At 43.1% G+C, this 54,877-nt stretch overlaps 2 protein-coding genes across 3 annotated transcripts; both read left to right on the top strand.

The window, feature by feature from the left end:
- The first annotated feature begins 4,128 nt into the window (after positions 1-4,128).
- med1 (mediator complex subunit 1) lies at positions 4,129-14,105 on the top strand. The gene is made up of 16 exons (XM_035145885.2): positions 4,129-4,291; positions 5,345-5,451; positions 6,131-6,209; positions 6,447-6,501; positions 6,797-6,929; positions 7,042-7,070; positions 7,215-7,286; positions 7,515-7,589; positions 7,780-7,943; positions 8,053-8,164; positions 8,289-8,413; positions 8,511-8,638; positions 8,851-9,052; positions 9,200-9,295; positions 9,386-9,491; positions 9,579-14,105. The coding sequence occupies exons 1-16, from the start codon at positions 4,171-4,173 to the stop codon at positions 13,441-13,443; spliced, it is 5,469 nt and encodes a 1,822-aa protein (XP_035001776.1). The 5' UTR covers positions 4,129-4,170; the 3' UTR covers positions 13,444-14,105.
- Positions 14,106-25,331: 11,226 nt separating this feature from the next.
- On the top strand, positions 25,332-49,427 carry LOC118100146 (SH3 and cysteine-rich domain-containing protein 2). 2 transcript variants are annotated; one of them, XM_035144906.2, is made up of 11 exons: positions 25,332-25,816; positions 37,432-37,807; positions 37,955-38,049; positions 43,537-43,621; positions 43,805-43,917; positions 44,040-44,103; positions 44,765-44,820; positions 44,977-45,065; positions 45,728-45,779; positions 47,021-47,158; positions 47,347-49,427. In XM_035144906.2, exons 1-11 carry the CDS (start codon positions 25,727-25,729, stop codon positions 47,515-47,517), a joined length of 1,329 nt encoding a protein of 442 aa, XP_035000797.1. In that variant the 5' UTR covers positions 25,332-25,726; the 3' UTR covers positions 47,518-49,427. The 2 variants fall into 2 exon arrangements, with proteins under 2 accessions (XP_035000797.1, XP_035000798.1); XM_035144907.2 differs by having other exon boundaries at positions 47,419-49,427.
- Positions 49,428-54,877: the final 5,450 nt, after the last annotated feature.

The raw sequence follows: 54,877 nt of genomic DNA on the forward strand, positions 1-54,877 counted from the left end.
TACAAACATACACACATTTTAACATGGGAAATCTAAAGTGACCTGTGGAGAAGGAAGTCAAAATGCACATTCTTATCTTATAAAGTCGGATATGTAATGTGTTTTGTCATGAAAGAGGAAATAAAACTGTTGTGATTATTGAGGTATAAAAGGAATAATGAGTTATATAATGGTCTGATAAAACTGTTTAGGTTGTCAAGTGCCAGGCGACATTATTAGATATTTAAATTTTTGTTTCCCTATGAATTAAAGAATAAACATCCACTTTATATGATGCAGACCAAAGAATTATGAGACATATATAAGAATTGCAATAAACCATATATGATGAACCTATTGTGTGTGTGTGTGTTTAGTACACATGCATGCGATTCGGACCACCATGTGGAGTGTGTGTGTGAGAGAGGTGGCGTTGCTAGGAGCACCAGGTTGTGTGCAGACACTGGTAACAGAGTAGAGACGGCAGCAGCAGCAGCAGCAGCAGCAGCCTGGCAGTGGAGAAGAAAGGAGTGGAGCAATGCCAAGAAAGATTCCCCCCGAGAGGCTGTAGGAAGGAGAGAACGAGACAGACAGAGATGGAGAGAAACACGGAGGGGGCAACCTGATATGATCGTGTGGTTTCTGCTGAATGATACAAGAACAATTTACCAAGGCAAACATGTAATGGGTGATATTACTCTGGCTTGGGTGTAAGGCTAAGAGGGTCATTAAAAAGCAAAAAAAAGAGCTCAAAATCCACTTATTTCAGCTTTGAGGGGAGAGGACATTATGGCATGGATGCAAGGAAATGGTGATGATGGAACAGCAGGAGGGGGAAGATGGCTACAAGGTTGACTGGAGGGATGAGAAAGAGAAGGAGGGAGACTGAGACAATCTGTTGGGGCTCGTGTTTGCCGTCCCTCCTCGTGTCACCCATCTATCAGACAAACTGTTAGCCTGTGTCCAAGCAGCCCACGTCACTTCCTCACCTCTGCGTGTCACCCCGCTGCGCCTCTCCCTTGTTTTCTATTTGTTGTCTCCTTTTCCAATTTCTCTCCTCACTCTCCCCCCCACCAACCCCGTGCTCTTCCTTCCCTTGTTTTGTCTTTAAACGGGGAGTCGTGTGAACAGGCTATGCAAATGAGATGGTTATTACCCCACTGCTCATCAAGCCGCGCAGAAGAGACATTAATAGGCTGATGAATATGCATGTGAATTTGTTAATTAAGTTAATTATTCTGCTGAAAATGCATTCGTCTTCCAAGGACATCTTCCCCAGGATTTCAACCTGCTCCACTCATTAGTCATGCGATATTTCATACACGCAGAGTGAGGAGGAGAGAGGGAGGCAGACAGTGGGAGGGAGAGTGAAGGGGAGAGGAGACAATGCTGTTTTTGGAAAGTGGGTGCCATGAACAGTTGGGGTTGTAAAAGTATGGGGTAAAAATAACGTAGCTTAATGTCATCAGCGCTCACAATGGGATGCGCAGTAACTACCCATAACAGCAAACCGCATCCTGGTTTCCAGATATGGCACATTATCCCCAGAAAGTCCTGGCTGGAGTTGATACTTTTTTTGAGTTTTCAGCATCTTTCTGTGGCTGCTTCTACCTCGCTGGTTACTTCTCCCTAATTGCTTATTAAAACCCTCTTAAATGAACTTTTTGTGCCAACTTTCCAACACATTAATTAATTGTTGTAGCCAATTAAGTGCCGTCGTGCAAATGAGCCTCATCACAAATGGTCCTATAGGGCCGACCCCTCCTTTCTCTCTCTCTCTCTCTCCCTCTGTCTCCTGCTCTTCCCTCTTTCCACCACCCTCCCAGCGAGTCTTCCCAGCTGCCCTTGCACTTCGAGGCACTCTGTGCCAAAGAAGCAGAAACTGTGTCCTGATAACGCTTCACTGTTTTCTGAATGTTTGCAGCCTTCAGGCTCGCTGATCTCAAACTTGTTTAATCGGTGAAAAGCAAAAGGCCCCTTTGATTCCTTTTGTTTGGCACATTTGTGCAAGAGTGGGCTTAATAAAACAGCTTGTAAACCGACCACCAAACCGTATATAGCAAGTCTGTTGTTTTTTGTTGTCTGCTTAATTTGTCTCGTAGCCACGAATGGTGCAGGAGGCATGTGTGCATCAAATGGGCTAACTTTACTCACAGCAGGTAAAATGTGAGTTCACCTAGAGAGATGGTGGGGGGAAAAAAGGAGGGCAGTCAACTTCAAAGAACTCAATAAGGTTGCCAAGCTGTTCACATGTCTCCATCCCCCGAGTTAAAACTGGAAACATGCAGAGGAAATCAGACACATGTGTTGATAGAGATGTTACAGTTACCCCCTTCAACATGGTAATATTGTGAAAATATGAGAAAAGGTTGGAATAAGTTTGACTGTTTTTCTTATGTATGCATGGGAGCTGTATGGATGTGCATTAATACAGTATGCAGAATATCAAAGATAGTGTTATTTGTTGGTGTTGGTGTGCAGGTGAATGTATGCATGTATTTAGATCCTTGCATATGTTTCAAATGGGTTTATACTATTTTATTTACCATGGAACGATATGAGGAATGCAGCAATAACTGCAATGCAATTGAAAATGAATGAATTTGATGCACTTAGTATGAGCCTTTTATATAAGTTTGTGTCAGAGCAAATTACTGTTGTACATTATACACTAAATGCAAACATGCAAAAGACTTTTCCAATACTATAGAAAAGGTGTATGGTGTCGTAATAAGGTTTTGTGGGCAAGATACCCTTTCTGGTCAGTGTGATGATCCCTAGCTGCGGACTTTGTCATCACATAGCTGAAATAATTTTCACATTTCTACATCACAATGTTACCAACATGCTGCGGCACCTCTTTCGGCACAGGGCCTGAACTTTCTTTTCCTCGTGTCTGGCCGTGCCCGCACCACCGCCATTCGGACGTGGCACCGATACACCCACCAGCAGGATTAGGGAAGGTTTAGCAACTGTGCCAGCCTCACTCCCTGTGCCACCCCTTCCCTCGGCACAGAGGGGGGTCCCGCTTGGCATGGCAAGGTGAACTAGCCTCTGATTGATGGGCATGGTTTCAGCGTGCTACTGTGCTCCCCAAGGCCCGTGCCTCCCTTTCCTTTCTCCCACTGCTGTCTTGGCAGCGGTGCCCACCTCCTCTTCCATGCCAGGCAGCCAGCTAAAGCTCCTGGTGGGCACATCAATTACATAGCGGCACCTCCCCTCTTTTCTCATGTCTATCTGTGGGTCTGCCTACTGTCTCAGCCGATGCCAATCCGGTCCCTCTCCATCTCTACTGCTGTCTATAGCTATCTCATGTGTGTGTGTGTGTGTGTGTGTGTAAGTGTGGCTCTTGTGCATGCTCACAAATAGACAGTATTTTTTGCATATGCATAAATGCACATGTTTTCATGCACACTCCTGCTCCCTCTCCTCTGCAGGTCATAATGGTTGGTGGGAAAATCCTCCCTTGAGAGCACTCATTGCTCCAGGCTCAGCTGTACAATAGGCTCAGGTGTGTGTACATGTGCATGTGAGTGTGTGCATGTGTGTGTGTGTGTGTGTGTGTGGCTTTATCTGCTGCTTAATTACCTATTGCTTCATGTGACTGCTGCATATGTGTGGGGATAAAGCAGTGTATGGCAGCAAAGGCGAATCACCACATTAAGGAGCCGCGTTGTTCTGGTTTTTTGGGAGACGATTAACACGATTAATTCAACCTCTCTTTGGATTTTGGCGTTGAGCAGCTCTTGGCAAATCATGAATCACTTACTTGGTGATAGCACGCCATCTGGAGTCTGAAACACACCATTGACTTTTATCTTAGGTGGTCTAATCAAAAGATGTGGGGTTCTGGGTTTGAAGCAATAAAAACAGACAAACGTGTTTTTTTCCAGTTTCTCCTTTGATTATGTAGATAAATGAACAGGAATAATTGAGAGAATGAGCTAAAATTAAAAAATTAAAAATAAATAAATAATCAAAGCCTCAAAGCCATTTTATCCTAAATACCTACCAAACAAAAAGCAAACATTAATTTGTATTGAAAATATGTTATTATGAAGCTAAATACAGAGTCACGTGTGCAGCATTGACTACAGAGGGATCTGGAAAAGAAACTACAACCAGGAAGTACTCCCGTTGAGACGCTACGGAAGCCCGGATGGTTCGGCAGGGAAAAGGAAAACGGGGACAATGGCGGCGGTGCCTGGTGTCTCTCTGCAGAGCGGCAGCCCTGCGAGAGAACTGCCCATCTCTGCCCAACCAGGGGGGAACCAGACCCATGGAGATCGGAGCAAAACCGAGGAGGTCACAGGTGAGAAGACGACCCGCGTTTTGTTCTTGCTCGCCTGTCTGAGTTGTGTTATTCTAACGGAACGACCGGGATAGCTAACAGTGGCTAACAAGCTAACCCAACTTGCTATTTACCACTTAGGAATTCTCCACATGTGTGTTTTTTACGACACGTTAGTTAACACGTGTGTGGATAACTGAGAAACTCATAAGCCATCGCTCGTGTTGACACTGAGGAAAGTAATTGTTTTTGGTAAGTTAGCAGCTAGCACTCAGTAGCGAGCTAATAGCTAACGTTAGCCACTTGCTAACATCAACTTTGTAGAAACCATAGACTGTTTATACAAAAAGAAGAAGAAGTAGAAACCCTCATGTGAGATGATACACAAATGTCCCCCGAAGTAATAACACGACTTGCATCTGCCTTGTTATGACTTGTTGTGTTGAACAAGAAAGTGAAACTGACCCACTTACCTGATGTTGCTGTTAGCAGCTAGCTCCCTCTGACAGGTTATGATAGCAAAACATTAGCTTCTTGTTGACCTGACGCGGAGGTGGTGATTCTGGGGGATGTCATGCAACTTGATCGACATCTTCGTTTTTATTTAAACAGTTAAAACTTATTTTCACATAATCTCGTGTTACTCATAGGTGAGGTAGAGAGTGATCAGCTGGTAGTAAAGCCTTGAGATTGATTCTATACATGCAAAGACATTTATAAATCAATGTAAATGAAGGCTATAATCTCCAATTAAAACATTTTTATTTATACATTTAAGTGTAAAGAGCTGGAACGATATGTCTCTATTGTTCATGTAATAAGTACCAAACTATATGATTGTTTCCCGGACTGTTACTAGTAATAACACAACTTGCATAAAAAACGTAACCACTTTTAATTCAAGTTATAATCATGTCATGCTCTATTCATTCAAGACACGTATTCAAGTTAAAGTATCTTATAATGTTCGTTAATGTGAACCTATTATTGGGTACTTGAAAAAAATGCTGTGCAGAAAATGTGTACAAAATGACATTTCTTAACATGTTTTTTTTTTTGTGCATATTTTTTCAGAACAAGAGAAGCAGGGTCGCATGGCTGTTCTGCTCGAGAAGCTTCATGCCAAACACAATGCCTCGCGGCCGTGGCAGGAGACCTGCAAAGTGGTGCGTCAGGCCATGGTAAGAAAAACGCCATCATCTGAGAGAAAATTACTTTAAACAGACCGCTTGCTTCTTGCATTTTTTTTTTTATCACAAAAAAGTAAGTAATAGCCAGTACTTGTTAAACAACAGGTCACTCCCACATATTCTCATTCAAACATTTGTGTGGCTTAATGTTAGAGTTTAGTCTGATTGAACCCTACACAGGGTAAAAAGCGATGAATCTACTCATTAAGGAATTGAACTGCAGTTGCCTCGTTAATAACAAATAATTGGGACAAACATTCTCGAGGGAGGACACTTTCTCTCCATTGAAAATAATGAATCAGTGCTGTAACTTTTTCAGTGAGCCATGGCATTCGAGTCAGCAATTTATGAAGTCCTTGACATGAACACCCATGTAATAACCATAATGATGAAGCAGTGCCAGTCAGGGAACCAGGCAAACCATCCTCAGATCAGTACCCACGAGAGAAACTCACCATCTCCCAATTTAATATACATTAATAGCAATTAATCATTGCATTGCAAAAATAACCTTTACTCAAATAACCTCTCCTGGGCCAGTGGAACTATAGTAGTGACATTTAAAGGTCTTGCATGTAAGACAAAGAAAAACAAAGCTGAACATCAAGTCCTGTTGATGAAGCACTTTTCCTCTTTCTCAACCACTGTTTTTCCTCACAATTTGTCTCAGGAGAAACGCGGTGCGATGAACGCCACAGGTCACCAGCTCCTGCTCACCTGTCTGGAGACGCTGCAGAGAGCACTGAAAGGTGAGACCGCTGAGTTATCGTACAGAAACACAAGATAGAGCAGGGCAGCTGTTAAACATTAATTTCACTTGTAATGAAACTGTTTTAGAGAAAACTAATACATCAAGGTTATTTTCATCATTGCTGCATGAAGGCACGTTGTGTTTAGGGACAGTAGGAACATTCAGCAGCAGCTCTATGACATGGTTATATTATGTGATTTTACAATTTCTTGTTCTTCTCTGTTGTATTTTTCAGTCTCATCGCTGCCTTCCATGACAGATCGCCTGGAATCCATTGCTCGACAAAACATGTGAGTTTTATATACTGGAGGATGAAAGGCGTTCAGTTGAGGATTTTCTTTTCTAAATTCAGCTGAGAATTATGTTCCTGAATGGCTAAGTGGGTCACCCACAAAACATTGTAGGTTGTTGTTGTTATTTCTTGTAATTATCCTTTGTGGATTCTGTCAGCAAGGATTTATTACTTGCCTTTCCAAGCCAATAAACCCCTTTTTGAATTTATAGTGAAACAGATGAACACACACGGAGAATGAGCGTTTTCTCTCTTTGTCTCTTTTTCTGCCACTCTCTGTCTCATCGGTGCAGGCTGGGCTCTCACCTCAGCCCATCAGGGACCGAGTGCTACATCACGTCGGACATGTTTTATGTGGAAGTGCAACTGGACACCAACGGTCAGCTAGTGGACGTCAAGGTGGCTCATCAGGGAGAAAACCCCACGGTCAGTTTACTGAAACCTTTCATTCCTTTAATCAATTTCCTTTTGTGCACTTTAAGTGAAGACACTGTCCTCTAAAGTGTATTTCAATCTTTTCTTGATTTTCTGGCTGCAGAGTTGTCCTGAGCTGATTCAACATCTGAGGTGAGTTGAAAACACACACTTCACCGTTCACTCTCATAAGATTGGCAACACAAACTTTATTGTGTGCTTTTTTAGTTGTGTTTTGTGAAATAAGTGACGTGAGTAATATCTATAAAAACCACCTCTTCTCCTGTTTCTCATCAGGGAGAAAAACTTTGAAGAGTTTTCTAAACATCTGAAGGGACTGGTCGAGTTATACAAGCTCCCTGGGGACAAGTAAGTAAACTTCCAGGTTACGGGCGTGTGCTGTTTTGTTGTTGTTGTTTTTCACAAACTTGATGTTGCTCTGATCAATTCAAGAAATAAAGAAACATTGAATCCCAGAAGGCACGATTAAAGATTTCATAAGACACAAATACCACAAGTCTTTATGACTGTTATTGTTTTACATACAGTTACAATTATGTATAAAAATCTTTCTTTCTTTCTTTCATTGTGTTTCAGTAAGTTGAAAACCAAGATGTATATTGCACTGCAGTCTTTGGAGCTTGATCTCACCAAGATGATGCACATGTTTAGGTAAGTTCACAAAACCTGTTTTTGTTAACTAGTATATTAACCTTAGTATCTTTGAGCCACTATAATTTATAAAATGCTGAAGGTGTGATGTCATTTTACAAATCCCCAAAATTTGAATATTGTGTAATATTAACCCAACGTTACATGACAGTAGTCGATTAACATAAATTGATTGATGTGTGTTTTATAGGTTAGCAACCAATGCAAATGCAGTGGAGACGATTCTTCACGGCAGCGTGGGCTTGCTGACAGCCAGGAGTGGTGGCCATCTTGTTTCTCTTCAGTGTTACGTGTCCCCTTATGACATATTTGAAGAGGGAACCGGCACACAGCTCAACTTAACAGACAACAATGGTAAGTGCCTGGAGGACGTGGACAATAAGTGTCTCCAGTACAAGCCACTAGCCATTTGATGTGCTTAAGGATTCTAGTCATCCTTGTGTGACCTCTTATTTTTTTGCAGTTCCGCGCTCTCTTGGTGTCGGTGTGTCTGTGACAATCGAGGGCACCTCCGCCATCTACAAGCTCCCAATTGCTCCACTCATCACTGGATCCCACCCAGTAGACAACAAGGGGTAAGAGAGTGTAGCTTGCTTTTCAGGGAATTTGTAGATTACTGTGGGGTTCTTTTAATGTCCCAGTGTGAAGCCAGTTGAGAACTGTCTGACAGCTGAGGATTTTATTTCTGGTGTATTTCAGGACACCTTCCTTTTCCACTGTGACCAACTCCAACTGCGTGGACCTGCCAGCTTGTTTCTTCCTGAAGATGAACTGCCCCATGCCTTTCTCACTCTCATTTATTCAGAGACTGGGGAATGCTACTTGTGAGTTTACTTCATAAAACTGTGTTCATTTACATTAAATGTGTCCTTGAAAGAACTGTAATGATTTAGAGTTCGACCTCCATCTATTTTTTCCCAGCAATCCCAGTGTTTGAGACGCCTCCCAGCCTCTCACCTCTGTACCAGTTAATTGTCCAGAGCCAGCTCCATCTCTTAGAGGAGGGCAGCTCCGCACCACCACCTTCCCACAACACGCACTTCTATTCTGTGAGCAGACACACACAAACACTTTATAATTATGTGACCAATTGGAATATAAACCTGCTCTGTCTTGAACTTATCGTGATTTAAAAATAAACTATGATATTTTCATTATTAATGAATGTAATCCATTAATTCTTAGGCTGTCTTTACTGCCCTTTTTCTGTTTTCTGTCCATGAGTGACGCTATCTCTGGCTTTTTTTTTGTTCTTTCACAGGTGTTGCCAGATCAGCAGCACTGTTATTACCTGAACGGTGACGCCCCGGTGCAAGATGGTCATTCTCTCCAAGGAGTGCTGGTGACTAAGATCCCCTTCCGTCACCCAGCACAAGTGCCACTCCTGTTGGATATAATCCGGCATCAGGCAGCCTATAACAACTTGATTGGCAGCTGTGTGAAAAGGACTTCCATCAAAGAAGGTGAATATCTGCCTTCTGATTCATGTTACTGTGAATGTGATATATTAGGACCGGTTGGCGGAGGTGTACAAGCGTGTATTTGGTTAATTAACAACATGTACTCTGAAATTAGTGCTGATCTAGTGCTCTTGCTGTTGTTCCCCCCAGATAGTGCCGGCCTGCTGCAGTTTGAAGTATGTCCTCTGACTGACTCGAGTTTCAGTGTCTCTTTCCAGCATCCAGTCAACGAATCATTAGTCTGTGGTGAGCTCTCACTCTAACAAAATATCAGTAATCCAGTGTATGTAGATAGTACTTCAAGACCGAGTGAAAATGTTCTCTCTTGACCCCCAGTGGTGATGGAGGTGATTGACTCCAGACAGGTATCCTGCAAGTTATATAAAGGACTGTCAGATGCCCTGATCTGCACAGATGAATTCATCACCAAAGTGGTCCAGAGGTGAGATTGTGTTTTCTCCTCAATTCATAAATGTGGACATTAGGTTTTTCACTAGTAATGTATGTAATGGTTTCCTCCCTCCCCTAGATGCATGTGCATCCCTGTAACCATGCGGGCCATTCGGAGGAAAGCAGAGACCATCCAGGCAGACACTCCAGCCCTCTCGCTAATAGCACAAACAGTGGAGATCATGGTGAAGAATAATCTACCACCCTCCAGTAGTCCAACCTACACTATGGCAGCAGGCGATGGAACCAATCCAATGGGTCTGCCTGGACTCGCAGGTGGCAACACACCCACAGGAGGACCCCCCGGGGGCCCCAATTTTGCAGGTCCAATTATTTCTCTGTTTGGGATGTCCCGAACAGAGAGGCAAGCCCAAGGAGGAGAGTGCCTCACCCAAGGAGGGGTGGCGGGCCAGCAACAGTTGCAGCAGCAACAACAACAGCAGCAAGGCCAGGTTCATACAGATGACTATAACAAAGTCACCCAGAATCCCATACTGACAAGTTTATTACAGACAACTGGAAGTGTGGGTTCTAGTCCCAGCTCCCAGAATGCACCACCACCCCACCAAACGCCACCGCCAACATCCTCCCCTGCCAGCAATACCAAGAATCATCCTATGTTGATGAACTTGCTGAAAGACAACCCCACCCAAGACTTTGCAACACTGTACGCTTCTAGTCCATTAGAGAGGCAGAATTCCTCCTCTGGCTCCCCACGCACAGAGGGCATGGGTGGAACCTGTCCTGGAGGTAGTGGCACAAAAGGGAAGAAAAAGCGCCCACGGACGATGGAAAAGGGTGGCACGTTGCCTGGAACTGCTGCAGGTGGTGGTTTAGGTATGAAAGGATCTTCCATGCAATCGCACCATCCAGCCACGCATGAGGATGATTTCCACCGTGAGCTCCTTTCTATGGATGTGGACGCTTCTCAAAATTCCATTTTTGATGTAAACCTGACTGGTGATGGTCTAGACACGCCCCACAGCATCACCCCGGCACCTAGCCAATGTGGAACACCGCCCCCTGGCCCCGGGATGCCTTATTCACAGTCTCATGTCCAGTCTCAGCAACAGCAACCGCCAGGTACTGTACCGCCTCGAATGGTCCGCCTCTCTAGCTCTGATAGCATCGGACCTGATATCACAGAAATCTTGTCGGATTTACCTGAGCAGACAGGGAAAAACAGTGGTGGCAGCCATGGGCAGCATCCCATGGGCAGTGGTGGGGAAGATGGAGGCCCCCTGGGTACCCCCATCCGTGACTCCTCCAGTTCGGGTCAGGGCAGCGCAGTGTTTGACTCGGCAGACATTTTTAATACTAACAGCAACGAGAATCCTTTCACAGATGCTGCTGATCTGATTGCTGAGGCAGCTGCAACTGTGGCCACTCCCACCAGCGATTCCTCTTCCACCAACTTTTTCCCTGATGCTGCCGACTTCAACCCTGACCTCTTGACCTCGGGCCATGGCTTCCCCCAGAATTACTTTGATGACAGCTCTCCAAGCGCTGATGGAGACATGGACCTGGTTAAAGGTTTTGGCGGAAGCAGCCAGCAAAATACCCCATCAGGAACACCACAGAATCCCACTCCACATGGGCAGAGCACCCCAGATCCCTCACTGAAGGACCCTTTTGACATAGGAATGGTTTTTGGAGGTAACAATGGTGGTGGTAAACCACTTATGGGGCAAGCTCCTGATTTGGGAGACACACATGGCACAGGGTCTCAGAGTCCCCTCATAATCGGCCTCGTAGCAGCTTGTGGTGACTTTAAAAATAGTCAACCCAAAGTTAAACAGCAGCCGGGACTTATGCGGCCAAAGGAGGAGAATGGAGGTAGTGGAGGGAGCAGCTCTGGGATGGGAATGGGGAGCAGTTCAACAGAGGGAAAACAGGTCAAGCGTAGCAGGACCCCGTCCAGTGAGGGAAAGTCCAAAGATAAACCTCCCAAGCGCAAAAAGCTTGACCCTGATGGAAAGTCGCCCTCTCACAGCTCAGGTGGGCGACCATACACACCTCCTAGTGGCGGCTCAGGCTCTGGGGGAAGCATAAGTGGAGGAGGCTCCAAGTCCCCTGGTAGTTCAGGACGGTCTCAAACTCCTCCCGGTGGTGCCGCACCTTCAACTCTCAAAATCACAATTCAGATCCCAAAAGGGACCATCACTGGGGGGAAGACTTCATCCCATAGTGGATACACCTCCAGCAGCTCAACCACAAGCAGCACAGGGGGAGCAAGTGGAACCAGCAGCGGCAAAAGCCATCATTCTCACTCCTCTTCCTCTGGGAAGATTAAATCCAAGGAAGGCTCCATGACACAAGGCAACAGCTCCAAGCCAGGGAGTGGTGGAGTAGGAGGTGGAGGTGGGCCACCCCAGTCTAAAGGGTCCTCCCAAGGGTTGGGTGCTGGCAAACCAGGATCCTCCCCAATCACTAAACATGGGCTCTCTGGACCTGGAGGTAGTGGAGGTGGAATTGGAAGTGGTAGTAAAGTTAAAACGCAGGGGGGCAAGCCTTCTGGATCTCTTATGAATCCTAACATAAAGCCCAACATCTCCCCTTCTCACTCCCGCTCCAGTAGCTCTGGTGACAAATTGTCCTCCCCTATGAAAATGCAACAGTCTCAGGTTCCAGGAACACCTCCCTCTTCCAAGGCTAAATCTCCTATGGGCTCAGGAGGTGGCAGTTCTGGTGGGTCCAAGTCGTCTTCAGGTGGAGGCATGAGCTCCCAGAAGCCCATGGGTGGGGGCTCCTCTGGTGGCTTATCGTCCTCATCATCCTCCAGCTCCTCTTCATCTGGCTCCATGACATTCTCGGGAGGCCCCCAGGCTCAGTATGGTAGTGGGGGAGGTGGAAGTGGAGGGGGAGGTGGTGCAGGAGGGGGAAGTGGAGGCAGTGGTGGAGGGGGAGGAGGTGGAGGTGGAAGCGGTGGCGGGGCTGGTCAGAACAACGCAAATAACCCCAACGCCAAAGGAAAGTCTCCTAGCCGAAACAAGAAACCCTCTCTCACGGCAGTCATAGACAAACTGAAGAGCGTAGGTGGAGGAGGAGTGGGGGAGGATGGATGTGAGGGTGGGCCACCGGCAGGGGGAACTGGTTCGGGATCTGCTCCTGGTGGTGGTCCTGGGAATGTTCCCAGCAGCGGACCTTCAAACATGGGTCCTTCCAAGCATGCTTCCTCCTCCCAAAGCGGGGAGTATAAACGTGAAAAGTCCGATAAAGAGGCAAAAGCAAAAGTGTCTGTTTCTGGGGGGAATAGTGGGGATAAAAAGATGATGGATCCAAAAACAGGAGGGGTGGGCACGACCAGTCTGGCCAAAATTATCATTAGCAAACCTGATGGTGGCTCACCGAGCATCAAAGCCAAAGGGACTCTTCAGAAATCAGGAGAGGGATCTGGTGACTCGATGCGTCCCCAAATTTCCAGTCTGAAAGCGTCCCCCCTCTTCAGTGGCTCCACTCCCAAACATGACCGCTCCTCCCCGAGCCACAGCCGCTCGCCAGGATACACCCCGCTCAACCACGACAGCGAGAGCGAGTCGGGCAGCAGCTCGGTGGCCGAGAAGTCCCACCACAACAGCCCCAGCTCGGACGACGACCAGACCATGCGCCCGCTTCCGCCCCAGGACTACATGAGCTCCATCTCGCTTAGCTCGGGGGAGAAGCACAAGAAACACAAGAAGGAGAAGAAGAAGATGAAGGAGAGGGAACGGGAGAGGGACAGAGACCGTGAGCGGGACAGGGACAAGGAGAAAAAGAAGTCTTCGATGTCCATGGGGACAATCGCGCATCCGATAAAACCGGACAGTTGGTCTCGGTCGCCCATCTCGGCTTCAGATTCATCTTTGTCTATGTTGGGTTCCGAGCGTCAATCCCGGCCCAGTCCGATGTATATGAGAAATGAAGATGATGACCTCATGGACTCAGCCCTGACTGGAAACCTTTAGTTTTACTTATAGATGCTCTTTTTATTTTTAATCTCTTCCTCTCACATTTCAACTCATGCCTTTTAAATACAAATTAAACTGCTATTTATTTAACTCAAGCTACACGTTGGAACTGGATATCAGAATACTGTGGCTTTCTCACTGAGCCGTTATAGCTCTATTTTAATCTCCTATTTTACTATTGGACTATCAGTGTATGATGTTGCCATTCAAAGCCACCATATAATACCAACCTCCTTAAGCTTCATTAAGAAAATATCTTTTAAAGGTATATTTTTGGAGAAATTTACATTTTGTTTTCTATAACATCGGTTTTGCAGAAGTAAATATTACTTTTTTCATGTTATTTTATCCATCACTGTTCATACATTGTTGTAATTCATACCAGAATACTGTATGTTGTCAAAATAAGTTTGTCTGTTGGAAAAAAAAACAAAGTATTGTAAAGGAAGAAAGTTGCAGTGTTCAGTTGCCTTGATTTTTCAGATATGGTGGAGAATTTTTAGATTTTGATACATTTTAAATCACTGATGTATAAATAAGTGTAGGTAAAGAAGGTGAAAGAAAAATGGAAATGATGCAAATGAGACATGCTGGTAATTTTTTAACTGTAGAAGTTTTTGGAAGCTTGAAATAAACATTTCCCCTCTGGAAAAAGTTAACCATTAAATTTCTGCGCTTCATTTCTCGGACAGGACGAGTGATCGGTCCGAGGGGAAAGTGTCTCCTTTAAACATGAACATGATAAGTTTAATTTCTTTGGATTTTTCACTTCCTATCTGTTGTATGAAGAGATGTCCAGAGAAGTGTGTAGTGAACTTCCACTAGATGGCAGCAGTGTATCAAGCTGATCAATCCCTGTTTCGACGTGGGGCTTTGTAATGAGTTACTCTCAGAGATATTAATCTGAGGTTAAAAGTTTATTCACTTTATTAATTTTATTCACAGGTATTACAGATGTAGATTTTTGAATTCATGATGCAAACAGGCGAAGGTGTAACAAACAAATCATAGGAGGGTGCAAGAAAATGAATGAATTGATCATTTTAATGGTTCAATGTACCATCGAGACTGTCACCCTCAAACAGGGTGGACTTTGTTTTTCAGTAAGTAAATCCCAGGTACAAAAAACGAGATATATGTGACTCATTAGGTTGAATAGTAGCTTAGCAGAATTTGTCAGAGGTCTGATAGGCTGCACTTTGATATCTAAGACTGAAAAGCTACACAAGACATTTAACAGACCTCAGAAGCTAAATAATGTCCCACTAACTTACTGTGAAAACATGAGGCAGAGCATCTAAAAAGATCAGAAACTAACTAATACGGATGTGATGGACAGATAACGTGTGCAGGAGGAGTGACCAAATTAAATAACACTGATTTCTTAAAGATTTTTTAAAATAACTTATCTATTGTTTGGATTAGGTCAAATTGGCCATTCATGTCTCTGATTATGAGCAACCAGGAGGAAGTCGGTACCACATATTGCTGCATAGACAGAAAAAGGAAAGTCACTCTAACCTTTGTCCACCTTTATGTCACAAACGTGAACACATGAAGACAAATGTGCCTCCAAACCTCCCGCAGTCAGCTGATCCTTTGACCCATCGCCTCATTCTTTTCACAGGAGCATCAGCAAAACTGCTCGTGATTCAAGTATTGTTTATGAAAAATCAAAATACAGTAAATCCCTCATTAAAGAGTCCATTGCTTCTGGAGAAATGTGCCACTCAGCTCAAATGGTATATCATTGACTGATGCGTGGTCCCCATTACGGTCACTGTGCCGAGCTGCCCAGGCAGGGGCCCCGAGGGGAGGTCGTCTAACCCTCTGTAATGTATATGTGCGAAATCGCCCAGAAAAGTGTCACGATCAGCAAAATGCAACACAACCACGCTGCAGGAGGTTTTTTGAATGTCATCCAACTGAAGCTTAGTCTGCACATTAATTCTCCAAGCTTTATGAAAAGTTTTTACCAAATTCTTTTTTCTTTTCGTTTGATTTAACCCTTTTGTTTTCGTGACCTTTACGCCATAATTGTTTAGGCTCCTCTTTCCACACTCGGCCCACTACTTCATTACAATCAGCCTGTTAATCTCTGCTCGGCCTTTTCAACTGATTTGTCAAGTGGCAGGGAAATAAAAGAACGCCTGAGCTCTCCTCCTCGTTTTCCCCCTCTCCAGCTCCTCGACTCTCTATTCCCTGTCAACCTTTTCAAACTGCTGATCTGTGCTCTTCTCCGCCACGGCTAATTCCTCTATTCTCCACCCTGCCTCTCACACTCTCCATCCGGCTTTTCACTCGAATAGCCACGATCATGTCACTTTTTTTATTTTGTCATCCTTTCATCCTGCGCGTACTCTTTCATCGCCTCTCAAACCCGACCCAGAGACAGGGCGGCTCTGTGATGTTACCGAGCCGTCTCACATCTGCTGACACAAATGCTGCTTTTAAAAAAAGTTTTTCATGTTTCCCTCTATTTTTAAGTCCAGTCACTTATTTGGATGTTGATCTACACAAAAATAATTTCAAGCCCTGATCTTTTTAAACTTCATCCCAGGAGTAGTCTCCACCCAGAACTACTTGACTTTCTTTATATATTTACATCTTTCTTTTGATTTAGATTGGCCTTAACATATATTAAATGATAGCAGCGCAGTTCTATGGATGGTTATGTTTGTCTGAAATATTTCAACAACTATGTGATAGTTTCTATTTTGACATCTATAATGAATCCCAACGACTTTAATGACCTCTTGGCTTTTCATCTTGTGCCATCATGAAGTTTACACTTTAATCTTAAGATGTATGTACGGTGTGTAAAAATGGATGACCACCGTTCGCTAACATGGAGGAGACAGGGTTTATGAGCTGTAGCGCAGCCAGCCACCAGGGGGCTTTGGAGACACTTTGGCTTTGCTTTCGGGGAGCCGGCATGTCGGCCATTTTTAAATGCTGTCCATGGCTATCCAATTTCGGTTCTCATGTGTTTCACTTGTTACTTTTCTCCGGGATAAACTTTTCTACGGCAGCAGAAGTTGATTGAAGTTATTCTTTTTGCTCTCAACTTGAATTACTGGAAGATTTGATTTCAGTTTCAATTCCATCTTCTTGTTCTAACTGCACATTCCCCCTTTTCTCCTTTCACTTGCCATCTTCCTTTCTTCTTCTACTATCTCAGCTCTATCCTTGGCAGCTTCTCTCTGTAATTTTTACCACAGGTTTGTTTTCAGCTCTTTTTATTTCCTCTGAGCTAAAGCTATAAGTTGGCTGCCAGTGAGGTGCAGCCATGCTGGTCTGCGTTATTGGGAGGTCCACGTTTATCGCATTTTACGCATTTAATACAGAAAGATGCAGATGGCGAGTTGAGTTCAGCGAGAGGCCGTCTCCCCTTCAGCACATAAGGAGGGGCAGCAGTTCATGACTGTTGATGAGCTGTATAACAGGAAACTAACCTCGCAGCTTATCCTGTACATAAGCAAGCAGAAGAGGAGGTGGGGGGGCAGTCGTTTGCCAGTAAGTTAAGTTTAGAGCTGCACACACACAGCTTCTTGAGGCAAAGGAGGGAGAGGGGGTGAAAATAAAGGCAAAGGAAGTAGGCAGGAGTGCACATGTATTTTCAGCCTTTAGCTGCATCCTTAAGAAAGGATCTTATTACTGCGTGAGAGCCAGAGACAAACCCAAGCTTATGTTCTCTGGAGAAGAGCAGCAGCTTTATCTTCACTCAAAGGCTGCTGTGTGAGCAAGTGGAGTTTTCAATTAAATTACAGTTCTTTTGGTTTTGCTCGACAGTTATGGAAATGCAGTGGAGTCACAGTGCTAGTAATTTGTGTTTTTGTGTGTGCGCGGACATGTAGATCAGCTACTGAAGACAAATTGTGACAAGAAACTGACTACATCTGAACGGGCTGAAATGTTTTATTACCTCACTTTCTGATTTACCAATTCCAGCAACTGAACCATGACAAATCTGTTGATTCACTTGTCACAGGTTTATACAATTGTCAGAATAATAAAAAGCAGAACCGTGTTTCTTCTTTCATGACCTTACTTGCTTTGTGGGATGTTTATGATCATGTTGTTTTATGTTTCATAAGAATGCTGCTCTCAGGTAAAATCCCCCGACTGTATGCAACTTAAGAGTTATGAGGTGAACTGAAGAACAGTAAATCCATATGAAGCCAATCACTTGCAAAACTGTGGTTTTCCAAAATGGAAAATTGAGCCCACACATGTAATATGAATGGCCTCTGACATGCATGGCTGGTGATGTGATATTATAAATGTTAAATGATCTGCTTTTTGCTTTTTTGTGCCTCGTGTAGCGAGTTTCAGCACCATGGAGAGTTCCATTTCATTTCTGTAAGCTACCACAGTTGCTTTTATATAGTGTATTAAATTTAAAGATACATATAAAGTAGGATGATATATGGTTGGTTGGTTGGTTTACTGGTTGGTTGGTTGAATTTTTGATTGGTTGGTTGGTTGGTTGGTGTATACAGTATATGTCACCGGTGACTGATAAATCTGTCTGGTTTTATAGCACAGTGGCTTTTTGAGTTGATAAGGTGATCAGGTACATGATGATGAATGGCGAGAGAGAGAGCAGCTCTGGTTTCCACTTGACTCTTGTGATAAAAGCATGAGCCATGAAGGACCCGTCCTTATCATCTTATGTTTTATGGTTTAGTATTTCATCACCAATTTCTAAGAAGAACATTTATTTTTCAGCACTATTCCATGTCTTGTCCACTCACAAGAGACTATACTGTATATATATATATATATATGTATTATCTCAGCGTTTCCTTCCACTGCATCGCTCTATCTTAACCAAAGGTAATTGCGTGCTGTGTTTGTGCCAGAGTGGGTCATTTGGCCCGCGTCCTCTGCTGGTTTCTCCTGCCAGTAGCTGTTTTTCTACATAGCGATACGTCTGTGAGGCTGGCTGTAGCTCTTATTTAAAGAAATGGGAATCTATTGTCCCTATAAACCCTGTGGGGTGTGTGTCAGCGAATGACAGAGCCAACTCCTTTTGGTTTGTTGAGCACAAAGCCCAATGTCATTCTGGCCACCTGCCCATTCCTCTCCATCTCCATCTACTCTCTCTCTCTCTCTCTCTCTCTCTCTCTCTCTCTCTCTCTCTCTCTCTCTCTCTCTCTCTCTCTCTCTCTCACACACACACAAACAATCGCTGCTGCTGATAATCCATCTCTTTTCCATTGTCTCTCTCTGAAAATTCGTCACTGTATTTCTTCTGCAGACATGTATATGGGTGTGGGCTTCTGTGAGTGTGCTGCTCCATCCTGGTTTTATGAAGGCTTTAGTTTTCTTTACGGGATGACATCTATTTTATTACATCTTAGTTATTTTACAGGACAGCTCCCCCCAATTGTTCCTACACCAATTTCTACTGTGGGAAATAGAGAGTTCAATCTTTTTATATTGTAAATGTAGTTTTGTGTTCAAAATGAGAAAGTCCTTGTAACTGTGGCTGTAGTCACTGTTCTCTTAGTGGTAGCCTTGTTTATTATGAACTGATGCCATTTTCCTATGACGTGCCCATACATGTACACACACAGTCACGTCTTGTTAATGCATTAATTCCATAACCGTGACTCCAAAATGAGGGTATGACCACAACAAGCTAAATGGACCAAACAAAAAAAAGTAAAAGATGGAGAGACACGTATTTGTCGGGATGTAATAGTTTTAATTTGAGCCTGGCCGTTTATTCAGGTGCACATTCTGTGAACAGACGTCACTTGACACAGTCGATATGCTTCTGGGGCTAAATATAGCTCTCACGTTTGGATAGCAAATTATTGCGACTCTGGCTCTGCAACTGAATCTGGCTCTCTGTCCCGTTTGTGTCAAAATCTGCAAGAACTTTACCTACATTAGGTAAAAAACTGTATTTTCCTTTGAAATGTAGAGCAGAGACCAAATGGAACTACAAATTCTGCAAAACTGTACTTTCCACTCATTTTCTGAGGTAATGGACATTAAAGGTGCACTTTTAAGTCATTTCTTGTTTTCTGCTAGCTCTATAGCTTTGACTCGATTCAATATGTTTAGAAAATTCCTTGTCTAAGCACAACGTGTACTTCAAATAATTTGGAAAGTAAAAGTTCTTAACAAATTTGTCAATTTATTGTTAGTATTGTTAGTAAATGACTAGTTGGATCTGGATGACCTGTAACGCTCCACGTTAGCATGTGAGGCAGCACGAATCATTTCCATATAATCGAGTTAAAGTCAGACAATTTCATTCCCGGCTGTTATCGCGTTAAAGTCGTTTTATTTCCCTCTAACCAGGTTAAAGCCTGGTCTTGTTTGCTCCATCTCGTCTCTGTGTTTACTTCCTCATCATAACACAAATGCACACAAGACTGAATCTTTATTTATGTGGCAGTCAGATACCTGAACAGTGTCTGTTGTTCTAAATATAACACTTCAATTCCTTTGGGCTCGCAGGGTGTTATGAGTTTCAACTGCAGCAACATGCCACATTCTCTGTGGTCTCATACCAATACTGGTGTACAGGTATTACTGTTTGTGGTACTGTCTCACACCTCTTTCTATGGAGGCCGTAAAAAGAAAAGATATATTTGTATGCTGGGATCTCAGTACTTCAGGACAAACTGTTTTCTTTTAAGCTTTCTCTTTCTTCAGTCTCATTTCTCTCCCATCTTTATTTTTCTGACACCCTGAAAACCTCGGTCGCCCTGTTCTTTTCAGGAGAGCTCACACCTTTAAATTTATTTCAAAATTCACAGAAAGCTGGTGTAAAGGCTCGAACATCAGCTGCTGAACAGGGACTCACATTTTCACGTTGTCATATGATTCTGACAAAGCGTAAATACATTTTTTTTCTCTTTGTGGTCATGAAAATAGAGAAACATACATGAACAGATACAAATAATAAAGATCCACCTCACAGATGCACAACAAATCCATGCAGGGGGGGGAGTGGGCCGTGTATTCCACCCGGAGCGAGCTCACGCTGAAAAACTCTTCAAAGTGATAAATAAAAAAACAAGGCTGTTTCGCACATGAGCAAACGTTTGCTTGTTACATCATGAAAGAGATTTGTCTCCTATCAGGACTGAGTAGGTTAACGTTTGACCCAGATAGAGCCGGGATCTGCGGCTGTTCATTCCATCAAAGAGTTTAAATTAAGCTTTTCTCGTTTCGATGACAAAGGATCTTGAAAATAACACACTTTCTTTTCACCTAGTGCGCTCACATGCAGCCTCGAGTAAGGATGAGTGACTGGAGGCTTTTTTGTCCTCCTGAGACAACAGAAAATTGTAGCGTGCTGTGTAACGTTCAGAATGTTAGTCGTTCTTAAACAAGGTACACTTGACAACTCACTGAACCACAATATCCAAGACAGAGGAACATTATACCAGCACTTTAAGTAAAGTCAATTTCACTATAGAGCACATGGTCGTCGTCTTAATTGCTTTATTACTGTGTTCGACCAAACGCAAGCAAATTGAAAAAACATCTTCATCAATTTGACAACACCTGATCGGCAAATTCACAGGGTAATGGCTTCTGTACGGACGACCAATGAGATTTAAAGATTTTTCTACAGCAACACATTGATCCACACATGTCATTAACAAAGCAACACACAAAAGAAGGGTATGGATGTGGGTCCCTGGGGTGAACTCGCACATTTGATTGGATTCCATCATCATCAGAGGAGGAGGAAGATGGTGTTACACACTCAGCGTCTTCCACTGTTTATTCTAAACATGCAGTTTATTATCTGCACAGCATTTGTCTGTGTGGTTGTGGTGTGTGTATTTGCAGCTGACGTGTTTTTAGATTGATGATGAGGGTTTCTTCATCTGCTTGTTTTCAAAACAAGAATGCAAAAATCACCACACGACTGCGAAAGGCACACAAAGGAAACACAATTAGAACAGAGGTGAGCAACTACGGATGTTGATAAGGAAGCGAGCAGAGTCACTTACTGAAGTCACGTCAGCCATTGCGGTTGTGTCATGGCTTGGTTGGTTGTAACATCCATCGAAAAGTATCTGGCACAGGGCTGCCATACTCCTTCCTGGTTAAACCCTTGTGCCCACATTACCCACAATGCAACTGTCTGGTCAGGGATTCAGGTGCGTTGTGCTACAAGCAGCTAATGTAGCCTCGAGCTGCTTTTATCAATAAGAGATGAGGAACAGCACAGTTGAGGCACTTTGGGCTATTTACCAGATTTGTTGCAGCTCACTGGAGCCTCAAAGGACTTCATGTAACTTTTTGTCTAAATGATGTTAAATTAAAATTGGTGCAGTGCTCCTTCACCAACTCCACCCAAATCCCTGCTAATAGTAAAGCTACCGACACTCCCAGAAAACTACAGAAGCTGAATCGTGGCCAAAAAGTACCCACATGGAAACCCTCTGAAATCCAGATAAACCACAACCAAAGGAAAACCAAACCAAACCTTCTGAAAAGTAAAAGTGGTCCAGTGAGGCACCTGATGTCAGCTGCCTCACTGGACCACCTGCTCTGGGGTGGCTCCTTTTCCACATTGAAAAAAGATGAGAAACAAAGTTGGCAAAGACGACAGGCACGAGTAAACACGACACACTGCGTAGAGTGATGGATTTAAAAATGAGAGCAGAGAAGTAGAGGGGAACCACAGAGAGAATAGATTTATGATCATTTGAGCGAATGGGGAGATTAAATGAAGTCATATCAGGTCATGTGCTTTCCAGAGATGGGACGCTCATACCCAATTCTTGTTCCTTGCGTCTCCTTCCACTTACACACACATATAGTACACACACACACACACACACACACACACATGCACACACACATGCACACACACACATCCTCCTATAGACGTGTGCAAGGTATATCTTAGGTGACAGATGGGGAAATGCTGTGAGACACCAGGAGCTGCAGGGAAAGAAAATAAGACTCAAGGTAAAAAACTGGGACAGAAAAATACTTTCAAACAAATTTTTAAAAAGAAATCAGCATATACAAACTTTCTTACATGTAAGTTTTACTTTAATTTTTTTGTTAATGCACCCTTTATAGTCTGAGGTCAAATATTCCTCTCTTGAAAAATCGTTATTTCTCCCGTTCTTTTCTTTTCGTTTCTGCGAGTTCTTCAAAAACAGCTTGATGTCAAAAGTGCACTGTGTCTGCGTTTCTGAATATGTGTGTTTCTCTTTAGAGACAGAGACAGAGAATGAGTGGATCCACAGTGGTGTGTCGTAAGTGGAGCGAAAAAAGTTCCCCCCGAGCTGTTAATAAAAGATGATGCTGCAAAATGGAAACCAGCTCGAGCTGCAGCATAAGATGAGAGAGGAATAGCACTGTTTTATTCTGCTTTGTGTCGTCCATGGAATGTGTTGTGAAACCTGCACACATAATACAAAAGGCCATTGATCCCTATGTTGCAATAAAAACAAAATTAGAAGCTAAAAGTTCATGTTTTACTTGATGGGGGAAAAGTTATTTAAAAGGAGGAAGCAAGAAATGAGATACCGAAACAAAAGGCGTATACAACACTTTAAAGCACAAGGAAATAACAGTATGTATAATCAATCAATGCAACACAACAATACTTGCAGTAAAATCACATGATGTTCTCAGTTAGAATTTAAAGCTGGTAGTAATCCGGTCTCCGCCACCCACACAGTTACACTGAGAAGTCCTCATAATTATTTCTTTTAACATTTCTGATAAAAATAATAAGGTCTTTCATTTTCATAATTACCTGCTGCACCACAACACGATATTATGTCAGCGATGGAGAGTGACAGGGGCTTTCAGTGCACTGTCGAGCTGCTCAACACCAGCAATGATTGTTTCAGACAAGTGGAGTATGGTGTACAGACCTAAACTCTGCCCCCGAGAGACTATTTCAAAATGTTCTTGCATCTAAAAAATGATGGATTAAAAATAATTTTTAAAGATTGTGTATAAATAGATAGAATCACACTGTTAACTGCTCATATGTGCTTTGGGTGAGAAGCAGCGATCATTAGTAGTCAGTGCCATTCCTTTGTTCTGAGTTGCTCCTATACTTAGCTCAGTGCGGTGGAATACACTTCACACTGTGCACAGGCTGTTAATGCAATAAAAGCAAGCCTGAGCCTTCTTGATGATAGGAATCCCATCATTAAAAATAAACATAATCTGGTGAGTATGAAACCATGAAATCGTACAAGCAGGGAAGGCTGATCATTAGTGACACATAGGGGAGAGAGGAGCTGTCCCTGGTGCTGAATCAGTTACTATACCAGGCTACTGGTGCTCTCAGCGGACTGTTATAATGATACTGTGCTACACCCAACCAGTGTTAGCATGTAATGTTTTATAGTGTACTTTTAATCTACATTTATTATTCTATATGATTTGTTGTGCAGACCAATGATACAATGTTACTCTGTATTATATTATTCTCAATAATCTTTTAAACTTTGTATATATATGTCCTATTTACATTGTTTATATTTGTACCAACTTCTATATTTCCTCATGTATGTGTTGCATGTTTATTGTTTTACGATGCTTCTTATTTTTACTATCCCCCTTTGCAAGATGCAAGATGGCGAATTACCCCGTTATGACACAAATAAAGGATTATCTGATCTCATGTTATCGGATCATTGTTCCTGTGCATGCATCAATGTGGATGTACAGAAATAGAACACAGGCAAATATGAAATTGACTTATTGCTGCACAGTTGAATCTGTAACAATGGGCCATATTTTATGTGATGATCATGTTTTTTCGGCACAAAACCACCAAAGTAACAAGTAATTATATCTGTTCAATAAGTGTAGGGGAGTAAAAAGTCAGTGTTTTCCTCTTAAATCGAGAGTGACAGAAATATATAATTGACACAAGTGATAGTAAATGTGCTTAAAGTACATTTGACATGTGTGTACTTCCATACAGAGTACACTGACTTCATCATCATCATCATCATCATCATCATCATCATCATCATCATCATCATCATCATACAGTCACAACTATGTCTATGGAGGAGTGGGTGAAGTGTTTGAGTCCACAAATCACTTTTGGAGTTTCAGGGGTAAACAGCGTTGCAGCCAAATCCAATACAATTAAAGTAAATGGGGACCGATTCTTTAAACATAAAAAAACCACAACATGCCTCCATGCTGCTCCTGTGGTGTCATGCAAGTGTCCGTAAGCCCCGACATTCAAATTCAACTTGAAACAAGGTAATTTAGTGATGAGTAGATAATGAGGGAATTTTTGGGTGAACTATCCCTTTAATGCCAAAGAGAAAGCATTTAGAGATTCAAGAGATTTACAAGTACTATGTCATTTTATGCAGAGCCAGACAGTAGATGCTTTATCGCTAACACACAAAATAAGACCATGAAGTGAAAAAACGAATGGAATTAGCATTAAAATCTTAAACTAAGAAAAAACACAGAGAAATAAGGCAAAAGTACAAAACATATATAACAACATGTATGTACAAGGAATTCAAAACAGAGTGACAATAAAGAGTTGTAAAATAAAGTACAGATAAAACAGAATAACTATTGCAGGTGTTATTGAAGATGCTAAGTCAATAAATAAATAAATAAATAAGGACACTTTATTTTCATTATAATTCATCACACATCTGTAAAAGGCTCATTAAATATAATACTTACTATAATATTTACAGCATATTTATTATTTTCAGGCATAAACATCGATGTTGTATTAACCTCGTCTGCTTTACGTTGATCTGGTCTCAGCCAATCACGACGCTCCCTGTCAGGCGTCTCCGTAACACGTGCGGACCAATCAGCGCGAGCCGAGCACTTTGCGAAATCAAAGTTGTTGTAGAAGCGCGTGCCCGTGTGTGTGTGTGTGCGTGTGTGAGAGAGAGAGAGAGAGAGAGAGAGAGCGAGGAGAAGACACGCGAGCGGAGAGAAGCACGCGCATCGACCGGCTCCTGCAGCCGGATGCTCTCCTCCACATTTGACGTATTCCACCTTATTCCTTATAATTAAGTGCGTAGAATGATACGCAGCGTTTTTGACGGAATAGCTCGTTACACTTCGCCACAGACACAGATGGACGCCGCCGCCGCCACAGACACATGACTGGACGAAAGCAGCTCTTCCTCCCCTGAGACTGACGCGATGTCCAAACCTCCGAGTTTCTAGTTTCCCTCTTCACTCTGTCGCCCTTTTCTTTCCCCTCTGGACTCGTCGGATTTAAGTTTCGCAGCCGAAAGGAGCTTTTTTTCTTCTGTGTCCGTTTGAAATGACAGAAATAAGCGAGAAGGAGAACGAGCCACAGAACCGAGACCTGCACCGACCACAGGCGACCGTGCCCAGCCACCAGGAATCCAAGGTAACCGCACCGTTCCCCGGCAGGACGAGCACAAATCAATTGGTAATCGATTATCTGCTGCTCAGACTGAATGCTGGAGTTCTGTGATGACAGTTTTGAGGAATTGATGTTATTGAATCATCATCATCATCATCATCTACTCTGTGTGTAAATTCAAGTTTTTCTATTTTGACTTGCCTGCATGTCTTTAGTTTCCCCCCCCTCCGTCTTAACGAGGCTTATAACTTTAAGCTGCTTTTAATTCTTGTACCTGCTCCTGACCTCAGAGTTAAAGGGCAGAGATTACATGGAGGTGCGTGCATGTGCTGTCTGAGGCCTGTGCAGGGGGGGGTCTGAGGTCTGAGGCATTAAGAAAAAGTGAAAGGTGTGTGCATGAGGGGAAATGAACTGGCATTATCATCCCTCACTGACTTTTCTTCTTCAGGTCAGAAGTCTCATTCTCACACACACCCACAAGTTGAAGATGATGTTTAAAGAAAGTGGGAACGGGGCTGCAGCTCAACAGGGAGATAAGATCAAATGAGATAAGATAAAATAAGATGAATCTTTATTGATCCTACGTAGAGGAAATTCACAATTGGCACAACAGCACAAGGAAGTAGCAGCACAAGGGGGAAATGTAGTTGGAATAAAAATAGAAATACTATGTGCAATGTAACATAGGGATCAAGTTTGTGTAATTATCCATTCTTTGTTATATACAACTTGCCGCAGTTCTTTCCTGAGTTTTCCATAATCCTTGGCACTGCACACGCTGTATGCCCATCGTGTAGATGTCACTGCAGAGGAGTTATGAACCTGCATCTCCTCTCCCAGCAAACCACCGGGACCATCACACCTGACACATGATGGCAAACATGGTGGAGCCACGACAGCATTAACCTGCGATGGGATCCCAGTGGAGGGGAGACAAATAGCTGCTGGTTTCTCTTGACTCTTCATTCCTGCACGTTCAGTTCAATATCTTCATTTTCCTCTTGGTACAATAACTCATGTTAGACTCGAGTAATTCAACTCGCCACATTGATTTTTGGAATAATCAACATATAATCATGAGATCAGATCACAGCACTATCGGTAAACTGTATCTACTCTACTGTGGCTGGAGGTCATGTTTTCTGCTCCGGTCACTTGGACCAGTGATAAATTGTTAGGATGTGGTGTCGGTCAGGAAAGAACCCATTACAGTTTGGTATGGATCCGGAACAGGGATTAATCCAGGAGGACTTTCTTTAACATTGTGTGAGAGGGCATTTTTCAACTTTTTCACCATTTTCCGCATGGAATAATTCATGGATCCTGATTTTAAAGAATCTGGCTCATTATGAAGATTGATATCTGTGAGTGTGGTAAATTTGGTGCAGCTTGATTGATTTCAAGGGGGCTGTTGGGCCTCATTGGAGGAATGCGCTAAGTGTCATTCTAGTTGAATCCGAAATCTCTGGCAAAGTTCAAGATGTTAAATCACTGACTTTACTTGTTTCTAACCTACGTTTGCAGCTGCCATCTTGGCCCAGTCCACGTCAGGTTCTTCTACCGCAATGGGACCTAACTGGTTTAAGCTGAAAACATTTTGGAAAGTTACCACAGAACTAAAACCATACATCTGTTAAAAGTATATTTTCCGCCTTTATCAAGACGAGACTTCAAGATAAGACAGTAAAGCACAAACCTCATTAAGGCCTTTGTCATCGTTGTGCATATTCCCAGCCAGATTTTTCATTAACATAGCTTAAACCAGTAAACACTATACTGGACGCTCTCAGGGTCCCTGTAGTTATGGCCCCGGGGTATAGTTATGGGTTTTGCTCGCAGTCTAGAGGTGTATAATAACAGTGTTTTTTTGTTGTTGCTGATTAATCTTTCTTGACAAAAAACGGCGACTGCTCTCTCTACACTCTCGCTTGCAGCCTTGACCTAAATCTCCCGCATTAAACTTTCAAATGAGATTCAAGAGCAGCCTTAATTGCAGCAGCAATTACAGCGAGAAATCACATTACGGCAGTCCGCCGCCGCTCACGGCCACGGGGACCTGGGACAAGCCTGGCAGAGCCGGGGCGCCTTGTTGTTTCTATTTGACTACAGACAACAACACAATGGATGGTGGGCGTTAAGGGGCTGCATGAATTTATGAGCCAATCAGCTAGCAGATGTTTGCTGTGTCTTGCTAGGGGCCGGGTCATAATTCACACAAATGGCCGGCCAGACAAAACAGAACTGGTGGGGGGAAGAAAAAAAAAAACCAATCCTCCGAGCTGCGTCAGCCATGTAGCTCTGTTTCTGCCAAGCCCCTGCTGGCAGCTGTAACCAATCCAAATCCCGCAGAAGAAGAAGAAAGGGAAAAGAGGAAGGAAAGGATACATGTGTGTTACAACTGGGGTCGTTTTATAGTCGTCTGCTTGAGGGTGTCTCTACAGCTTCACTTGTTTCTTACTGTCACTCCTAATCCAGTCCTTTGCACATCACTCTGCTCATTTCATAACAACTTCCACCCTCTGCTTTCCCCCTTCTCCTGCCTCCATGTCTTTTTCTTTCTCACTTCCACTTGCCGCCGCTCTCCGTAATCCTTCTTATCTCTTCATCAGCTCTCCTCCGTCGCTCCCTCTCCTCTCGCCTCTCCGTCTCTTCACCGTCCCTCGGCTCTCGGAGCATTTATTACGGTGCTAAGTGGGCCCACCAGCTTTCTAGAGTGCCGCTAATAGAGGCTGTGACGGAGAATGAATAGTTATTCCACCTCCTCACACCTACAGGCGAGGTGATGGCTACGAAAATATTATTATGCCTCGCTAATCACTCGGAGCACATGCCGATCAAGTGTCGTATGTTCAGTGAGGTACGATGAATGTGACGATGACGAGGGGAAGTTCAGAGTCTGTATAAGGAAATCAGTGGTTTAAGGAACAGTTGTGCACTTGTGCCTGCGCTGAAAGTTGTTTCTTTATGCTTAACGTTAATTAGCAGCTAGCAGCCAGTTAGCTTAGCATCGCATAATTACTGGAAATACGGGGAAACAACGAGACCAGCTGATCCATTTCTCAAAGGTCATATTCCTATTTCTTGTGCCGGGAGCGCTTGACTGGTCATGACCATCAACTTTATAAAAATGGACGACATTACAGCTCTGCAAAAGTGAAGCCGAAACATTGTGATTATTCCCCAGGTGGCTGGAGGCTTCTCCATGTTAGCAAATGGGACATGAACTTCTTTTCACGTTGGTGTTTATTCACATGCTAGTTTTTTCTAGTAAGTTTTGTTTTGATCAGTTATTTGATGCTATAAAAATGGGCTGAATCATCATGATTGACAGCCGAGACTGACTCACGATAGGTCGAGTTCATGTGTAGGCGGGACCTTGATACTGTGGCTCCACTCTATAGCTCCCAAATTCTATAATCAGCGTGCAAGTGGCAGCGCTCGATATTTTGGCTTCATTTCTGGAGGCAGTGGAAACCCGTAAAAAGGTCCAACAACACGTTCCTGTCGTTATTATCACTCTTTAGTTTTTCGGTCGATTAAACAAACTAATTCCTATGTTGATTTTCTTTAGCTTTAGATGTGATTTGAGCATACGTCCTGAAATGTCAAACAATTATTAAACACTCTTATACTTTGCTTAGTAATGGATGAGACGAGAGCTGTGAACTCAGAATACGACGCTACATCAAGTTTAAATGATTATATTGCAGTGTGGTGCTGTGGCCCGGTCGGCAGGGTCCTCACAGGGCTCATCGCGTTCTCAGCCAACACAAAGACAGTTTTATGAGCTGAAACGACGGCAGCCGTTTCTCTCCAACTTTGTCCTTCACGCTCTCTGCAGAGAGCCCTCTAACTTTTCTATCAGCATGTTTTCTCCTCTTTTTATCTAATTAATTTCTCACCTTACATCTACTCTCTCTTTTCCATTGACTGCCCCAGTGTAATGAAAACCAAAACCTTTTCCTTTATGCACCCGCACTCCTCTCCCATCCCTCCTTTCTTCCCTTTATCATCATCTTTCTCCATATCTCTTTTTCCATGGTTGAAAGGGTGATAGGATGAGCGACCAGCAGTAGTGCAAGACTCAGGGTTACCAGTTCATTCAGTTTAACCAAACCACGATATGTTTTCATTATTACTTAAGACTCTCAATTTCTCTTAAATTTGTATCTCCAGTTTTACTTACTTTTAATGATTATGCAAAGCTAAAAATTATCAAATTTGTTATTTTCACAGTTTATGAAATTAGTCATAATAGTGCATTGCCCTTTGTAAACACATGTGTTTGGAATGGGCTGTTTTCTCTACCTGTGGTGATGCTGGTTGCAGCTTTCTCTCTGAAACAGAAAAAGTGACCTTCAGTAACCGAGCTGTGGCAAGTAAAGACCGGCTGCAGGACTTGGTCCGCACATCCCTCAGTCCGCACCACCGCTGCTGCTCAAAGAGCCGTTTATCCAAAGTTCAGTGAAGCTCAACTCCGTACGTTGAACCCCGGGCAGGAGAATCGTCTGTTGTTGTCAGAGCGCTGATTACTTGTTCATTCAAATTGTCTCCAAATCGCACAAAATTCGACAGTGCACTTCCTTAGTCCCTTAACATCCCAAGTGTGAAGCTCGAGATAAAGACCGATTTATGGAATTATTAGATAGATGCACAAATGTTTTGTTGTAAATCTAGAAAAAACGATGCTAATTAGTTTTGGATGCTTTTTTGACAGCGCTGACATTTAATTTCCTCTTGGCTAACTTCTGTCTCTCCTGTGTCAGTACGCAACTAAACTCACAAATACAACGGCAGAGCTCTTTCTGACGGGCACCAGCATGTGTCTGTGCCGCTCATGTGATCATCCTGCGTGTGCGTGACATTTCTGAACAAAGTGTGTTGTGCGTCCTCGTGCTTGTTTTCTTCCCTATCACTGTTGGCAGGAGGATGTACATCAGTCATCATCTGATATGTTTGTGTTCCACCTGTCAGGATGATGGACTTGTATCGCTGACCTTTGAAAACAAGCTGCAGTCTGCACAGAAAACAGAGGAAGTGTTGGAGGGAGGCAGGAACACAGTGAGGGAGGCAGACGCAGTTAGAAAGACACGGAGCGTCTCACATGAGCTATAAACTCCAGTTATTTTCCTGTACTTTTCCGGAGGGGCTATATGTGAGAATGCAAATGTCAGAGTCAGTTGCTCTGGACATTGTGGAATTTTCCCTACCAGCACCCTAGTAAAATGTCTGGGAAAAGTCAGAGTAAGTCCCTTTTGTGAGATTACGTCAGGAGAATCGCAGGAAAAGGCAAAGCGAGAAGTCAACTTGGAAAGACGAGATTTGAGTGTTTTTGTTGATCGGGGTTGACATCGGTTTGGATGTGCTGTTAACAAAAAAACGTGAATTCCGCAGTGGAATGTATACGCCTTGCCTCTGCTATGCTTTACTGACACGCCACCCCTTGCCTGAATGTTCCAGACATTGTTCTGTTGTGGAGAATGCTTCTCCTGCTGCGTTCCTCACATATGATGATATATCACGTCTGAAAACAGCTTATGAAAGAGCCCAAGCGAAACCGGCGTTACAGAGTCGCCATGTGCTCCTGTACGCAGTGTTGAAGCAGCTCTGTCTTGATCGAAGTCGCTGAATTACTGCCCTTGATTGAGTTGTAAAACACTGCTGATCCAGCAGAGTTCCTCGTGCACTTCCAGGGTTTGTGTGGCTTCTGCTGGGAATAAATATGAACGTAGTGTCGTGCTAACCCTCAGGAGGCTGCTGCTGAAGTGACAGTGACGTTATTTTCTCTCTGTAAAGAAAGAGCTGGAGGAAATACAGTTTTTATAAAGGCTAGCTGAGATTTTCTGTTATGAAGACTCACCTTGAAAGAAAAACATACACATTTGACTGCAATAACAACATGTTCATTCATACAGAGCATTCGTACAATTGAAAATACTTTTTCTCCAAGTGCAGGACTGGTTGATCAACTCAATTATTATCCTGGATAATGATTCCTGAACAACAACAATGCAGAAATCTACAGATTGAACCTCTCATTGTTTCTCTATATTGTGTTTTACTCCCTTTTTTTCATACTCATTGTTTCTCTGCATTGTACTTTAATTGATTCCCAAGGCCTCACAAAGGCATTCAGCTTGTTGTGGGACTGTGTGACAAAAGCCTACAGTAAAACATGTTGAGTCATGATGTACAATAATAAGTCAGGACTCAATCAGTCAGTCAGTTTTAGTCGTAAAGCACATTTCATACGGCTCAGTGATGCTTCACGATCGACTGATGAGCCAATAATAAAAGAGACCAAATAGAAATGCTGACAAAGATTATAAAATTGATTTTAAAAGCTATTTGGAAGAAATAAAAGTAAAATATCAAACAAATATGAACGGCTACATGAAATTGATTAAATTTATAACACATGCAATAATATGATGCAGAAAAGCCAGGCTAAAGAGAGAGGTTTCAAACTGGCCGATTTCCACACTTGTGGCTGCTCTCAGGTCCTCAGACAGAGTGATCCAGCTGTTTGGATAATAAAAGCTATAAGCTGCCTCACCTTTTGTGCCGTGCACTTTGGAGCAGCTACGTACCAGAAGACCTGAGGCGCTTTACTGGTTCATACACTGAGCATATGAGATGTGTGCTGGTGGAAGACCTAAAGATCTTTTAAAGACAAGTAAAAGCAAATCTTCTCGCTTCTTCACTCACTGTATGATAGTTTGATTTTTATCCGGAAGAAAGCTTTGGATTTTTTAAGTATTTTATCTAAGAAGTCATTATTCTGTGTCTCTGTTTGTTGACTGTAGCCTTACTGGGTGTTAATCATCCGTCACTCAACGCCGACCACATTGTCGTCAAGCTTCCACCATTTTCTTTGAACATCAAGCAACCGTTGCAGTCGCCTCTTGCTTGCTGCAAAAGCTCCTTGTGCAGTTAAACCTTTTAAAAGGCTGGATTTGGAAATGCAAGCTCCTTTTGCTGCACAGGCTGTCAGACGGCGTGTGAGAGTCTTTGCTACTAAGAGGCTCATGTGTCTTCAGAAACAGAAACAGCCCTCAAACAATATTTTAATATTTGAAAGACAATCATAGGAGAACATGTTATTCACACCTCGTTTTTCACCCAATATATTAATATGCAGTGTAGAGAAGACAGAGGGACACATGAGGTTCTCCTTCTCATCTGCACAATCCTTAGAATACAAGCCTGACTTTAGCTTGTCCTCTAATCTCTATGTTTGTAGTTTTCTTCATCTATAACTTGAAGAAATTTTAGTTTTTGTTGTCCCTTTACCTCAGTGTTTGGACTTTTTAACTTTACAGAAAGTTTACATCCACAAAAAACGATATTACACACTAGAGGAAAAGTTAGAGAATGTCTCCTTTGTGGTTTTTCACATGAAATGACTTCACTAACAATAGCAACATCTTCACTTCTCACAAGTGCTGCTCAGAGTCAGAGGAGTGTTGGTGTCTCAGAATCATCCAGATGGATACAGGAAATAATCTATTTTCTAAATGGACAAACTGAAGATGTCCTTTTCACTCTGTTCTGGGAAGTTGTCGGTTAGTTCCGATCTCTGTCACCTGCACTGGAGCTTGTGCATTGAGGACTTTTACCATTTTGAGCAGTGGCTAATGAGGTCACCTTTTTAATTTAACACAATTATTCATTTTCCAGTGTGTTGAGTAGAAGCTTGAATAGCACCAGCAGCCAGAGATGCCCTGAGAAAAACTCTGCAGTGGGCGTGTCGTGTTTAGGAGTTGGCAGACACGGGGGTCGCTCAACTGTGTCCAGAGAAAGCTTCTGCAGAGAGGGAGGAGATCGTCCTGGATCTGGGGCCAGATGTTGTTATAACGGGAAGAAACCAGATACCTGTTTGTGTCATCAATCAATACGCTGCTGTAGAGTGTGCAACGTACAGCACGCTGCTGTGTGTTGAACGTGCATAGCAACACAGAAGGCAGCTGTTCAAGGATGTTTTCTGGTACAAGACGGAGGAGAAAATAAGCATTTCAGGTCCAAAAGAGGCTTATAAATCTGATGTAATAAGCACTTAGCTATATGTTTATGAGTTTTATGTATCTGCACCCAGCTCACCTTGGATTGGTTTCCTGACCGAGACGAGCCGAGCCAACCGCATGGCAGCTGAAAGTGCCAAGAGACGGGTGGTAACAGATCACTATTGTTTCTATTTACTGACAGAAGTGAAACTAAATTAATCGTCTCTAAAAGAAAAACAAAAAGATAAACCTTGTGTTTTCTTGTAGAAAGTACATTTGTCTTTCCTGTGGAGATGAAGAACCACAAGCAGAGAGATTAGACATTGTTTCTCGTTGCTGTCCTGCGACACCTCGTAGAAAAACACAGGGCGAGGCAGCTGCGTCGTAGTGGCAGCTGGGGGACGTTTTCCCTTTCACAGGCATCTCGTGTGAACACCATGAACACCCACCCCCACTTCTCAATCATTAATTTATCCATGCACTCCGCACAATAGCCTATTTATAGAAGCCTCCACCAAACATCTCTCCATGCTCGTTTTCAAACGGCTGGAAAAGAAGTCCGAGGCGTCGGCTCTGTTTCTGTCAGAGGGCTGCTCTGGAAAGGCCCTGGTACATTATTAGGCTTTCGAAGGCCAGGGGGTGGTTGAAAGTGTCAGCGTGCTATTTTTCTATGCATCTCCACTTTAGTTATGTTCTTTTCCACAGTTTTATTCATTCCGTTTTATCTATTTTCCCCTCACTTTCTTTGACTGCTCCCATACTTTCATTTTTACATCTTCAAACCGCAGCCCGCTCTAGTAGACGACGCTACCCGCACTGTGATGAGCTAATTGCTGTCAGTAGTTCAGAGTGTGATGGGTCGGCAGTTCTGTGATCCATAAATAGACTCTTCAAAACCTAACAGAGAGAGAGCGCTACTGAGAAATATAAAAGATTTGCATTCATTAGAGTCTCCTCTGCTCTGTTTTCAGGGGAGGATGTTACGGGATATATGACAACGCGTATCAGACGGCAACCCAGCAGCTTTAATAGAACACCTATTATAACACAGGGACACACATACAAATAGTAAGAGCAACCACATGAACCAGGGGGAAATCTGGATAGTGGTGTGTGATGCCATGTAGCTCCCAAATTACAGACTGTTGGAGAGCTCTAATTTTATTTTTGCTCTATTAATAATTGATCCGTGCAATTTTTAAATTAATCAAAAATGAATGACTGGATTCATTTAGCACTTCTGTTGTGGCTGTTTTTCCACCGAGAGTCTTTCACAGTGTGAGAGCGGGACTTATTGATTTCATGTTAAGATTTTGTAATGCTCGCACTCAAATTCCTGCGCTCGCACTCAAATAACCCCTCCCTGTGCTTCGGTCTGCTCGGCTTGTGCTCAAACTCTGTTCTTGCACTCGGATATTTTGTTGCTCGGACGCCTTTGCTGCGCTTCAGCTTCAGCTCTGCTCGCGGATTCCTCTCTTTTCTTTCTTCTGAGCAGACGTTTCACGCACTCGAGCAAATCTAAGCTGCGTTGGGTAGTAATGCCCAATTATAGCTAAAGCGACTTACAAAACACATTTGGCTTTAAACTGTCATAGTTTTGTTTTCACATTGACTTTAATTAATTAAGCTAAATCACTGTTTATGCTTTTGTTACTTTAAGCGTTGTTAAGGCTCAGGGTGCTATATTAACTTATGGATTATCAGTCATGTGTTGCCTAGTTTGTGCCTGAAGAGATTGTTCCTTTTCCCTTGGACCCGGAACACAACGCAGGCCTCTACCGCAGAGAAGATTAACAAAGTCAGACAAGTTAAACAATCTAATAGAGAGGAACATCCATTACTGGATGGACCACCGGTCGAGCCAAGAAAAGGCCATTAAGGAAAGCATGGACTCAGCTCCCTGTAGAAAACATTTATGAGAGGCACTCACTAATGGGTCGACAGAGACGACTCTTTTCATCACTCAGACTAATTGGCATGTGTGAATCTGCGGCTTAAAGAAGAAAAAGAGGAACCTGCTCGATGCTATTGATCGAGTTTTCTGCAAAGGAGAGCAGATAGCCGGTGGCTGTCGAAGCTCAGAGGTGCAATAGACATGATGAGGACGCTACCGCCTTGCTCGTAGAAATAGTTATATAAAGTTACACAGATTCACATTATGTTTTTCTTGCAGAGGAAAACCTTATGTTTTTACTACTTCGCTAAAAGCAGCAATATTAGAGCCACAAAATAAACATGTGAGGAACAGAAGCACTGTTAAATCAGAATTAAATGGAAGGAAGTTCACCTTTTGAAGTGAGGCAGGACAATATCCTCAACCCAGTCACAAACATAGACGGCTAATGAGCTCTGTGTAAGTTGAGGCGGGGCTCAGTCGGATTCTGAGGGACCTATTACATCCTTGCCCTCATTCTCCAGGCCATTCTCTCGAGTGTGTCTGTCTGTGTGTGTGAGTCCACAGCAGTTACTATTTCCATATAGAGGGTCCCATCGCGCCTAAGACCCTGTAATTGTTTGTCATTATCAGTCCCCTCTTTATTGTGTTGCCCCTGGATGGCGAGCGTGCGGGAAATGGAGGCCGGAGTCAAAGATAAACACCGCGTCCGCCATGCATCACTGACTGCGTCAAGCTCCAAGGTGCAGGTCGCTCAATAAAACTAATCAAATGGGAATTTTAAGGGGTATTGACTCGTGCGGATCTAAGGAACAGAGAGGGGAGAACAGCTGAAGATGGAAGATCAAAAGTCAGCTTCCAGGCCAAGGACAGTCGGAGGGTAGACGAGCAGACTGCTTTTAAACCCACTGGTTTCAAGCTCGACACCTTGTTGTCATTTCAAACACGACTTACATTGTACCTACATTAGTCATTAGTGTCATAATTTAAAGAAAAGGGTGAGACTTTCATCTTTCTCTGGTTGTAATGAATCAACTTTTGTCGACCTTGTCTGTAAATAGGAAACTGTTTGCTAACAAGTTTGCATTATCAACATCGTAGTTTCTTCGGCACCTAATTTGCGTCGAACTTTCTTATTGTGTAGCACTTCAAAACCTCTACGTGGCCCACGAACGCCATGAAGGCCGAACCGAAATTAGGCACTTTAGTCTACAGAGGACCCCGGGATATGCGTCACCAACTTGTCCCATCCTTACCGCTGTCGCCTAGCAACCGAGCTGCAGTTGGACACGATGAGAAAGTTTTGATGCCCCCTTTGGTTATTAGTCTACGGTTAGCCTTTCATATGAGTTAAAGCCTGATACTTTCATTTGAAAGTGAAAGCATCGGATGTGTCATCTCTTGCCGTGGCTATCGCTTTGAAAAAATACTTTCTCACTGAAGCGCAATGAATCCTGGGATAGATTGGCCCAAGAAGGATCTACTCTTGGAGCATTTGTAGAACGAATTTGGCAGCCGCGTTTGAAGGAGCCTTCGAAATGTGGCAGCATAGTCGTGTCACTGTGACACAGTCGCTGTATCAGGTCACAGTTTGTGTTTCTGTGTTCTCATCAGATTTGATTGTCAAATTTTGGGTTTATTTTGATGATTCATAATAGGAAGCCAACTGAGAAAAACTGTTTCTATGTCAAAATATCATTGTGGAACTTCACCTGAATATCATCTTTGTGTTTTCTTCTCAGTTGCAGCGGCTGAAGCGCTCCCTGTCCTTCAAGTCTGTCATGCGCAGTAAGAGCATGGACAACTTTTTCCAGCGCAACAATGGCGAAATGCGCCTGCCCTCGGCCCTCATCACCGCACCACCACCTCCGCAATCTCCTCCACCCTTCTCCGAGTGCCCCCCGGCCTATGAGCACTCCCCCTCCCTGTCCCCGTCGGTCAGTCCCAACCCGTCTTTATCGTCTCACTCGCCTTCGATCAGTCCCTCGCTGTCCGTCACCTCCACAACCCAGCCAAAGACTCAGGGCCCGCCGGTGCAGCCAGTCAAGACGCACTGTTTCCAGGAGCATGTCTTCCGTAGGCTTACCAGCTGCCAGCGATGCAAACACATGATCCAAGGTGGGTCAGTTAATCCATATATGGACAACTCGATAACTTTATTTCCTTCCATCGCCACTACTCTTGCATATTGCATTGGTTTTTAATGTGACAGCTGTCAGTCTTCAGTCTTCTGTGTGTTAAAGTGAACGTTGTGTGTCTCTGCAGGAAACTCCAAGCAGGGCCTGCGCTGTAAAGCCTGTAAACTGGCGGCCCACCTCTGGTGCTCGTCTGAGCTCTCCCAGCAGCCCTGTAACGGAAAGGTAGGAACACTTCAGAAGGACTTACAGTAACGTCAAGTTGTATTACCGTGCACTAATCACCTTTTATGAAGCTTACATTTTTACTTTATATCCACATAAGAAAATGGTTTTGCCAAGTTTTACTAGAGGTGTCTGACACCGGTTTCTGGAGCTGTTCAGTCTGCTCCTGTTGTGAAACTCTCCTAAAGTCTCCTTAAGGTAGTGACGTTTTTCTTATTGACTAATATTAGTTGTAGCTTTAACTCTGACTTAGATAAACAGTACAGTCTTTATCTACAATCTTTTTTCTGACATATCTCTTTCTCCTTTTCATTTACTTGGACTCATGGATGAACTGATTAGTTATTGTTGTGACTTCACAAAACATGTTTCTGGCCACTAATTATCACAAAACATATTAAATACCTTCAGCGTCTTCGCCACATGTTTATCGGTTGTCTGTCCCATTCCTGTGAATGTGATATCTCAGAAATGCCCAGAAGGGATTTCATTACAAATGGGCTCAAGGATGAATGGATCGGAGTTTGTGGTCAAAGGTCAAAGGTCACTTTGACCTCCCAAAGCCCATTTCTGGCCACAAACCAAGAAATGTTTTCATTATTAATGACAAAATACACTTAATACCTTTCATCAAATAGTTAATATTTCACTAGATATGCTAAATGAGTCTGAACAGACATGGATGTAAAATCTAACATAATAATGTAATTTATTTCCTTTACACTTATCAAAGCAAGATTATAAACTGCTTTAAAAACACATGGAAATAAAGCAAGACAGAATAAGACAAAACAAGAATAAGAAAGATAACATATTAAGAAAATATTGAAAACAAGCAACATCCGTTAAACTGTGAACTGCAACTTGTACTGGTTGGCAGGGAATGCGAGGTGGTAATTCTAGTTATCATCATGTTTTATCATAACTCTAATTAGGATACAATGCTTATTAATATTAAATTCAGTGTACTTCAGTTCAATTTGCTGCACTTCTCTCTGTACTACTTAACATGGGCCAAAATGTTTCCTACAAAGTTTATTAACTTTTTAATATTGTGTGTATTTGTTTAGAAAATGTAGAGGAAAAGCACAAGTCCTCAGCAGGGCAGAGATTAGGCCAGAATACTTGGTGTCAGCAGAATAAAATAGCATCTGGGCGCTATAATTGTCTCTCTGTCAGTTGGCATAGCGTTTCAGTCCTGGTAATATGCTTAGCCTCAGAGCCCCCATCTTGTTAAACGAGGATAAATCCCTGTTCAGACCAGCAGAGGCAGAAACACGGGTTATAAATGGGATGCGGATTGACCGGAGCTTTGCAAAGTTGACTAAGACGCTGACAGTGTTTTAAAGGCTAATAGTGGCATTAAATGCTTCCAAATATAAAAGAGGAACACAAAGCTGTGGAGGATTGTGTTTAAAGTTTCACTGGCCAGGTCCCAGCATTTTTTCACTCAGCCCTTTTGTCCTTGCTCTCGCTCGTGCTGTTCTCCTCAAACATCGGCCTCCTCTCTTCCCCTCTCTCGTCTGGGTTGTACGTTTCCTTTCCCCCCTCTGCTCTATTGGAAAATCAATATCTCCCCGTACCAGCTGGTCTGGCTAATTCAGTGTGAAATTCAGTGTGTTTGAGGCGCTCGCAATCCCTCGAGGATGTGACACGGCAGGCTCCCGCCGAGCCTTCGGCGGTGTCCTTTTCCATCACTGCACACTCATCAAAGCGAGGATTAGGCATTTTTACAGAAACTGGATGGAGTTGGAGGCTGCTTATTTTAGATCTACGTCACATAAGGTCCCAGGGTTACTCGCCCAAAGTGCGTCATCCAAAACAAACAGAGCTCGCTGGTGAGATTTGACTTCGATTGCACTGAAATTGCTCCGGTGCAATTTTGAAATCGCGGCATGCTGATGTCATGCATTTGACTGTAGAGCTGGTTTATGGCATCACATGTCTTATTGTTGAGGAGATAGAGTCTACATCTAATCCATGTATGTAAGTTAATCACAGTGGGGGAAAGTGCTCTGCTTCAGTACATCTTCCAGATACCTGTACTTTACTTATGCATTTCTATTTCCTGCCATTTTATACATCTTTGTAAAGAAGCAATGTTTTTACTCCACTACATTTATTTTAGAGCTACTACTGGTTAGTTTGTGGATTTTGCCACACACACACTGCAAAATGCTTCCTTGGGTCATGCCGCACACCTCAAAAATGCGGACAAACATATAACTTCCTTGGCAGAGGTAATTATAACCCATTGTATATTGAAACAAAAGAATAAGAAGGAAACTGCATAAGGAGTACTTTTACTGTGCTATTTAAGGATCTGTTTACTTCTTCCACCTCTGATCCTTAATGACTAACAATAAAAAAACACTGATATGAGCAGGCAGAGCTTCATTCGAAATGAATGGCCGGCTCTCCGTCGACTTGCTGATCACACTCTCATGTGACAGATTGCTTTAATATGTCTTCTGAATGAAGCGGCTTTAAATGAGTCTGGAATCATGAACCTTCTGCTCATAATTAAACTTAAAGATCTATTACAGTTTGATTAAAGAAACAGGCTGAGCTCCGCATAAAATAATTGCCTCTGCAGGAAAGCGCCACACGCACGCACACACACGTGCACACACCTATCTTCTCCTAACTGTACTTTGTGCGAGTCAGCTCCATTCCATTATCCCCCTCTCTCTCCTCTCCCCTCCTTTCCACCCACCTCTCCTCTCTTCCCCATTTTATCTCTGCTCACCCCAACCGGTCGAGGCAGATGCCCCCCACACTGGGTCTGATTCTAGAAGTTTGCCACAGTGGAAATGGAAGGTGCATGTGATGCTGAGGAAATCACTTCATCTACCTCCACATCAGTTCTTCTCTGTTTTGAGCTCTGACAGAGGAGATGAGGCCAGTTGTCATTATTATTATAATCTGACAGAGTGAAGCATTCGCCAGGTTCATTAACAGTGAGCTCTTTTACTCTCTTATTTTATTTCTGCCCTGTGTTTCCAGTGAAACGCCTTGTGACTAATATATTAAAATGACTATAATGAACAAAAGAAGTATAAAAGCATCATATTCTCCAAGACACTTGACCAGAGCTGCAACAGTTGGTTCATTAATCGATAAGTCGATTTGAATAATTCTCATTGTTTACAGACCTCTTGTTTATATAGTCGCTATTTTGAATTTTGAAAGGTTTTCTGCAATATTACTAGTCAATATTATAATTATATTGGCAATTAAAAATATCACACAACTCCTATATCGTCACAATACTCAGCTATATTTCACCATTGAATAACATGCAGTTTTTTCAGTGTGGATGAGAAGACAAATTCCCGTCTGTCACCCCCGAGAGCAGCATCACTCTCTCAGCAGCTCAATGTCATGTTTGACTTTTAGACGTCTCCTGCACTTTTCTGACTGAATGTTCATAAATTCAGATGTTAGAAGTGTTTCCTTAAATCATTGATGGACAACGGCTGAACTGCCGATCGATTGTCGCTCACAGATGTTTATGTGAAGTGATAAAACTTTTTTTCTGGATTTAAAAAAAGTGTCAAGTTTCACCTGAGTAACGTTTTGCCAGCAAATCAACTCCACTCCTGTAAAATGCTGCTTTATTTTGAAACCCATCTCTACAGTTTCTGCTCAGGATGGCAAAAAGAAAAACAACTGACGATTAAACATATTAGTCTGATGGCGTTATTTTCAACATCAGTCACTCACCGTAAAACAGATGAAAAGAGATAAAATAGAGCTGAGATACTATCTTTATAAACTGTTTCTATTTGCAGAGCAGATTCATCACAGCCTCCTCTGTCAAAATCAGGACTTGGCAGTGTTATCTCTGAGGCTGATGACTCATCCGCTGTCGCCAAACATATTTCTCCTGCTAAATAAAGCATCTGATATCAAAGCGTGTACAGTAGCAGATCTGCACTCCGCTACAGTCTGACAGAGCCGGGCCTCTGTGGCGCCTCAGCAGACAAGCCATGCGGATAAATTTGCTTAAAGGCAGAAACAAAAAAAGTCGAGTCATGCTCCATCAGGCAGACGGCAGCGTGAAGGACGTTTCATCAGGAACGTATCGCTGAATGTCTCTGTGGTTGTTGCCTCCCCTCAGTTAAATTTAAGATTGATTTTTGGATTCTTTTAATAACTTTTACAGCTCAGCACGGCCTTACTATAACTGCCTCTGCTCCGAGTCGTAATCTAAGATCTTCTAACCAACATTTAGTAGTTCCTGAGTCACGGCTGGTAACTAATGGTGACCAGGCTTTTGCCATCAGGGCCCCGAGACTGAGGAGATTAGAATTGTTTTTAAATCACTACTCAAACCATAGTTCTATAGGAAAGCATTGCCAGATTGTTTAACTGGTTTTAATGAATATTTTCCGTTATGTTATCTTTCTCGTTTTTCATTTGTCTTGTTTTGTTCTGTGTTGTTTTATTCCCATGTATTATTGTAAAGCACCTTGTTGAGATCACTGCTACACAGATACATTTTTATTATTTTATTATTTGCATACTTGGATCGTATGAGGTGATGTAACCTACTAATGTATCAAGATGGAAAAGTATGTCAAAGGGTTTAATTTAGCTATTTTAACCAGTTTGTGTGGAACATACCGGAGCACTCCTGAGTATTCATCATGACTTCTCCTCTTCCTCCTATAGTCCTGAAACTGAAGGGCTCAGATACAGCTACAAACAGCTTGATGGGGGAAAAAAGGAGCAAAATGTTCTTAGATGTAAGCCACAGGAGAGGCAGTGAAGCAGCCGCGTCGCCTCCTAGAAACTACTTTCATATGCAGCTACTCTGCATTTCTTCCTTTCACTGCTGGAAATGAAGTTTGAAATTCATTTGCAGTATAAAAGACAAGGGTGTGGAAGTCGAGATGGAGATTGTCAGGGTTTCTGTGGGGTCTTTTAATAAAGTCTAAATTCGATAATCTGAATTTTAGTCCTTGAAAAGTCTTACATTTGTCAAAGGCCATGTACTAGGTCTTGAAAGTGTTTAGGTCTAAATTATATTAACTTTCTTTTACTATCTTTCAGTAATTCTGTCGTGCTTAAAAATCAGATTTTGTGGCATTCATATGAAGTCTTCAATTTAACTTCACGTATTTGTACACATGCACAGATATAGTAGGAATACGTCTTTTGAAGATGTGTACCGCAATAACTCCACGTTGTTCCCAAACTGCATTTCTGCGTCATCTTCAAAACAGATTTTATAGATGGAATAAATAACAAATGCATTTCAGTTGAGCCGAAGGACTGAAAGAACATCCAGACTGATACGTGCACATATTCAGGTGCGCATCACACTTCCTGTATAGGCTTGACCTTCCCTGATTTATAATAAACCCACAGGTATTGTCTTACAGCAAAATATCACATCTGCCCTTTTTATCATTTTTTTGTTCCCACTTCAAGTAACACTTCTCCTTCCCCCCCGTCCTCCCCTTTCTGTCCTTTTGTCAGTCAGGAGCTTTCAAGAGAAACTTCAGCTCTCCTCTGCTGGCCATCGATCCGCTGGGTGTGGTCAGAGAGGCGCCCGCCGCTCAGGGTGAGTGATGGAGACGCCGGCTGATTTATGGCGGCAGCAAACAGCTGAAATCTCCGGATGACTAATCGCTGTGTCCGTGGCCTTCGGTCCCTGACAGGCCCGCGTGTTTGTGTGTGTATCTACATTGTCAGCGATAAAATTGCACATGTGTTGCTCTGTTCCACTTTGTCTGGCTGCGTGTAGAGGCGGATAATAGCAGTGTTGACCCCGTGTACGAGGCGCTGCGCTATGGGACGTCGCTGGCTCTGATGAGTCGCTCCAGCTTCGGCAGTATCTCAGAGTCGCCTTGTCATGAGGTATGGAAAAAAACCACGCGCACATAAAATACCCAGACAACCCCAGGCGTTCGTATAAATTCATGCTGACATCAATCTTTCAAAGATCATTATTGACTTTGCAAACTTTTCTTTATTTACAGGAAGAAAAACCACAAGACAAACTCGAAAATCAGCCGATTGCTGAAGAGGAACAAATACCAGGAAGTAAGTCAAATAGTTTTCCCTTTAATTTCTTTATAGCTGATAATGTGTGTTTGACGCTTTATTTCTTTGGTAACAGGAAGATGGATATTAAGTACAAACATTGAGACTCTTCCCATGTGGGAGCGTTATGAGTGTTTGCCCTGTTTTTTCTGCATTAACGAGTTTATTATCTCTGTTCTTGTTTATGTGAATTCACCAGATAATAATTTCAGAAATTCATAGACACAGAGTCCTGTCCAAGAGTTAAGGAGCTAAATTAGCATAAGACGCAGTACAGCACGGAGGTGGTGTGTGTGTGTGGGTGTGTGTGTGAGAGAGAGTGTGTGTGTGGGTGTGTGTGTGTGGGTGTGTACCCAGTGCTTTTCCCTCTCCGTCTTCAGTCCCAGGAGATGGGATCATCTCAGTTTGTTCTGCTGCCACCTCACGGTTAACGACCTTGACTTCGGCCTTCCTTCTGTTTGCCGCAAAGTGACACGACCCCCCCTCTTCCTCTCTGCATCCTTTCTTTCTCTCCCTCCTCTTGCACCCCCCCCCTCTTTCCCCTCCTCTCTCTTGTTTTACATGTGACCTTTCTTTCTCTCACGCATTTTGTCTTCTCACTTCTCTCCCTTTCTTTCCCCCTTCTCCCTTTCTCTTTGTGTCTACATGTCTGTCTCTCCAGTGCTCACCCCTCCTGAAAGCGAGAAGGCTGATTCGGAAGACAGGGTCAGCCTGAAGGTGTGTAGTCAGCATTCCTCTCATCTTTCAGTCAGTTATTCTCGGTGAAGCTGCGCTCTGCGTCCACAGCCTTCAAACTCTCCAGTCGCAGATTTCCAAAACATTCGGACAACGATCTTTAACCCCCCGTGCTCCCTGTGTTTGTCTTTTTGTCAGACTCCCAAACGAGTCGAAGTCCACTCCATCCACACCTACGTGGCCCTCTACAAGTTCCTGCCTCAGGAGAAGAACGACTTGGAACTACAGTCAGTCCAGTTTCTCAGTTGACCGTATGTGAGCATGTGAGAGTAATCGGTTGAGAGAGGAGGAAGTGTTCACCTGGCCCAAAATGTACCTGACACTCACGCACCATCTGCCTCCTCAGCGGGATGGTCGTAGGGGGGTTTGCAGGGCTCGGGGTGGGTGGAGGTAGGGTGCCAGGAGGCCGGGAAGGACAAACAGCTGCGAGTGTGTGAAAGAAGAAAAAAAGATGTATTTAGTAGGATCAGGAAACTGCTGAGTGTGGTATGACACTCACCACTAATCTGGAGGATCCGTCTGTGCAGGGAGATGGAGAAATGTCTTCTCATGGACAGAACTGCTTCCGCTTTCCTCAGAAAAAGAATCAATTTCATGTCAACATTTATATTAAAACAACGCGGCACAAGGACTTAAAGTGACACTGACCGTGTAGTGATGAGTGCAAACAAGACTCAAATCTAAAATCGATCAAATCTAGTGCATACCTCAGCTAAGGCCAGAACTAACTGCCCAACTGTATTTTTTAGAAAGTTAAATATATAATGTGTGCTTGCTGTTGCATTGATTCTTACGTTTGTGAGTAAATTAGTTTTTCTGCTAATAATAAACAACAATTGCCACAAACAAAAATAATTCTCATCGAGCCTTTTGACTGTTTTTCCTGCAGGCCTGGTGACAGAGTTCAAGTCACAGATGACTCCAACGAGGACTGGTGGAAGGTGAGTCTTCTTTCTTTATTCTTTCTTTCTTTCTTTCTTTCTTTCAGATTGTCCGCTAACCAAAAGGTCGGTGGTTTGATCCCCATCTCCTCCAGTCCAGCATTACGAAGTAATCTCGGATGAGTCACTGAACCCTAAATTGGCTCTGACTGGCTGTGTCTGCAGTGTGTGAATGTGACTAATACTGTAAAGTACTTTGAGTTTATAAGTATTGGGTCCATTCACTAAGACTGAAGAGCGGGTGGGTGGTGCTTGAAGGACGGCAGGTGTAGGTGTGAGCAGAACTAGTCTGAAGATCATCACAGTCACCTGTTAATAGACAGACAGGTCTATGTTAACATAAAGCACCAGGGAACAACAGACAGATTTATGCTTGGCAGGAATGTAAATAACAGAAATTCAATGGTCTTATTTAAAATGTACTGAAACTTAACACAGTTTTTTCTTTAATATTTTTCCTTGTTTAAAAAATAAAAAAGGCCCCTTTGTTTACTATAAGCTAAATGTTTACCAGTGTCTTTGAAGAGAATACAGGGGGATTATGGCTCGGCAAATACAGAAGCTGAAAAAAACCCTTGTCTATTTGAATTCAGTTTTTTTTTACTGTGATATAAATTGAAGACTATAAATCGTCCTTGGATGTGAGTGTGAGAGTGAATGGTTGTTTGTGTCTGTGCGATGGCCTTGTGATACGTTGGCGACCTGTCCAGGGTGAACCCCGCCTCTCGCCCAGTGGCAGCTGGGATCGGCTCCAGCTCCCCACGTGTTCCTCAAGGGGATAAGTGGAATAGATAATGGGTGGATGGCCACTGTGATATAAGAGTGATGAATATGTAAGTGAGTGGTCAAGCAAACAAAAATGAAAACGCAAAGTATGCCATTGTGTGTTTACTCAGCAGAGGACTGTCAAGGACGGTCTGTGTTGGGTGTACTGTTTGTGTTGAAACAAACGTCGGCTTATAATTGAAACGTATTGTTTCTTTTTGTCAAGAATGCAGCAGATGTTTGTACTGTGCTTTAAACAAAGCAGTATTATTATTTTACTATTTCAGTCAACACAAGTCAGATCAGAACAGGAAGTATCTATTTATAATGTGTTCGTCAAAGATTGTGTGTGTGTGTGTGTGTGTGTGTGTGTGTGTGTGTGTGTGTGTGTGTGTGTGTGTGTGTGTGTGTGTGTGTGTGTGTGTGTGTGTGTGTGTGTGTGTGTGTGTGTGTGTGTGTGTGTGTGTGTGACCCAGGGGAAAAGCAGAGACAAAGTGGGATATTTCCCAGCCAACTTTGTTCAGCGGGTCCGCCCTGGCGAGCGGGTGTGGAAGGTCACTGATGGTTTCCACGGCAACCGAGACAAGGGCCAGATGACTGTAAAAGAGGCCCAGGTGAACATTTAAATACACACAATTTTTCAAACTCTCTCTCTCTCACTCACACACACACGTCCTGAACACAACTTATGCAAATTCATGCAGAAAACTGCTGAGATTACAGAGGACGGCATGTTAGCTTACTTTTAGCCTCAGTCCACACACTCTCTCACATCCCTGAATGTCACTTGCCCGTCCTCCAGCTCTGCACTCCCCTCTCTATCCCCTCCCTCTCTCACCCGTTGCCGACCCCCCCACCCCTCTTTCCTCTGCAGATCTGCGTCGGGAAGAACGAGGACATTGACGGTTTCCTCCGGCTGACGAGCGGGAAGAAGCGAGGCCTGGTCCCCGTGAAGTATCTGCTGGAGATATGATGGCGGCGCGCTTCTCCTCGACGCTCAGTTTGATAGAGAAGTTCACTGTAATGGAGGAACGCTCAGGAGTGTTTAGCCAACACCTCGCTGACCGCCAACCACACAACCCCCCCACCCCTCCAAAAGAGTGGCAGTGAAGCAGCAGCTTGCGTGGACAACGAGCCACGATACGGCTTTTTACTGCAGGAGGATTTTAAAGGTTGGAAGGAGGGGCGCCTTCTTTTAGAGTTCTTTACAGCTACTTTTTTCCTGTAGCACAACTTGACTTTGTGGGGTTTATACCCCCTCACAAAAACAAATGTAGCATCACGTAGAAGAGGAGAAGAGTGCAGGAAGTCTGGCTACCTCACTACACATCTCCATTGGCCAATGCGTCTGCAAATAAAGGGAAGACGACGACTATATTATGATGTCAAGGCGCGTGCAGGCCTATGGGACTTTGTGAGCAAACTGTCTTCATTTCATTGTTCGTGTAGAGAAAACAAGACGTAGGAGATCGTGAAAGATTGTAGCTGTTTATCGTAGTCGCTTGTGCAAACATGTTACGGTTGGTTGTCTCAAACCCTGCAACAGATTCGGGTTTGTAGAGTCAGCTGAAGAAATAAACCACGAGAGTGCAGCTCACGACGTGCACACGTCGGCTGATGTGATGTGGATTCATGATGTGTCGCTCTCACTAGAAAACGATTCAGGTATTACATCACGTCAAATTTGAGTCTTCTCTGCTCGGTTTTGGTCAAATGAAAGTCATGACACACTCGCTGCATTTCAGTCTGCTCTCCGGTGATTAGATTACTGTGCAGTTTTGCTCCTCGCAGCACGGATGTGATAAATGCTTTCCGTGCACCTCTGGGGAGCTTCTCTCTCACTATGCCCTTCAGTCACACTTGCAGATTGTTATAGTTCACTCTGTTCCATGTAACTCTAAAAAAAAAACGAATCTGGTCAATATATTCTCTGCGTTGTTTATCTGTAATGTCCTGTGATCCTCGCTGTCATGTCCGGTTGTGCTGTAACATGACGGCGGTGCGCTGTGTTGACTTTCTGATGCTTTTCTTCCAGGGAAGAATGGAGCAAAACTAAAATTATAATTAAAATGTCTGTAATTCAGGTTGATGATTTAAAAACCAAACCCAGTGTCATCTCAGAAGGTCGCGCACCTGTCAAGAGAACGTGTTGAATTTTTTGATAAATGGCGGCGGCGACTCCTCCTCCCAGCACACCAGGTTATTTTTAAATAACACTGCAGAAGGACTGTTATTTTTGCTGGAATTTAAAGGTGATAAAAATCAAAATCACCTCACACCATTCGATTTATTGCTCTGTTCCTAGAAACCATAAGGCAGCGTCAAACTGCCTTTGCTGTGGCAATAACTGTAAATAACAATATGACAGTATTTGTAAATATCCTTATAAATATATTATATACTGACTCTGAATAGCTCTCTGCTAACCAAGAGCTTTGCAGGTATCCAGCAGCCAGGTAAGGGCATTAACCTCACAGTTATAAAATTACATTAAATTATTATTTATTGTCCCACTTATCAATGTATGCATCTCTATGCTCAATTAACATCTAGCCCTGTTAGCACAAATCTTTTTAAATACTATGCACAACTAGTCACTCACTTTATTTTCTACTCCGCTTATTTCCAGTGTTGGCACACGCATATTTATGTCAGTGTATACCTGTGCTTTTTGCATTGTGGATAAAGATTCCAGCGTCGGGGGTGTTGCAGCTTTTACAAAATGTCCATCTCAGTTCATTACCTTCACTGGATAGAACCAAGATTGGCTCAGGATCAGTATTACCCAGGTTAATTCCCTTGCACACTACCAGGCTAGTTCTCTGCATGGCGAGCTGCCCTGTGACCCTCACATCTCTCTCAATAAAGGCAGATGAACTCTCACACTGAAGCTGTGTGCTCTTTTGTTTGGGAAATAATTCGTGCTTTTCTCCTCGGTTGTGTGACTTGATTTTGCTGTTTAAAAAAAAAAGAAGGAAAAAGCTGATGAGGATTAAATGGGGATCTCGTCTGCAAAGAGCTCGTGGTATTATCAGTAAAGGCAGCACACTGCAGTTTAAAATCAGGACTATAAAAATTCTGGATGCATGTTTATTATTATCAAGTGTCTTTCTCCTCACTGGTGTTTCAGCTCTGACGGAAATGTGATATTGAAAAGGTCATTTAAATTTGTCAAAACAACAATTAAACGATGTAGAGATGCCAAAAATCAATTCAAGCCTTTGACCTCATAATCCAGGGATGGAAGAAGGACTCAGATCATTTACTTGCATCAAACTATCAAGAGAAGACTCAAATGCAAATATTTGTTTTACTTAAGTAAATGCACAAAAGTATAGTAGCAGCAAAATTAGCTAAAGTTTTAGAAGTAGAAGAAGACCTACTTCCTATGCAGGCTGGGCCTTGTCACTGTTATACTGTGTATAAAATACCTTTTAATTATGCGTCATAGTATATAAGCTTTTTTTTGTTTGAAGAACTAGTTACCAAACTGATAACTAGATTCTTGTTTTTTTACCCTCATGGTTGAATGCACTTATTGTAAGTCGCTTTGGATAAAAGCGTCAGCTAAATGATATGTAATGTAATGTAGCAATAAAATAAATAAATTGGTAATTACCCTGAAATGAATGCATTAAAATAAAAAGTAACTCCAAAATCCAAAGGGAGGAAATATGCTCTTGAAAGAAGAGGAAGAAATAGACGAAGACATGTCAAGAACTTGAGAATTGTTGGTGAGCAGCTGCTCTTCCAAGCAGTTGACCTGGGTTCGATCTATAATCTGTTTTCTCCACAGCCCTTCCTACCTATTACACACAAGTAGCTTTGTCCGGCTGTGGCTCAGGAGGAAGAGTGGGTTGTCCGAGGGGGTTCGATCTCCGGCTCCGCCCTCTGTGTGCCAAAGCCCTTCGTAAGAAACTGTACTGTTTGACGTTTATTTTGACCTTTTAGTTTGGTCCACATCCCATTCCCAGAAGAAGCAGGGTTCATGACCTATACTTCAGTCAGCCACCGGGGGATTGAGATGCTTTGGCTTCACTTTTGGGGAGCCATCATGTCGTCCATCTTTGTTTACAGTCTATCTGGACAAAAATCGCAGACCGACAGACATTGTACTAAAAGAAAAGACTAAAAATTGTCCTTTTCTCCATCCACTTACTTTTGCATTTCTAAGTAAAAAGCGCTGAGTTTAAGGTTGAAGTTCTGCACTTTGACCTTTTTATTAAATGTGCAATTTCACACCTAAATTCATAAACTGTAAAATCCCAACAGAAAATGTTTCCTGTCATGGTCACAGATCCTCTTTCGCTTTTGAGTTGACAGTGCAGAGCCGGAGAAGACTGCTCTCTCTTAATGACCATAAATAATATGATTAACTCCCAATAAAATCAATTGGCAACGGAGGAGCTGCTGGCAGGCCATAGACTAAGCTGGCAAAGCGAGTGTTGTGTGTGTCTGTCTGTGTGTGTGTGTGTGTGTGTGTGTGTGTGTGTGTGTGTGTGTGTGTCCCTGCTGTGGTGTGAGGAACATTTCTCAAATCATGACCCAGTTCTGTTATCAAACTGAATCAAATGTGATTTTCGTCTCTGCAGAGGGGAAGAGAGACAGAATTGTGTGCAACTGGCAGTACATCAAGCTACTAGGTTTATAAAATTGCTGACTTTGGTGCTCAAGATGGAGCGGCTGGCGTTTCTCTGCACTTACTGCACCAGCGATCGCTTTCTCTCTTCGAAATCCTCGAAAAATGATCATTCTGTGGCTCCAACAGCAGCGATAAGCACCTTGCACGTGACCGGTACCGAATCATTTTCACCCTTCTGTCATGCTACATCCATCAACATCATGTCAAGACGGGGAAGGGCTTAGTTTGGGGCAGCCACTCCTAACCAACAGTATCTAAGAGACGGCTCGAGTGTGGATCGTGCCCGCACCATGAAAGTGTTATAAAATGGCTCATTAAATGTGTCACACGTTACACAACCATTCGTCCAGTGCTGTTCACACATGTTTGGAACTGAGCACCGCTGCTGGACCCACAGCAGGAGGTGATGACTGCAGAGGGGCATTAAAGCAGTAACATGTACTGTAGCAACAGTTCAAATTCTGGAGGAGAACGCCCTGCTCTAAAATAACAGCGATTATAAAGGTAGGGGGGAGAAGAGGAAAATAAAGGTTTTGGTGCTTGGCAGACAAAAAATAAAAAACCTCACAGACCTTAACACATCTCTGCCTCTTAATGTCCAGTGCCCATGAGAGAATATTACACACAAACCTATACCATCCTTGTAATGTGATAGTCTTCTAGATATTACATCACTTATTGATGCAGTTCAATAAATCGACTCATGATTTATTACGTCAATATTCTGATATCTGGCCTATAGTCACCCCCCCCCCCCGGCAGGGATTCAGAATGCTCAGCAAAACAGAGATTAGGGAGCGAGGTTAATAAACCTCCCTCTGGGAAAATGTAGAGCCAGATTGGAATAATAAAATGCTAAAGGGGAGGGTCATTCCAGCTTAAGTCTGGTTTCCATCGGTCCTGAGGGTCCTGGTTCTTTAGCCACTAAACGCAGCTATGTTGACTAGCTGCCTGAAAACTGATGAGAGCAGTGAACTGGAACAAAACTGTAAAGTTGCAGGTCGACAAAAAACAAAACAATAAGCTGAAAGATGCTAAAATGCTCCTTCGAGCGAAAAAGGAACTACAGAGAGGCTGATGGTTTTCTATTGGTGGGTATACAAGCCCATCAACTTAAGCTGTGTCCAAATTCAGGGGCCACCACCTCCTGAGGACACAAAGGTTGAGGGGATCAGGTCCTCAGAGGATATCCGTAATTTACGTCACCAGCTTGTCCCGCCCTTACTACTGTCGCCTAGTAACAGAGCTGCCACTTGAAACGACGAGAAAGCTTTGACGCCCCTTGGTTCGTGCACCGTTAGCATGATACTTAGATTTAAAAGTGTAGTCATCGGACGTTTCGGTCCGACGTTTTGTCACCAAGCGCAATGAATCCTGGGATAGGTTCAGCCCAGAGAGGGATCCACTGGTTGGAGCCTCAGTTGCTTGGGGATGAAAGGATGCATTTGTCAAAATGGGACGGCCTATAGTCGAGCAATGTGACTCAACTGGTCTTCAAATGCAGCCTATGAAGGAGGCAGCTCCTGAATTGGGGCACAGCTATAGTCCACACACATTAAAACTCTGAAACTGGCAATGTTCCTGTATTTCAATGACATGTGTTGAAAGAGTTAAGTGAGTTTTTTAAATGATTCAAGCCGCTCACGACAACCAAGAGGCAGCCTTTTGATGGCCGCCGCTGACTTTGGGGTTTTTAAAAAACAACCTGTCAGATGTGACTTGTCTTTCCCTCCTCCTCCTCATCTTCTGTTGTCACCATCCTCAGGTCCCTTCTGTGTTTACACTCTTCCAGACCCCTGGCGCACTGGACCATTAAAAATGAAGAAGGTACAGGGGGACATGTTTAATGCATGGTCTCATCTCCTGCCGCTGACGCTATCTCCGCTTCCTCAGGATGCTACTTGCACAAACACACTCTCGGTGACAGGAGTGAGCACTACACGGCACAGTCCAGAGGTAAAATGGGGTTTACTGGGTTTCAGGGCTGCTAGTCTGACTGTGGTGTTCTTAGAGATTGAACAGGACACAGAAAGTACAGCGGGCCCCGGGGTGGACACATGAAAGCTGTCTTTGAAGCGTGCTACACTGGGAATGGCAGATTCGAGGGATCACATATGCTTCTTTGCTTCTATGGAGCAAGTATTTTAAGGGGAGGCCCTGGGTGGTTTATTCTTTACGCACAATAAGAAGAGATCAAGAGAGTTTTTTATGAGGATGGATTAGCTTCAAACCATAAAAATATGTGCAAAATAACACATAACACACACATTTATGAGAAACGGAGTCACATAGTGAAAGGAATGTCTTCATTCCACTCAGTTTTCAGTCATATTTACACTTTTAAAAATGGCATATCTGATGAATCAATCCGAAGAACTTTTATTTGGTTAGTCCTATCAGACAACCATAATTTATTAAGTACTTTAATTTTAAGGTGTAATATGATATGACACTGGAAATGTGTGTGTCTCTTGCTGCCAAATAAGCTCTTTAGCCAACAGCATTGGCTGCATCCCACACTACAGTCAGCATTACTATAATCATTAGAAAAATCTGATTATATTAAGGACTCAAGCTTTTAAAGACTGGATCCAGCCCAAAAAATCAATTTTTGGTTGCAAGGGATAACACACTAATTTACAAGATGACCCTTTAAAAATCATACGATTGGTGAAGTGGCTTATTTAAAATCCTACAGTGACATGTTTGAAGCGGTTTTCCACCGTGACCCTTATTTTGGTTTGATTCATTCGGAGCAATCACCCCCACGAGTGCCACTCACTTCAGTGCAAAAACCTAAATGAATCCACTAATTACGGCGTCCAATCAAATGGCCCACAACCTTGAAGTGACCCTTTCCAGTCGGGCCACTTTCAGTCCCATGGATAATGAAATTTGATTTGATTTGTTTCTATATTGGTTGTAATGTTGTCGAGCCATCGCTGCACCTCATCCTAATAAACTGAGGGGACGCAGGAAGTTGTGCTGGGTGCCAGACGGGTGCTGCATTGGTAATCGCACGTGTTTCTTTGAATCAAGCCCTCGACGCCTCGTGAAAACACAATGCGAAGTTCCAGTCGCACAGATTCACTCCACCTCCACACCTGCTTTCCCTCCACGCGTCACCACAACGCCACTGTTCAATCGGATTAAATTCCACCGCGTTTCAAGACGTGCTTTCATCAGCGAGATGATGTTTTTCTCCTCCTCCTTCCTCTTCAGCCATTACTTCACATCACGTTGATGCTGTTGGTCTCTTGACAACAAAGGAAAATCAAGAGGTCGAGGTGCACAGCTAACGGACAAGGTCATTGGGGATGTGGCTCTTTGCTGGAGAGGAGTGTGTCCTCTACTTGCTTTACTGATTTTTAATGACGTGGTTTGAAAATGTTTTTTGCTTTAATGCCTCTGGAGGATCTCCGGTCCAGACTTAGCACGATAGAATGAGAAGACAACTTTTGTCAGGTGCACTGGTTTCCTTACTCCACCAACATAGCCAGTATAACCTAATATGTGTGTTTTAAAGTTTTACTGCACCCACCTCGTTCAAAGACCGGTGTACACTATTGATTTCGACTAAATAACAAATTAGCCTATAATTGTTGTGTTAATAAATGGTTAAATAATGTGAATTCCCTTCAGGTCAAATCAATGCAGATATTACACCCCTAATATGCTGGACCTTTAACTT

The sequence above is a fragment of the Hippoglossus stenolepis genome, chromosome 21 (assembly GCF_022539355.2).
Source record: "Hippoglossus stenolepis isolate QCI-W04-F060 chromosome 21, HSTE1.2, whole genome shotgun sequence".
NCBI classification, from domain to species: Eukaryota; Metazoa; Chordata; class Actinopteri; order Pleuronectiformes; family Pleuronectidae; genus Hippoglossus; species Hippoglossus stenolepis.

What these genes read in the sequence shown, in the direction of transcription:
- med1 (XM_035145885.2), top strand. Translation starts at nt 4,171, where the DNA reads ATGGCGGCGGTGCCTGGTGTCTCTCTGCAGAGCGGCAGCCCTGCGAGA. An exon ending in TCCATTGCTCGACAAAACAT is followed by an intron (nt 6,502 to 6,796) that starts GTGAGTTTTATA and finishes TCATCGGTGCAG; the next exon opens with GCTGGGCTCTCACCTCAGCC. An exon ending in GAGCTGATTCAACATCTGAG is followed by an intron (nt 7,071 to 7,214) that starts GTGAGTTGAAAA and finishes GTTTCTCATCAG; the next exon opens with GGAGAAAAACTTTGAAGAGT.
- LOC118100146 (XM_035144906.2), top strand. Translation starts at nt 25,727, where the DNA reads ATGACAGAAATAAGCGAGAAGGAGAACGAGCCACAGAACCGAGACCTG. An exon ending in CCAGCCACCAGGAATCCAAG is followed by an intron (nt 25,817 to 37,431) that starts GTAACCGCACCG and finishes TTTTCTTCTCAG; the next exon opens with TTGCAGCGGCTGAAGCGCTC. An exon ending in AGCAGCCCTGTAACGGAAAG is followed by an intron (nt 38,050 to 43,536) that starts GTAGGAACACTT and finishes TCCTTTTGTCAG; the next exon opens with TCAGGAGCTTTCAAGAGAAA.